Here is a 70,436-nt window from a genome sequence, read left to right on the forward strand (position 1 = left end):
CCCCCCAACAATCTCTTCTTTGGGGTGGTTCAGTGATAAGGAATCTGCCTGCTAATGTAGGAGACTTGAGTTTGATCCCTGGGTTGGGAAGATCCCCTGGAGAAGGAAATGGCAACCCACTCCAATATTCTTGCCTGGAAAATCCCATGGACAGAGGAGCCTGGCGGGCTACAGTCCATGGGGTCCCAAAGAGTTGGGCATGACTGAGCAACTGAGAATGTAGGCATGCATGCAAGGGAAACCAAAACTTAAGACAAAAGGTAGATTCCTCTGAATGATCAAAGGAACAGATTATACTCAAAATTTTAAATTCATAAAAGAGCAAAGATACACATCTACAGGTGATTAAGTCTGGTTTCCAGAACAAAACACTAGAGAAACCGAGAGGTATCAATCCAAACTCACAATGGCTGTTGAAGACCTTATGTTGTAACACAGAAACATGCAAGAGAACTCCCCCAAAAAACAAACTAGCTTTAAATGATCATTATATATAAAAAGTTTATTTTAGAAATCACATATCTTTAAAAAAAATAACATTGAAGTTTTAAGTTCTGATCTTGACTGAATGTTACTCACCCTCTGCATGTCAAAGTGTTCTGTGGTATAATTAAGGATGTGAGGAAACCAAGTCCCTTTACACTAGTTCGAAACATGAATGTGAGTTTTAAAAGAAGAAAAAATTTAAAAAGAAGTTATTTTGGAAACACACGTGGAAGCATCTTGATCTTGTAAACAGAAGTCCTGAAACTACAGACACACTGCTGAGACCATTCCAAAAGCTGAAAAAAAGTGGGCATTATCCTTTCGTGAGCAGTTACAAAGGTCCAATGGAACCAGCATCAAGAGTGCAGTGTGCCCATCCTAGTGCCTCCCAGAGAGCAGCAGAAAACTTAGACCTCGACTTCACCGTTTCGAAGGCTCAAAGTCGCAAAATGTGGGTAGTTTTGGTTGGTAATTTCTTGGGTAGAACTGGTTATCCTTTATTCTGCTCAGCAGGCTTCTTTCAGTCTTATAAAAACGGCACCCACAGATGGCCAAGCTCAAATATTGGAGAATCAAGAAACAAAATAAATTTAAACTCACTATGGACCCAAAAATATAGCTCTTTGGAAACCTAAACTATAACCTGTGACTTAACATGAAAATAGTTTTATAGATCAAAGAGTTAAAATGATCCTTAAGGATAACGTCTAAAGCAGAAGTTTTAAACAGTAAACTTCAGAAGACTATAAATTAATTTCTATAACATAAAACAATTAGTCTATTTAGTATCTTTATCAAATGATCCCGGATTGTATTTCTAGGTACTCCTACTCAGATCATGAGGTATCTGTATTGGGGGATAAGGATAAACCAGAACATCTATCTGGTAAGAGGAGCTCAGCGCTCTCTGATGAGGCTAGAATTGAATCCAGAGAAGTACTGTTGCTATATAAAAAATTCTAAGAATAAGAAAACCTGTATTATTTGGTTAATTGAATAAAAAAAAAAAAGGAAAAAACTTCTGAGAACACCGCTGCTGGGCGCATCCAAGATGAGTAGTCATGGTACATGCTGCAGGGAACTGAAAGCTAAGATTTGAAATCACGTGAGGAGAAAGTCAGTTGATAGAGATCATTCCTGATGATGCGCAACACCTGACAGCAGGAGGCGGTTCACCTAATTTTGATTAGATCGACTATACTGTCCATGTTTCCCATCAAAGAGTAACAAGGTTATCTTACTGAAGATAAGCGTTGTAGGTTGTGCAAGGACTATGAGGGAAGTGTGCTGGGACACACACCTCCTACGAATCTTCAGAAAAAAGCTGGCTGCTCATTTCACTGAAGTGAAACGTGTGTTGACAGTAAAGTTGCAGGTCTGAGCTTTATTATCAGAATGACGGCATTTTAGGATAGAATTGATAGATTTTCTAAAATGAACTTTATATGGCATAAAACCCTTGATTCTCAGAGCTGTATGCCTATATATCTGCCAAAATGTATTTTGGAAATATACAAGGAGGATGCAGAACAGGCACAGAAGCTGACAAAAATATCCGGATGCACATTCCTCATGACAGATCCACGTGGGATCCAGAAAGCACTTTAATACCCTATCCTTCAAGTGATCAAGAGTCTAGAGAAATAGCCAGTCCTGTATTTACAAAACTGATGAAAATCACACTGTAATAATCAGTGAGCGCAGAACAACCGCACAGATCTGTGTTTCCAACTTTTTCCACCATGATTCTCCATCAAGGTAAAAAAAGATTCTTTGATACAAATCCCGGAAGGATGTAGAGGTGGCAGCACAACCGCCGGAGACGGAGCGATGACTTACTACTGAGGCTGGTGATGGACAAGGAGGGGGTTGGTGGAGAAGAGGGCAGAGTCCTTGAGAAAAGAACCCTGTTGAGCACAGGCAGCTCTAGTCTGTGGTTGACCTCCGGTACCAAAATCGTGCCCGGAAGTCATCGCTGCAGGTCATGAAGCCGGGGTTGGTGGGCGAGTGCACAATGCAGCGCACGATGTTGTTGTGGCCCAGGGAGAGCAGGTTCCGGCGCTCGGCCGTGCGCGAGTCCCAGCAGCACAGGCTGATGGTCCTCTCGTCGGGCAGCAGCACGTAGTCCTCCGTGTGGTTGAAGACAGCCTGCGTCCGGTGCACCTGCCGCCCGCTCAAGCCAGCGCCTGAGCAGAGACCGAGAGGTTAGGGGCCTGGGTGCCAGGGCCAGCTTTCCAAGTTCACATCTAGAACTTAGACACCAGTTCTACTTTTGACTTAGACACCAGACTTAGACACCAGTTCTACTTTTGTTATTAGCTGTACTGATATAAACACAGTATTAATTGTTGAAGTAATACATTTATTGTTCAATTTTGGAAACTCTTAAAAACACCTTAAAAAGGAAAAGAATATACAAGTGGTGCCACATTATCTAACTTCACGTTGGGTACACTTCTCCATGCTTTTTTCCTAGCTGCAAAGTAGCCCACTGTTTGGAAGCACCATTACTTAACGATCCTTTTCTTGCCACGCATTCACTTTGTATCCAATAGCGATACTGAGATAAACATCCTTGGTGGAGAATACATTATTTCTTTGGGATTAAATTCCCAGCACTAGAAGCACTGGGATGTATGAGCAGCCACTCTCCAGAAGGAAGTTTAATGCTTTATAATGACCATGAATAAAAAACCGTATTTTATGTTTAAAGTATTACATAAACTATTACCAAAAAAAAAATCTGTCTGATAACCTTATACCCAGGGTTAACATTTTGATAAGCAACTTTTCCAAATATCTCTGTGCACTGTATACTCATTTCTAATTTATATAAGTCAGAGCCTACTACATGTGGTGACCTACAAAGAGGGGAATATAGCTCAATGGGTAAAAATACACACTGTGGTATTGGATCTGGACTCAGTACTTATTCTGGACATGACCCTGCAAAAAATGACTTAACATTCCCCAGGCCTCATCTGTTCTGTGGGGATAATCAGAGCACCTGTCCTCAGGATGCTGCGGGGATTAAAAGGAGGTATGATGTCCAGTCCACTTGGCAGGCTCAGTGTTCAACAAACATTACTATGAGTGTGTGTGCATGCTTCCCAAGACTCTTCTTAAATTTCTAACAGTGGGTATAGCAGGTCAAAAATATATGTATATTTAAAATTTTGATCTATGACACCAAGCTGCCCTTCAGAAATATTTTACCAATCGATATTCCGAACAATACGTGATTTCCCAAAATGTTTATTGATACTAGACAATACCAATCTTTTAAATTCCTAAAATCTGATGAACAAGAAAAGGATACTTCCATTTTTGTTTCTTAGGTTTTTTGGTGAAGTTGGCCATCTTTTCTTGGGTTCATTGACCAGTATCTGACATGTTTATTATGTATGCTATGGATGTTTCCTCCGAAGTCCAGCATTTTAATTTTGTTTACAGTGTTTTAAGTTAACTTCTAATATCAAAATGTCTAATATTTACTTGATAGTTTTCCCTTCTCTTTCATTATTTCAAGAGCCCTTTGAATTCTAACTAAACATTAAAACTGGAAAAACAGATCCAAAAGTGCTGACATGAAGGGGTCTTAAACTGTGAATTAGGAAAAAAGGGAATTTGCATATTAATTCAGATTTATCTCATTTAAAAACCAAATCCAAATTCTCCAGCAAAACCAACCAATCAACCACATATAACTACAAAAATGTTCCAAACATTCCTAAAACAAAAATGACTCCTCTGTGCTGCACCAGCTACAGAGGAAGCCGAGAAGGAAGCTGACGCTGGTCACCACGAGATAATCCTAAGGTAGGTTATGCTGCACCCTAGCGGTTCCCAGGTCACTAACTCTCCAATCTTCACTTACTAGCACCCCAGGAGAGCCCTTACAATAGTGTTGTTTTCTTTTGAGTTTTAAGTTCTGGTCACAGTAATTTCAGTGTGTGACACAAACAGCTCACAACAGAGGAAACCAGCTGGTTTTCTACCAAACAGCCTTTGCTGCTACGAGGATCAAAAGGATGAAACACAATATTTTAACACTTACTATCAAATAGTTAAATCTGAACACTGACTGCTAGGGTTAGGATCCATTTAAATGGATCTCGTAAAAAGAGCTCTGGGACAACTGTTACAACCAGAGACCAATGTGAATTAATCAGACAATCAGACTAACATCATCGCGTATTTATATAGGTCCAGAACACTTGGGGTCTCTTCTGGGGGCTTCCTCTCTTCAGGCACACGCCAAGACCTTCCCTCTCACTCACTGAGGGCTTTCTCTGCACTACGTCCATGTTTTGTGGGCAACAGGCAGGCCGTGGGTAAACAAATGAACCTCCAAACTCTCAAGTGTTACTTGCGTGGAATCAGATCTAATTTTAGCTGTTAACATACTGAGATGAGCCAAGTTAAGAAACTGTGGCTTCTACTTCCAGCTCTGCCTCTTGTTTGACTCACATGGATTTATTGTGTGGATCTGTTTCGGGAGGTCTGGAAACTAAAACATCTCAGAAACGTGAATTGATATCAACCTCTTACATACCTGTGTATCTGACCAGTGTTCGTCCTGTTGATATTTCCCAAAGTTTAGCTACAGAGTCTTTTCCACTTGACAGAATATATTTAGAATTTTTTGAAAAGATGGCAGAACAAACTTCCGCGCCATCATGTGCTTTCTCGAACGTTGTGATGCATCGATTTGAGACGCCATCCCATAATTTGATGCAGCCATCCTTGCTACCAGTCACGTACATGTTGGCACTAGGATTGTAATTCACTGAACATATGGCATCAGTGTGCTGATCTTGAGGGTTGCAAGAGACAAAGCACTGAAATGTGTTGATGTCATAAAGTCGAAGTGTTGGATGCTGAGTCCCCACAAGTATAAAGTCTCCCGAAGGATGAAAAGAGATGGAGCGCAACATTTCAGCCTCCTGTCAGGAGAGGGGGTGAGGAACGGGTTGGGGGGAGAAACCACTATTAAACCTAGACGAAATGCACAGAATATCTGGCCAATGCAGAGAATCCATAAAACAATGACCAGATATTACACAGGCACGAGAAGAACAAGAACTTAATGAGAGAATCATTTAAACAAAGATTTCCAAAACTATTTACTTGTAAGATTATTCCAAAGAACATAGAAGTGAGCTTCATTATTTTCAAATAAACAATGGGTGAACTCAGAATGGATTATCATTCTATGATACATTTGTGGGGCTTCCCTGGTGACTCAGACCGTAAAGAATCTGCCTGCGATGCGGGAGACCCATGTTCAATCCCTGGGTCGGGAAGATCTCCCAAAGAAGGGAATGGCAACCTACTCCAGCACTCTTGCCTAGAGAATTCCATGGACAGAGGACCCTGACGGGTTATATTTACAATCCATGGGGTTGCAAAGAAATGGACATGACCGAGAGACTAACACACACACACGATACCTTCATATACAATTAGTCAATAAAGATAAACAACTGTACTTTAAGAATAGCTCCTTAGGACTTCCCTAGCAGTCCAGTGGTTAAGACTCTGTGCTTCCACTGCAGGGGGCACAGATTTGATCCCTTGTCAGGGAACTAAGATCCGCCCCCAAGAAGAATAGCTTCTTTGTCCCAGGGCTCCAAATACTGAGGTGGAAGCCACTACAAAAACACCAGAACGTCTGAACTGCGTATTCAGAATAAGGCAACCAAATGTTGCTTTTTCGGCAAATACCTGAGTGTCTCAACTAAATAATTTTGTAATTCTCATAAGTTACACTGTGGAGAAGTTGGTTATATTTTGTCTTTAAGCAAGAATCTGCAACCTTTAAAGAGTGATGTGAATTCTGAACCATCTCTCTGACCACCAGCTGTCCTGAGTGGCCAGAGGAAGTTGGTGCCTGACAGCACGAGAACCGTGCCATCTGTGGCAGGCAATGCATCCTCCTTGTTGTTTATAGGATGACCACTGAGACAACTTTTAGAAAGAGAAGAGTCACACATCAGCTCACTGTATTTAAGAAAAAAAAAAAGAAGCTCCTTTCCAAACATTCCTCACCTGGATGTATTTGAAGGCTCTTTTTGCAGACGGTTTGGAATAATCAAATAATTTAAGAGTATAATCCCTTGAACCAGAGGCGAGGATCTGTTCTGTTGGGTGGAAGGCGAGACACGTGACTTCATCCACGTGGTCGTAAAGAGTTCGAATCACTGGGTGGTTTTCCATGTTCTGCTGTGCGGTCTCATTCATCATGACCTAGGCCAACAAGGACAGAAGAGAAACTCTAAGTGTACTCACTCTCATTCTTCCAAGAAGGGACAACAGAAGATAAACGGTAAGATGTGACTGGGATCTTCACCTCGATCGGCATGGCACTTTTGGCCAGCATTCTTTCTGTGTCTAGGATTTTTATGGACGCGTCAGCAGATCCAGTAGCTATTAGCTGCCCATCTCTACTATAGGTAGCTACGCGACAGGGTCCTTTGTGGGATGTGACGTAGCAGGTTTCGTACTCTGATGCTTCTGGGGACATGGTCTGGACATCTGCATCAAACTCCAGGTCAATTCCTGTGCCAGGGGCAACTGTGTCTGACCGACCAATTGCGTACTGAACTGCACTGTCGTCATTTTCCATTCCTGAAAGCAGTAAAAATGAAAGGTGTGGAAAAACAGTATTTTAAAAGGACAAGGCAAAGTTCTTGATCCAAACTGGGAATGCTGTTTGCCAATGTCAATGCATTAGTTCTTGGAGCCACATGACACTACTACTGTACAGAATCACGTATGTTGAGCTGGGGGCACACAGTGACGAGACTGTAAGGCAATGTGGGTTGTGGGAGCTTAGGCTCCACTAGGTGAAGTCCTCTCCCCAGATACTTGTCTCCGAAATGTTCTACTTTAACCACAACTATACAAGCTGAAAAAAAGCACTTCTGTAGTTAAATCGCTCACTTTTTCCCGTGCTGAATTTTAATATTTTGCATGTCGAGATCTGTCATTAGCAGCTTTGGAGCTCATTAAGTCAGACATAGTGTTAGTAGTACACCAGTGAAACACCTTTGAAAAAGTGTTAAGCTGTGAATAAAGTCAATCAAGAATATTCATTTTGAATTGAAAAATAACTTGACATTGTACAAACAATGTTGATTAGTATAGAAAAAATCAGAAATGCAGATGAACAAAAAAACATAATCTTGTATGATATATATCACCCAGAGATAATTACTGCTAACGTGGTGATATGAATTCTTCTGAGCCTTTCTCCATGCACACAGTTGTTTCATTTCTTAAAAATAAAACCACACCATATAACATGGTGGAACTTACTTGGTCATTTAACCATACAGAATAAACACCTGGTCAGTTTAATAAATGTTCATCCACATCACACCATTGGACCCAATTTTATGGATACGAGAACCTTTATAACCAATTCCATATTGCTGGGCATTTCAGTGGAAATCATTCTATTTCCCCAGGCTAATCTCACAATTTACATTGCCAAGTCAAAGGGTACACACATGTATGGTAATTCTTATTGCTTCCTATGACACAGGCAAGCACCAGGATACACTGTTGAACAAGACAAGGTTCAAGGTTTTCATTAAACTTTCAGTCTTCCAGTGGGTGGTAAGGATTGTGAGGGAAATGACAACTCTAAACAATAAAGAAAATTTCAGACAGTGATTCTATAATGAAGGAAATAGGACTGTTGTTTCAGAGCAAATGGGGAAATATGGGGAAGATGTTCAAGTTATTTTAGAAGAGATGAGGAAGACTCTGAGATGACATTTGAGTTGAGATTTGAAGCAATAATAAACAGAACAGCAGAAAGCACCAGATAATTCACATAAAGATCCAGAGGCTAGACAGAATCAGCTCAAAACCTTCACAATTTGGACTTTGTTTACTCCTCCAGTATCTAGCACTGTACTTGATACATACTAGCACTGAAACGAAAGGGCAATCGTCTTGAAAAACATCTGAAACTGTCATGGGCTCAATGAAGAACTTGCATTCACAAGTTACCAAGTTTGATGAGATGCAGGAGCTGCTCCGAGGGTGCACACACAGATTGCGGCTTGATCTCATTGATGAGGCCATTGGCAATGCTGATATAGCCATCATAGAGCAGCTGGCTAATGATCAGCTTGTACAGCTGCTGGCGGTCCTTCAAGCCCACTTTGGTTCTGTACATCTTGGAGAAGAGGAAGATAATTTTTCTGCCAGCTGTAAGAAGAGAAAACAGGTGATAATGAAGGGCAAAGGCAGGAGTAAACCACAGAAGCAACACAGGAATCTGGTCAGACTTTCCAGGGTTTAAATCCCAGCTCTACCAGCATTCTCTTTGGTTGGCAACTATGTTTCTCTGAGATCAGGGCCCTCAGCTCTCAAAAGTCAGTGAAGGTTAAACATTATGGTGCATGTACATTCTTTTGTGCACACTGGCACACAGACAGCTCAAAATATGTCAGCCAACATCTACAGCTAGACCTCTCTTCATCGTTGTTTCTTTGCCAAATTAGCCACCTGCGACTTTAATTTTTCACTGCAATCCCCAGAATCTTCCATTTGTTCTGCTAATAAAACAATGGTAATGTTGTAATAGGTAAGAGAGCTGCTATTGTAGATGCCCAGACATTACTGTTTCCACCAGCCTAAGCTGTTACATTTACTAAGGTCAGTTATGGTTATTCTTAAAACACCTTTTAAGACAATGGAGCTTGTTATGTTACATAATTTAATTACACAGTAAATCAAAACTTCAGGGCAAAAAAGCTATCATGTAATGAAAACTAAGTCAAGTTGAACGCTTTGGAAAGCACTGCTTAATAAAATATTTGTGAACAGGATATGGCGGAAACAACTACTTAAAAAAATGGAAAAATTGGAAGGACTGTGCACTTTGATTTACAAGTTCTCAGTCTCAGAAAGCAAAAGAGAAAATTGTAAATAATTGTTAGTTTTTGAGTTTATGGGGGAAAAAAAAGAACTCCAACTGGTGAACATGATTAGATAATCTGATTACAAATATCAACCTCTGTACATATGTGTAGGTCTGTACAGACACCAGAGATGGGAAACAACAATAAAGTATAAGTCACTGGCAGACAAGTGGCTGTGGCAGAGAAGAAAACTAAAAGACAGACCACAGGAGAGAGAATACAAGAAGGGTGGTCAACAGCCTATTAACACCAGTACCTCCTGGTACTGCTGCACTACTAATTCTGAAAGTGGGAGATTGTAGTAAAGGGGTGGGGATAATGTCTTTAACTACACAATGCCCCCTGCAGAATTACTGAGGCTACTGATCATAAGAACAGTTAACATTTACTGGGTACTGACCCCATGAACAGTATGAAAAGGCAAAATGATAGGATACTGAAAGAGAAACTCCCCAGGTCAGTAGGTGCCCAATATGCTACTGGAGATCAGAGGAGAAATAACTCCAGAAAGAATGAAGGGATGGACCCAAAGCAAAAAGAATACCCAGCTGTGGATGTGACTGGTGATAGAAGCAAGGTCCAATGCTGTAAAAAGCAATACTGCATAGGAACCTGGAATGTCAGGTCCATGAATCAAGGCAAATTGGAAGTGGTCAAACAACAGATGGCAAGAGTGAATGTCGACATTCTAGGAATCAGTGAACTGAAATGGACTGGAATGGGTGAATTTAACTCAGATGACCATTATATCTACTACTGTGGGCAGGAATCCCTCAGAAGAAATGGAGTGGCCATCATGGTCAACAACAGAGTCCAAAATGCAATCTTGGATGCAATCTCAAAAATGACAAATGATCTCTGTTCGTTTCTAAGGCAAACCATTCAATATCACAGTAATCCAAGTCTATGCCCCAACCAGTAACACTGAAGAAGCTGAAGTTGAATGGTTCTATGAAGACCTGCAAGACCTTTTAGAACTAACACCCAAAAAAGATGTCCTTTTCATTGTAGGGGACTGGAATGCAAAAGTAGGAACTCAAGAAACACCTGGAGTAACAGACAAATTTGGCCTTGGAGTACAGAATGAAGCAGGGCAAAGACTAATAGAGTTTTGCCAAGAAAATGCACTGGTCATAGCAAACACCCTCTTCCAACAACACAAGAGAAGACTCTATACATGGAGATCACCAGATGGTCAACACTGAAATCAGATTAATTATATTCTTTGCAGCCAAAGATGGAGAAGCTCTATACAGTCAGCAAAAACAAGACCGGGAGCTGACTGTGGCTCAGACCATGAACTCCTTATTGCCAAATTCAGACTTAAATTGAAGAAAGTAGGGAAAACCACTAGACCATTCAAGTACGACCTAAATCAAACCCCTTATGATTATACACTGGAAGTGAGAAATAAATTTAAGGGGCTAGATCTGATAGAGTGCCTGATGAACTATGGAATGAGGTTCGTGACACTGTACAGGAAATAGGGATCAAGACCATCCCCATGGAAAAGAAATGCAAAAAAGCAAAATGGCTGTCTGGGGAGGCCTTACAAATAGCTGTGAAAAGAAGAGAAGCAAAAAGCAAAGGAGAAAAGGAAAGATGTACCCCTTTGAATGCAGAGTTCCAAAGAATAGCAAGAAGAGATAAGAAAGCCTTCTTCAGCAATCAATGCAAAGAAATAGAGGAAAACAACAGATTGGGAAAGACTAGAGATCTCTTCAAGAAAATCAGAGATACCAAAGGAACATTTCATGCAAAGATGGGCTCGATAAAGAACAGAAATGCTATGGACCTAACAGAAGCAGAAGATATTAAGAAGAGGTGGCAAGAATACACAGAAGAACTGTACAAAAAAGATCTTCACAACCCAGATAATCATGATGGTGTGATCACTGACCTAGAGCCAGACATCCTGGAATGTGAAGTCAAGTGGGTCTTAGAAAGCATCACTATGAAAAAGCTAGTGGAGGTGATGGAATTCCAGTTGAGCTATTCTAAATCCTGAAAGATGATGCTGTGAAAGTGCTGCACTCAATATGCCAACAAATTTGGAAAACTCAGCAGTGGCCACAGGACTAGAAAAGGTCAGTTTTCATTCCAATCTGAAAGAAAGGCAATGCCAAAGAATGTTCAAACTACCGCACAATTGCACTCATCTCACACGCTAGTAGAGTAATGATCAAAATTCTCCAAGCCAGGCTTCGGCAATATGTGAACCGTGAACTTCCAGATGTTCAAGCTGGTTTTAGAAAAGGCAGAGGAACCAGAGATCAAATTGCCAACATCCACTGGATCATGGAAAAAGCAAGAGAGTTCCAGAAAAACATCTATTTCTGCTTTATTGACTATGCCAAAGCCTTTGACTATGTGGATCACAATAAACTGTGGAAAATTCTGAAGGAGATAGGAATACCAGACCACCTGACCTGCCTCTTGAGCAATCCGTATGCAGGTCAGGAAGCAACAGTTAGAACTGGACATGAAACAACAGACTGGTTCCAAATAGGAAAAGGAGTACGTCAAGGCTGTATATTGTCACCCTGTTTATTTAACTTATATGCAGAGTACATCATGAGAAACACTGGGCTGGAAGAAGCACAAGCTGGAATCAAGATTGCGGGGAGAAATATCAATAACCTCAGATATGCAGATGACACCACCCTTCTGGCAGAAAGTGAAGAGGAACTAAAAAGCCTCCTGATGAAGGTGAAAGAGGAGAGTGAAGAAGTTGGCTTAAAGCTCAACATTCAGAAAATGAAGATCATGGCATCTGGTCCCATCACTTCATGACAAATAGATGGGGAAACAGTGGAAACAGTGTCAGACTTTATTTTCTGGGGCTCCAAAATCACTGCAGATGGTGACTGCAGCCATGAAATTAAAAGACGCTTACTCTTTGGAAGAAAAGTTATGACCAACCTAGATAGCATATTCAAAAGCAGAGACATTACTTTGCCAACAAAGGTCCATCTAGTCAAGGCTATGGTTTTTCCAGTGGTCATGTATGGATGTGAAAGTTGGACTGTGAAGAAGGCTGAGGGCCGAAGAATTGATGCTTTTGAACTGTGGTGTTGGAGAAGACTCTTGAGAGTCCCTTGGACTGCAAGGAGATCCAATCAGTCCATTCTGAAGGAGATCAGCCCTGGGATTTCTTTGGAATGAATGATGCTAAAGCTGAAACTCCAGTACTTTGGCCACCTCACTCGAAGAGTTGACTCATTGGAAAAGACTCTGATGCTGGGAGGGATTGGGGGCAGGAGGAGAAGGGGACGAGAAAGGATGAGATGGCTGGATGGCATCACTGATTCGATGGACGTGAGTCTGAGTGAACTCCGGGAGTTGATGATGGACAGGGAGGCCTGGCGTGCTGCGATTCATGGGGTCGCAAAGAGTTGGACACGACTGAGCAACTGAACTGAACCGAAAATCCATTAGACATTCAGTACAGCATATAACGAGGTGGCACAGAGGTAAGGAATCCACCTGCCAGGTTGGATCCCGGAGTCGGGAAGATTCCCCTACAGGAGGAAATGACAACCCACTCCAGTATTCTTGCCTGGGAAATCCCATTGACAGAGGAGCCTGGCAGGCTACAGTCCATGGGATCACAAGAGTCCGACGTGACTGAGCATGCCCACCAAGCCATAGTATGTAATACACACATTTGTGTGTAAACAACAAATATGCATACCTCATTCAACCCTCATTTAATCTCATTTTAGAGCTGGGCAACTGGAGGCCCAGAAAGGTTAACTCACCCAGGATTCAGGAGGTTGTAAACGGCGGAGCCTGGATCCTAACCCAGAGCCTGTGCTCTTACTGTGCTGTTCTGATGGGGGTTGAGCTGCTGCTGCTGCTGCTAAGTCACTTCAGTCGTGTCTAACTCTGTGCGACCCCACAGACGGCAGCCCACCAGACTCCCCCATCCCTGGGATTCTCCAGGCAAGAACACTGGAGTGGGTTGCCATTTCCTTCTCCAATGCATGAAAGTGAAAAGTGAAAGTGAAGTCGCTCAGTCGTGTCCGACTCTTAGCGACCCAATGGATTGCAGCCCAACAGGGTCCTCCGTCCATGGGATTTTCCAGACATGTAAATCCATGCTTGTGTAAACACTAGGACACGACAGAGATGACGAAGCCTCTCAAAGAAATCAGTGAACACTTGATGTGGCTTTGTCATCCTGTCTCTTCACTTATGTTAGGCCCATCAACCGGCGTACCAAGAGATTAAATAAGAGAGGACGAACCCCGCTTAACTCCCATAGAACGTTCACTCGCTGGGCTAGTAAGCAGGTAATTACCATCCCCAAATTGGCAGATGAAGGGGCTACAGCCCGAGAGCAGAAGAGCCCAGTGCAGGACAACTTGTACCTGGAGCTGGAAGAAGGACCAGGGCGAGAACACAGACGCCCCCTCACCGAACGCTCCGCTATGACCCCGACCTAGAGGCCAACGAAAGATGGAAGGGAGAGTGAGCAAGTCCATTAAGGAAAAGAAGGGACAGTGCAGGCCGAGCCCAGCAACTCAGGGCGCACGCCACTAATGACCCTTCCCGCCCCGCCCTGGTCCTCCCGATGGTCCCCCAAGGGTCCCAGCCGACCGCACCAACACTCTCCAGGCAACCCTGGCTCCCCATACCCGCTGGTCCCGCTCTCTCCGTCTCCCGCTCTCTCCTAGAAAAATGGAGGCGCGAATCCTGCAAGATCAATCGCTCCGTGCGCACGTTCACTGCGCACGCGCAAAGGGCGTCGCGCTGAGCTCTGCGCTATCGATCCGCACGCCTCAACTTGTTCCTGCCCTTCTCGCCATCTTACTTACGGGCACGATCGAAAGACTCGCTCACCTACTTCAACTTTATCTACTCCGCGAGAACCCTGACGCCAAGTAACTGGTGCTTTATGGATAAATGTCAGATCCAGAGAACACCGCGGGCGCTAGAACGGCCACGGGTGTGTCGGGCCGTTGGCTCCACCACTTCCGGGGCCTTACGCAGCAAGTGCGCCTGCGCGCCTTCTCCGCCTGCGCGTGACACAAGCTGTAGAGTTGGCTTAGAACCAATGAAAAGGCAGCGCCTCTCTAGCCCCGACCAATCAGCATTCGGAATAGAGGGTTTAACTCTTATTTAAAATGAAGACTTTGAATCTTAACGGCTGAGCTCTCGGGAGGACTTGGTTTCTTTGGGTCGGAGGTGGGAGTCCACAGGTGCGTAGACCTGGGGCATTTCTCTGAGGCTGGCTGGCAGGCAGGCGGGCGGGCGGACCCAGGGTGGCCTTTGTGGTTTGGTGGGAGGGAAGCGGTCTTGGGGATCGCTGTGTCAACGAGGGGAGGTCGGGGCGACAGAGCTTCATTCTCCCCAACCCCCTCCCCCGCCCCCCGTGCTTTCCCTGCACCCTCCCTTCTGTGCTTGGATACTGATATGCCCTGTAACTTGCCGCCTGGTGTTTATTGAACACCCGGAGTGAATGGGGTTGTGGGGGTGGTGGGGGGGGGTTGCTTTCTGATGGGATTCTCATGTTAAGTGAGCACCTGGGTAGGAAAGAATGCAGAATGTTTTTTGCCGTCTTGGAATTTACGTTCTAGGGGTGGGGGGTGAGGAGACAGACGGTAAACTAGCAAGATAACTTCCGGTAGGGATGAGTACTAGGAAGTGGGCTAGTTTGAATAGACTAGCCAGGAAAGGCCCTTGTCCGGGCAGCATGGATGAGTGGGTGAATAAATAAACCTGGAAGCCAGTGTTTCTCAAACCGTAGACCCTGATTACCTTTATAGGGATTACTTGAGCGTTCTAGTTAAAAATATAAACCCACCTAAGGGATAAGAGGGGCTTCCCAGGTGGCGCTAGTAGTAAAGAACCCTCAGGAGATGGAAGCGACTCAGGTTCGATCCCTGGCCCTCCCTGGAGGAGGGCATGGCAACCCACTCCAGTATTCTTGCCTGGAGAATCCCATAGACAGAGAAGTCTGGTGAGCTACAGTCCATAGGGTTGCACAGAGTTAGACTCGACCCATGCAGGCAAGGGATCAGAAGTGCTTGGGCGTTGGACTCAGGTGTTTGTATTTTTATCAAGCTCTGCAGGTGATTCTGATGTTTCATTGAGAACTGGTGTATGCCCGGTGTATACTGGTCATCTGGGGATGTCTTTGAAACGCAGGGTCTTAATTTGTTAGGTCTAGAGTTGGGCTCCAAAGTCTCCATTTCTAACAGTTGTCCTCCTGATGTACATGTGGCTACCATCCTTGACTTTCACGGTTTTCTTTTCATCCTTAACCTTCCTTGTTGTTTGAATTAAACGTGTTTCAGAGCATACTCATTTCCTCTCCACTCTCCTTCATATGTGCGGGTAATTTGCAGGTTTGATGAAGGAAGGAAAAGTCTCCACCCACAGTGCTATTAAATCTGCTTTTCTATGTAGACTAGTAGGATCTCCAGTTTGAAGTGCAGGGATCTTATGCAGGTTGTCTGGACATGAGACTCTCGAACTTGGCTGGAGTCCAGAATCACCTGAGACACTGTCTTCTGTGGCTCTCTGCGGAATTCTGAATCAGAGACTTAGTCCATTCTGTTCCGTTATTCTTCCTGAGAAGGAAAAGTGTATTACCTGGAGCGAATGAACATTGATAGCTTCTATAAAACTAGTGTCTGTAGAGCTATGTGATCTCATGAGTCAGCTGCTTGTAACTGTCAGGGAGAGTGAAGAAGGCACCACAGCGTGGGTGAAATTATGGTTCACATGATAGAATGTATTTCCTTTTCTTGCCTATTTCTGAATGGCTGTTTGATATAAGGACTCCAGATTCTTTAGTCTGGTCTCCTCTTGCAGGTGGAGTTATTTATTTGCTTATAAAGTAGATGTGAAAGTGGGGGTCTGAAGAGTGCTTTCTGACTGGATTCTAGAATTTAGGGAGCAAGAGAAATGGATAAAGGTTTCTCTGGCGCAAGGATCCGTATATCTGACTTGTTAGAGGGATCACTGGGCTTGGTGTTGCAAATGGACCATAATGGGGCAAAGGTGAAAGCAGAGTAACCACTGGGAGCTTTTTGCAAATAATTGAAGGGAGAGAAAATTGTGGTTTGACCAGGTGGGAGTAGGAAATGTGAGCAGTGATTTTCAAAATAGAGCCTGTAGGATATGCTGATGGCTTAGATACAGGGTTTGAGGGAGAACCATGTAAAAGATTATAGGACTTTAGACTTGAGCAACTGGCAGGATGGAGAGAGCAGGTTAAGGGGAATGGTGATTGGGAGGAAGCAGGACGTCATTTGGGGACAGGTTAAGATTGAGATGCCACTCAGATTACCAGGTGGTAGGAGTTCAGAGGAGAGCTTTGGGCTCGAGATGGAAATTTGGGGGTCCTCAGCCTATGGGTGGTATTGAAAGCCGGGGGAAAAAGAGATTTCATTTGGTGTGTTGGGTTGAGATGCCTGGCAGGCTTTCCTGGGGCATGCTTAGCAGGTGATAGAGAGCCTGGCAGGAGAGGAGAGGACAGAAGGCACCAATTTGCATTCTCCTAATAGAGTTGTTTAGAGCCCTGGGGCCCTAGGAAGGTGTAGACAGAGAGTGGGGAATCCCTTCCACGGTTACCCTAGACACTGAGATTGGTGGCACAGGTGAGGATCATCAGCAAAGGTGTTTGCTTTGGGACAGCTAGTAGACAAGTCTGTGCAGGAATAGAGTGCAGGACCCCCTGGAATGCTGGGAATGCTTCTGAGGGGAAGGCTGAGAATTGACCTTTGGATCTGGCAACAGTGGGGTCAGCCTGGAGCCAGGTGGGGATGAAAACCCTGTGGGAGGGAGCCTGCAGCCTGGTGAGGGAAGTGATTGAGACAACTGTTGCCCAGTTCTGCTGCTGAAAGGGGAAGCCAGAGATGTGGTCATAGTTTGAGTCAATTTAAGGGTAAAGAGGACTTTTTTTTTTTAAGGCAGCACTTAAGGAAGCCGGCCTGTTGACTGATGGAAGGGATTCATTAGAGAGATGATGGGAGAAAGGGACAACGCAGTTCAGGAGTGGGGTTGGAGTACCAGGGAGGGGAGAGGATGGGATGCAGTGAGTGAGGGGAGAGAAAGGCCCCACACCTGAACCTGATGAAAGCCCCATACTTATGCTCTATCACAAGAGAAAATGCTGCTCCCTCATCGGCCTTCATTGGACAACAAATCATGTAAAATTCTGGGTGATGCTGAGGCTTTTTTTTTCATCAGGATTTTTAACCCTGATCCAGTGTGACACTTTGAAGCAGATGGATTTTTACAATTAAAGGTGGTTCTTTTTTCTTTTCAGGCATCATGGACAGATGTAAAGAAAACTGCATCTCAGGGCCTAAGGTAAATTGAATAATCAGGAATCTCAGATCCCTTTTGTAAAACCCAAAGGGAAGCTGGGTTTAAGTCTAGAGTTGTTTTCACCTTTCCTTTGAGATGTGACTGTGGTTCCTCCACCACGTCCCTGGGTGGGAACTCGTTGCTTTTCTCAGCATTCATCAAGGCTCTGTTGCTTCTCTCAGTGTAACTTTTATTTTGCTCTAAGTTTTTGAAGAGCCTATGTTTGTTTCCTCTTTTGCCTCAGATCCGTTTTGTGAGTACTTGGAAACTGAAACACTAGTAAATCAATAGTAATTAGCTTTGGGGACATTAAAACTGTGCTCATCACTATTAAAAAAATTATATAATTAGCTTTTTGTGGAACATGTGGCAAATACAAAACTTCACGCAAAGATAATCACTATTGAATATTTGATATGTTTAGAGAAAAGACTGAAAAAATACAAGTATTGTTGAAGAAATTTCAGTGGAATTGGGATTTTAGTATAAAGTTTCTGAATTGTAGCTTCTTGCTAAAGAATAATTCCCAAGTCACTGAGAATTCTTAGAAAGTGTTTAATGACTCACTTTTTAGATAAAAGTTTAGTTAATGAGCATTTTTTTAATGGGGACATGACTTTTAGGGGTAGGGTGTTGGGGAGCGGGTAGGAGGTGTCATTCAGGTATTTCAGCCCTATACTAAGTGTATCCTCTGCAAGTGCTGATTCCAGTCGGTTTCCCTGTCCATCTGTTATCATTGCTGCTGCTGCTGCTAAGTTGCTTCAGTCGTGTCCGACACTGTGTGACCCCGTAGATGGCAGCCCACCAGGCTCCTCTGTCCCTGGGGTTCTCCAGGCAAGAATACTGGAGTGGGTTGCCATTTCCTTCTCCAGTGACAGTCATTATATTGCAGTATTAGAAGACAGACCTTTGGAATACTCTCAAGATACTCAGCTTTCCTTCATGAAGACCATCACATTCCTTTTTCCTCCCCCATCTAGACTGCAGTTCCACTTAGTGATGGCCCAAAACGTGTTCCAGTAGCTCAGCAGTTTCCCTCTCAGAATCCGGTGTCTGTAAACAGCGGCCAGGCTCAGCGTGTCCTGTGTCCCACAAATTCCTCGCAGCGTGTTCCTTCACAAGCACAGAAGCTAGTCTCCATCCAGAAACCAGTACAGACCCTGAAGCAGAAGCCACCACAGGCAGCCAGTGCCCCTCGTCCTGTCACCAGGCCGCCAAGTAACACCCAGAAGAGCAAACAACCCCAGCCACCAGCGCCTGGTAAGCAGTCTTCTTAGGCTCACTGGAGAGCCATTCTTTTATTTGCTAAAAGGAACTACCACATATACAGATGTGTGTTTACTATTTGGAACCCTAGCTTTTACGTCATTTCTACTGAGGATGGGGACAGCATCTGATGTCGGGGTGGAGTAACAAGTCTACTGTGGGCCAGGCCTGACCCCCACCCTTCTAAAGAGGTGGGCAGCCAGGGAAGACACAACAGCAGCCCCGTGTTCTTTGGATTGCTTACTGGGGCAGAGGGGATTCTTGTAGCAAGTACACTTAGAACTGAAAAATTCCAAGGTTCTGGAGTGTGGAGAGAAGTGCTGGGGGTTGGGGGAGTGAGTGGACTGAGGCAGGCGGGGCGAGGTCGGGGTGGGCACTGTCAGCCTCAGCAGGGCTTTGTCCCCTATGTACTGGGAAGCTGCTGATAGGTTTTTGAGCAGAGGAGGGGCTGCCTTGCCTCTTAGAGAAAGCTTATCTGGATATGTGGGATGAATTGAAGAATAGCAATGCTGGACCCAGGGGTAGCAGGTAGGAGGGAGGCCACTGGGGTTTGGCTCCAGTATTGCAGGGGCCTGAGCTGGGTCGGTGTTAATAGTTACTATTTACCAGTTGTTGAGTGCTCCATAGCAGGCTTCCTTCATCCACATTGTGTCATTATGTCCTCGTAAGCACTCTACAGAGGCAGCCGTAGTTTCTACCTCGATTTTGTGGAGGAGGAAGCTAAGACTTCGAAGCATTAACTTACTCAGACACAACCAGGGCAGAGTGACTGAGACAGATCTGAGAGCTCACTTAGGATGCCAACTTGACGGAATTGGGCGGTAAGCCAGACATGGGGATGGTGGTTATACCGCTGGCATTAAACCACTAAACCGAGATCATGAACCGTCGAGGGAAAGACGACAGTTTAGACCTGAATTCAAATATCTCACCAGAGCAAACTGCTGCTGTTGGAGGTTGACATGCTGGAAATACGCAAGTAGGAATGTCCAGCGTAATTTCCCCTCGGCTGCTAACACAGTGGAAGGAGGGTGCTGGCGGGCTCATGTTTTGTTGCACATTGTCTGATGCTGACCCACCTCCTGGGGAAGAGGTGATGAGTTGTTATGGATGGGAAGACTGGTAACTCTGTTTAGAAGCTCTTCATTTAGAAACCGAGGCTCCAGGGAGAATCTACACAGCCTTGAATTTTTAGATTATCTGAGGGCCTATGATGTATCTGCTTATCTTTACTCTCAAAGCTTTATACAGACTTCAGATGGCAGGAGTCAGGTTACAGTGTAGTTATCTTTTTCCTTTTTAAAATAAAACCAAAAATAGTCGAGATCTGTAATTCTGGGCATACCACTGATATTTTGGTGACCACTCTTCGATTCATCTCTAATCAAAGACTGTTAACTTATTCTATTTAGGAAATAATCCTGAGAAGGAAGTGGCATCAAAACAAAAAAATGAAGAATCAAAAAAGTAAGTTTTATCTTATGTACAAAGTTCTGTACCATCATTCTACTAGAACATACTCAGTCATTTAATTGCAAATTTAGTTATAGGAACAGGCCTGTTAAAAATAGACCTTTGTACTTTCACTTGGAAATTTGAAACATCTATATTTTCTAGATCTTCAAAGAGAGAAGGGATTTTAATGATGTTTATGAGAGACTCGAGTTTTTCTTACTGCTTTTCACATTTAGAAAAGACATATTTGACTTAGAATCTGTTACAGAAATCAAGTGAAACTTCCTCTCTACCCTCAGAAGTAACTACTGCCTACAGTTTATGTATGCTTCTCTACTACTTCTAATAAAGAGGTGGAAGTTAAACAACAAAATGTGGTCCTCTTGCAGCCCTATGGACAAATACTTGACTGTAGAGTATTTTGAAAGCATTGATACAATTACTGTATTGGTCTTGGCTGTATTTTCCCTTGCTCTCAGTCTCTGAACCGTCTAGACTCTAGCATGTAATAGAAGGTGACAGGAATAAACCCACAGCCGTTTTTGCTCTAGCTGCCTACCAGAAACTTTCTGAGAGTCTCATCCAGTGGTTCCCAGCCCACTGTCCTGTAGGCTCCATCCTGTTTGCTTTCCCAGAGTGGTTCTCCACCCCAGAGAGTGGTGGCATCTCCACGGCTAGAGGAGTCCATTTGAAAGAGGCTCCCAGTTGTTTCTGGAGCCTTCTTCCTTCTCCAGTTCCTCCTCTAATCCTCCTATGGTCTTAGCATCATTGCTAATAGGTCTGTGCTCAGAGCATAGTACTGTCTCAGGACACTTCCCAGCAAGTGCCTCAGCTCCAGAAGTCCAGACTCATTCAGAGGAGGCTGTGGTTTGGTTCTTGCCGAGGATACGTGCTGAATACAACTTTGAGTATAGAATTATTTATAGGACTGGGATGTCTGCTAGTCATTAATATATCTCATTAGAAAGGATGTGTTTTCTTTACATTTTAAAATGTTCAATTCTTCCCCAGAAGGCAATGGGCTTTGGAAGATTTTGAAATTGGTCGCCCGCTGGGTAAAGGAAAGTTTGGTAATGTTTATTTGGCGAGAGAAAAACAAAGCAAGTTTATTCTGGCTCTTAAAGTATTATTCAAAGCTCAGCTGGAGAAGGCAGGCGTTGAGCATCAGCTGAGAAGAGAAGTAGAAATACAGTCACATCTCAGGTAAGTCTTCAGATGATGTCCGGGAGAGTGGCATACAGAACTTAGACTTCAATGTTTATGAACTTCTTTGTAGAAGGCTGGCTTCATAGTACTGCAAAGAATGACTAAATTCATCACTTTTTCAAAGATTTATCTAGACTTAACTGCTGTGGTTTGGAAAAATTGCTTGAAGGTTTGTCTTGTTAATGGAGTAATTTACTGGATGAGTTTTGTTTTGGTGGATGATTAAAGGAATGATACCTCTTATTTTGAGTTCAGGTTGCACACTGGTAGCCTACAGGTTGACTTTGGCCAGTGGATCTTTTTGTTTTCATTGAATTAAAAAAACTCTCAGCTAGCCTGTGCTTAGCTGTCCAAAGTCCTCCACAGCACATCTGCTGCCGTTATTGAACATGGTCTGCGTTGTCTGTCTCACGGTATTTGAGTTTCAAACTACTGTGGGAATGGCACGTCTTTTTTTTTTTTTGAATTTGCGGAGACTTAATATTTAGCTGAATTCTTTCCCCCTAAGAATACAGGTGGTTCCCGAAGGAAGGAAATAGTCAACTAAACCTGAGGTCCAGGTTTAATACCTTGAAATGCATGTAAATTGATAGCAGTGTACGTCTTTTTCTTACAGTGGGTTCATAGCTTCACATTTTCAAGGGGAGTAGAAGGTGGGATCTGCGACCAACAGCAGTTCTCACCACTGGTGTCACATGAGGGATCTGATACTCAGTACAGATGACCCCCCATACCAGGTGTCCATCTTCCATTGCAGGCATCCAAACATCCTCAGACTGTATGGTTATTTCCACGACGCTACCAGAGTCTACTTAATTTTGGAATATGCACCCCTCGGAGCTGTCTATAGAGAACTTCAGAAACTGTCAAAGTTTGATGAGCAGAGAACTGCCACAGTGAGTTTTCATTTACCGTCCAGACTAATTCTGTTTACTCTATGCCTGTCCTACATAGCGCTGTGCCTTTCATTATGTAATAGAGGGGGCTTTGTTTCATGGAAAGCTAGCTTAATACAGGGGTCCCTAACCTCTGGGATCTAATGCCTGATGATCTGGGGTCAGGCTGATGTAATAATAGAAATAAAGCACACAATAAATGTAATGCACTTGAGTCATCCCGAAACCATCTGCCCTACCCCAGGTCTGTGGAAAAGTTCTCTTCCACAAAATTGGTCTCTGGTGCCAAAAAGGTTGGGGACCACTGGCTTAGTAGGATCAAGTATGTGAAATGGGAAAATCAGAGTAGCTTAGGTGTACCTTATATACAGATAAAACCAAATACCAAATGAAATCTTGTGGTTGGTTTCCACAGCTGTTTCTGTGGAAATATATATAAATAGTTACCCTGTTTAAAAAAGAGAAGAATGTATTTTTGTTTAGTTTTAGATTTACAGAACAATTGAAGATAGTGCAGACTTACTTTTGCCATGCACATCTGACTTCCATTACTATTTTATATCTGTGTGGTACAACTGTTATAACTAATGGACCACTAGTACATAACTATTGAGTGAAATCCACTCTTAGATTCAGATTTCCTTTGTTTCTCATGAATAGATTCAGTTCAGTTCAATCTTTCAGTCGTGTTCGACTCTTTGTGACCCCATGAACTGCAGCACGCCAGGCCTCCCTGTCCATCACCAACTCCTGGAGTCCACCCAAACCCATGTTGATGATGCCATGCAACTATCTCATCCTCTGTCATCCCCTTCTCCTCCTGCCCTCAATCTTTCCCAGCATCAGGGTCTTTTCCAATGAGTCAGCTCTTTTCATCAGGTGGCCAAAGTATTGGAGTTTCAGCTTCAACATCAGTCCCTCCAACTAACACCCAGGACTGATCTCCTTTAGGATGGACTGGTTGGATCTCCTTGCAGCCCAAGGGACTCTGAAGAGTCTTCTCCAACACCACAGTTCAAAACCATCAATTCTTCGGCTCTCAGCTTTCTTTATAGTCCAACTCTCACATCCATACATGACCACTGGAAAAACCATAGCCTTGATTAGACGGACCTTTGTTGGCAAAGTAATGTCTCTGCTTTTGAATATGCTATCTAGGTTGGTCATAACTTTAGATTAGGGTCATGGGTTTTGGGAGGGAGGTCAGAGGTGAAATGCATTCTCTAAGGATACAAGCTACTGACCTGACTCATCCCCAGGAGTTGGTCTTGACCACCCGGCTTGGGTAGTGTTTGTCAGGCTTCTCCTCTGTAGAGTTACTCTCTCTCCCTTTTCAGAGGAACAGCTCTTCTCCTACAGGGCAGGGTATCGACATAAATTATTTGGAATTCTGTACCACAGAGCTGTCTTTTCTCCCTTATTGATTTACTTAAATATTTCTGAGTATGGATTCAGATGCTTGATACTTTGAGGTGCTATTAATCTAATAGCACTTTGCTCTCATTGCTTGTTCCAGATTTGGCCACCGGCTGCTCTTTTACACAGTGCCTGTGTCCTTCTGACTTGTCCCAATCATTGTGGGGAGTGTGGGCCTGTGTTTTTTTTAAAAGCACTTTCTGTTTGTCGGTGCTATAAGGTGCTCCAGCTTCGTCTTATACATTTTCTAAGCCTTAGAATTCATTATTTCTCTCAGGAGCTTTGCTTCCTTTTATTGGAAAATGTTATTAGAAGCCTTGATCTGGGTGCTGGATGTGCTCATTGCTACTGTTACTACTTCTGGGCTTTCAGCTGAAAGAGAGCATTGAGATGTGTGTATTGTAATCTCAGTATTTGCATGTATCTAAAAGCATTTATAATTATCCACCTGTATCTATAGTAAACATGAGTCCCTTATCACATGGATCATTTTACCCTCCTCCTTTGCTTATTGTAACCTCCACTCCAACGCTGAGAAACTTGGATTCCAGCTTCGGCTATCCTTTTATCCAGTTCCAGTGTTCATGTGTAGTGGTGTCAGAATTGTTAACCAGTTACCCTCGTGGGGAACAACCGTTTGCATTTGAGGTTCATCTGTATCCTCTCAGGGTTTGATGGTTCATTTCTCTTTATTGCTGAATAATACTCCATCATATGGCTCTACCTTGGTTTATTGCTTCATATGTTGAAGGGTATCTTGGTTGCTTGTAGTCTTTGATTACGAGTAAAGCTGCTATAAACAGTTGCATGTGGCTTTTTGTGGGACACAAGTTTTCTTATCTGCTGGGTAGATACCTAGGGGTGTGCTTGCTGGCTTGTATGGTAAGTCTACATTTAGCTTTGTGGAAACTGTCAGCAGTCTTCTGCAGTGGATATGCCTACCATCTGTGCATTCCCACCCACGCATGAGCGTGCCTGTGGCTCCCCACCCGCAAGTGGTGCTGTCGTGCTTTTTCAATTTCAGTCTTCCCAGTAGGTGTACAGTGGTGTCTCATTGCTTTAATTTGCAGTTCTCTAATGACATGCAAGGTTGAGCATCTTTTCAGGTGTTTATTTTCCATCTCTGTAGCATCTTTGAGGTCTGTTCAGACCTTTGAAAGTGAAAGTTGTTCAGTCATGTCCAACTCTTTGCGACTCCATGGACTATACAGTATAGTAGACTGTACTGTACAGTCCATGGAATTCTCCAGGCCAGAATACTGGAGTGGGTAGCCTTCCCTTCTCCAGGGGATCTTCCCAACCCAGGGATCGAACCCAGGTTCAGACCTTTGGCCCATTAAGAATTTTTTTGTTGTTGTCTTACTGAGTTTTAAGAATCCGCGTGTATTTGTGATATGAGTTCTTTATCATGTGTTTTACAAACATTTTCTCCCCTTCTGTGGCTTGTGCTTTCCTTCTCTTAACTGTGTCTTTCATGGGCAGACATTTTTAATCTTAAAATCCAACATATCAGGTTTTTGTTTTGCCTTTTTTTTTTTCATGGATTGTACTCTTCTTTATTAATGTGAAAATTGTTTGAAGAAGTTGTATTAATTTGGACTGTTTTTTGTTGAATTAGCAGATGAAGGGCCTATAGAATGGTGGTTACTTTGTTCTGTTTCTTGGTGGAGGTCTCTGGGTAGTATGTACACTTAACTTTTTGGCATTGATCTAAATGGCATTAAATTGGAGTGGTTTTACTTTTATCTTCTACTGAAATCACAGCACTGTTGGTGAATGACCGCTTTGGTTCTGTCTGTGCAATGAGGACATACTATTTCAACTTAAATATTTGCCCTTTGGATAAGTAGAAATCTATTTTATTTGCTTTTTAAATATTAACTAGGCAAGCTAGTTTCTTCTTTAATTGGCAAGTAATGTTTGTACTCAGTTTTCTTCAATCCAGTGGAGTTTACTTTGGTATAAACAGATAGCTGCTTGAAAGGAAGTAAAAGATTGGTTCTTTCTAGATTACCTAGTAGTTTACACACACACACATACCTGTTTTTCTTTCCTGACACACACACACACCTGTTTTTCTTTCCTGATTAATTAAAACTAGTTCTGGAGAAGTGTTAGGGACCTTTACACATAATCCATAATCTTAATGAGGGCGTGTGGAGGGGGTGGATGCAGAGAGCGCTGGTTTCTGCCGGGTTTGAGCAGGGGCAGCCCATTGTCGTCTGGAATCGTACTGTATCCTCTTAGGACATCACCCACTTTGGTGCAGGAGACGAGCTTTCTTTGCCTTTGCTTTCAGTTTATTTATGGTTTATTTAAGTTTATGGTCTAAATTTTGGTGGAAAGCAATGAAAAATGTCCTTTCTGATGATAACATCTGGTTTGTACCCCTTCATTTGGTAAACCTTTTTGGTATAACATGTTCAGTCCTGTTTAGAATTACTTTTTGAGAAACCAGCACTTCTCAAACGTCAGTCAGAACTAAATATATTCTTTCAACATATTAGAAAACAATTCTCATTTACATGTTAAAGCAAATCCTGGGCTTGCTTACGTTTATAGCTTCAAACAAACCCTTTTGTTGTAATTTTGCCTTAGTTTTAACAATGGGAATGGACTATAAAGTTTTTCTTTAAGAATGTTAAAAATTGCTTCCGGTCTGACTCCCTCATTTGTACCAGTTTTTCAGTATTTTCATAATTGATGGCTTCCGGGCCATAAATCGCCAGGTGCGGATGTGGTGGCGCCTTGTGTTCTCCTGTCTTCCAGTGTCGCACCTGCTGTGTTAGCAGACCTAGCACAGAGTCACCTGTGCTTCATGCTGAACCCGAAATGGGTTTGTTTTCTTGTAGAGTCATCCACTGTCTCTAGTTTTTGCTTTCAAATCTACAAAACATGTTAAAATCTATGTTGAGTTTCCTTTCAGAAGAGATGTCTAAAATTAACTTGTTATATAAATCTAAAACAGATTTCCAATACTTTCTGTTTTAATAGTATATCACAGAATTGGCAAATGCCTTGTCTTACTGTCATTCAAAGAGAGTTATTCACAGAGACATTAAGCCAGAGAACCTGCTCCTTGGATCAGCTGGAGAGCTTAAGATCGCCGATTTTGGGTGGTCAGTACATGCCCCATCCTCCAGGTATGTAACTTCAGAGATGGAACTTGTTTGTTTGGTTTAGCAAAAGCCTAGGGGCTAATGAGCTGAAGAGTTAAATATTTACTATAAGTAAATGTAAGCATAGATGTTGTGGGCGGGTGGGTCAGGTAACGGATATACATGCTTTGGAGTAATTTAGGCCTGGCAGGAAACTAGTGTTTTCAAGAACATTTTTACTGTGCAGCCATTTGTGGATGTTTATCCTGGGGTTACGGACAAGGCAATGGCACCCCAGTCCAGTACTCTTGCCTAGAAAATCCCATGGACGGAGGAGCCTGGTAGGCTGCAGTCCATGAGGTCGCTAAGAGGCGGACCCAACTGAGCGACTTCACTTTGACTTCTTCACTTTCATGCATTGGGGAAGGAAATGGCAACCCACTCCAGTGTTCTTGCCTGGAGAATCCCAGGGACGGGGGAGCCTGGTGGGCTGCCATCTATGGGGTCGCACAGAGTCAGACACGACTGAAGCGACTTAGTAGTAGCAGCATCCTGGGGTTAAAGATGCATACTATCCTTAGAGTGAAGGTGACAAATAGGTAAAAGATGTGACAAGTGTATCACAGAATGAAATGCAGTGTGTAGAGGGGGAATAACACCTGACTGACTGTGGGAGGGAAACTCCACTGCCTCCAGGCCAGGAGACACGAGTTCTACGAGGTCTGAGGGCAGCACCTGCAGAGCTCTAGAACTGAGAGCTTAAAGGAACCAAACTAGTTTGGATGGAGCTTTCAGGGTGGTGGTTAAAGATTCTTTGGTCTGCTCCTGTCAACAGAGCAGTCTTTTCCTGTCTCCTCTTAAAGCAGAGAGATCAACCTAATGAAACAATTTAAGTGAACTCTGTAAACAGAGCTAAAACATTTTCTCCTGTTTTTAAGTTGGGTTTCAATGAGCTTTTGAAACCATGTGTGAAGTAGGGCAATTAAAAGCATACATCTACTGCTAAGAGTTTGTCAGCTTTGGGGTAGGTCTTAAAAAAATTGTAACCAGATTACTTTAAAGCCAGTTAAAAAACTGTATAGTCCAACATGGATGCTGTTGAGTGTGAGATTTGTTTTTAATACAGATCACTCCTAATTGTTTCCAGCAAGGCACTGAATCTGCTAGTGCAGTTTCTTTTTGTTTTGGGGGAAAAAAATCTGGTTGTCACAAGTGGGAGCTGTTGGCCTCTAGTGAGGCAAACAGCAATGGCTGTAGCACCACAGGGCTAAGCTGGACCTTGGCCCGCCCGGTGGTGTCATCACGACAGGAAAGATAAAGAGGATATCATATAAAATTTTGGTCACTTGGCCCGGCTTCACATAGCTGGTTAACTGTAAGAGCTCTCAGGTTACTGTGCTGTCTTTTGAGGCTCTTGATCTGGGCCTTCTCCCAAATCAGTGGTGGTGAGAGGCTAGGAGTCTACAGTGGCAGTTCCTTTAGGCGAGTGAACATTTGTGTGCTCGCTGGGCACCAGTGGCACCAAAGAATAACTGGTACAAGGCAGCAAAATCTGCCTAGCCTTTGCTCCTGTTTTGATGTCTGTTTCCAACCTCTGTTATAAAAACAGACACGCTGAATTGATCACCTGCCTATCCAGTGCCTATACTCCCAACAGTTGTTAACATTTTACCATATTGAGTGTGTCTACATTTTGGTGAACCTTCAAAAACAAGTGACAGACAGCATGCTTCATCCTTTGAGTGCTTCAGTAGTAGGCACGTCCTGAAAATAAGGACATTGTCCTGTATAATCACAACCATCATCACACCTAAGAAACCTAGTCTTGTTAATATCTACTATTTAGTCCATGTTCAAATTTCCCTAGTTGTTCACACAGTTTTATAGTGGTGATACTTTAAATCTTATATATCATTTAAGGAAGTTCTGGAATTAGACATATTTGGGGTGCCACATGATTGCTAGCTGTGAGGTCTGGTACAGCGCCCCATCTAAAAATGGATTTATAATAGCACCTGCTTTGTAGCACAGGAGCTAGCCTAGGAAAAGCGCTCAGTGTTAGTGGAATGGTTGGTGACTTTGAGCAGCTGTCATGATAATAGAAACAGTAGCACGTCAACCTGAGCCTGCCTGTGTTTTCAGGAGGACCACCCTCTGCGGCACGCTGGACTACCTGCCCCCTGAGATGATTGAGGGCCGGATGCACGACGAGAAAGTGGACCTCTGGAGCCTTGGGGTGCTTTGCTATGAGTTCCTCGTTGGGAAGCCTCCTTTTGAGGCAGACACATACCAGGAGACCTACAGAAGAATATCACGGGTAAGGCCTCACTACAAAGGCACCCATCGTTGTTAGAATTCCTTCCTTATCAGCCTTGACAGGAGGCTATGATCTGAGTATTTCTCGTGTTCTCTCTGAGCCACGTTGTGACTCTTGTCACTTACTGTGTACTCATCCAGGTGGAATTCACATTCCCTGACTGCGTGCCCGAGGGAGCCAGGGACCTCATTTCAAGACTGTTGAAGCACAACCCCAGCCAGAGGCCTACCCTCAAAGAAGTACTTGAACACCCCTGGATCATAGCCAACTCAAAACCATCAAGTTGTCAGAAAAAAGAATCAACTAGCAAACAGTCTTAATCTTCGGGGGCAGAGATCCTTAGCCCAGGGCTGCCTGTCCTGGAGCAGGCTGCTGGCATGTCTCCCTGTGGCCTGCCCGCCATCGAGACTCCACAGGACATGCTGCTGACAAGCAGGCAGTGCTCGGAGTCCCACTTTCGCAGACACCACACTCTGCAGCAGTGGGAGCAGCCATGAGAATCGTGCTAATAACTTCACTGGTTATAGAATCAATCCGCAGGCAAGGTTTGAGGGCAGCCACCCCGCAGCCTATTTGGAGTAAGGGGTCCTCATGGAAGATGGACTCAGAGCCTGGCTGTGGGGAAGGGGGTCATGCCTAGTCCTGCCTCGACCCTTGAAACACTGTGCAATAACCTTCCCAGTCCTGTGTGTGTGTAACTTATCGGGTGGCCCTGTCTGGTAACGCGGTCAGAATGAACATGTGATTCTTCCTTTTAAATGTTAAAATAAAGACTTTTGTATAGACTTGTATCTTTACCTCCACAGCATCCCTTCAGGACTGTTCGGTGTCTGTCCAGCACCCCTGCTTGGCCTGCTTGTGGATCCTCAGTCACTCACCTGGTGGGACTGAGGCAGGAGCATGGGCTTGCCTGAGTCTTGGGGCACAAGGGTGTCTCAGCCCTTTCTAAATGGTAAAGCCTTGTTTTCTCTCATGGTGTTGATGTTTTTATAAAGTTCTCACATGTGTCACCTTGCCATGCACTTGCCAGTGCATCCCCCCGGAGTTCACATTTGACAGACACTTTGAGAAACTGGGCTAATCCTGTCACTAGGTGGTGGGGAGGGGGAGGTCGGCAGGCCCATGGACATATGGGCCTTCCTTCATTCCCTTCCTTCCCTCATCCCTCGTCCTACACTCCTGGGGGTGGGGGAGGGAGGAAGAGTCAACCAGCAGGCACCTTGTGATGGGTTAGGGAACAGAAAGGGAGCAGGGCCCTGGGGAAGGAGCCTCTCAGTTGGACTTGAAAGACAGGATTTAAAGTGTAGAGGCAGGTGTGGCAAGAGGTCCTTGCAGCCTGAGGGAGGGCCCTGCAGGAAATATGGCCCATTGGTGGGGGGAACTGGAAGTGGGGTGCTCTGCCGGGGAACACCAGGAGCGGGTGTGAGCGCAGCCAGCACCCTCCAATGTCCCTGGTGCCCCCGAGCCTTGGTCCCTGTCCTGGGCGGTGGACATTCACCATAGTGCATGACCACAGCCCGCTGGAGTCCTCATCCTGAGGAGTCACCTACCCAGTCAGCAACAGCTCACAGAAGTGAGTGATCCCGGCATGGGGGCTGCTGGGGGTTCACTAGAGCTGCAAGTGGTCTGGCTGGACAGAGGGGAGGGGTCAGCCATCCATGTCCACACCCGCCCACTTCTGGGCTCTGACCATGTTCTTGACAGCATGGTGAGGAGCTCCACGTGTCGGGTGAGCCAGCTCCCGGCAACCTGATTTTCCCAGTTTGGCCCTCGGTCTTGATTCTGTGGTAAAAGTGTTCACCCAGCCAGACTCCCTCCCCAGCCGAATCAGAGTCTGGGTGCTGCCAGTGTTCAAAGTGGTTCATACAAGTGGGCACTGCTGCCCCCTCAATACAGCTGGCCGGGGCTTCCCTTACCCTGGTCACCTGGTCCCCATGGGACACCCTAGAGTTGTGGCATCTGTGTCAACTTGAAACCCAAGTCCGCAGATAAGTCTGCTTGCAGTCCACAGGTAATTCTTTCCACCAGCTGTTCAGTCTCGGCCTAGAAATGAGATGCCGTGAGGAGCTGGTCTCTCCCATTTTTGGTCTCAGGTTCTATGTGCTCCTATCACGTAAAATTACATATTTCTAGCTGCCAACACCTGTGCATCAACCAAGGTGGTGAACTTGACCATGATGAAGACAAAGGTGGAAGTGTTGAACTTACTGAGAACTAGGAGAGGAAATAAGCTTTCATGGCCAACTTTCAATGCAAGAGGTACAGAGATCAGAAATGTCCACACAAGTGCTATACACTTCCATGGCAGAGTTGGTGAAGTAGTCACGGAAACATCAAAACAAGTGGGTAAAACTGCAGTGTCCGATTGCCTTAGGACAAAGGAACTTCCAGTTTCCATAGTCTTGAGCTTTATATCCCAAAGTAGTAGTTCATCCATCTACCCCAGCCGTGGTCAACATGACATGACTAACCCCATCAGGGCTATTAGCTAAGCCACATTTCCCCGAGACAATCCCACACAGGCCCAGAAAAGAGCTCACTACAACGGGGCCACATTAGCAAACTAGTCACACGCAGTGCTGGCTTGTCACTGGCAGCAGGGATGGCTTACCACAAGAGGAATAACAGGTTCTTCACAAACTTTATAAAGACGTTTATTCGTTTCATGGAACTTAAGCTGCTCATTTTGTCAGATTAAAAAATTAGAGGTGAACAATGGCTTACATTTCTAAAATAGATCATCAGTTCTATTCCCCTAGTTCCATAAAAACAAAATACAAGTGATCTGTACATCTTGCTGGTGAATTCACATAATGCTCTAGTTCCCTGATCCTTTGACTTTCTCTCCTCTCTAGTTAACTCTGTTCTGTTTTGACCACTGGCCACAGGAGTGGAGTGGCATTGGGGCTTAGAAGCGAACGCTATGGCTATTTGGTACGATAATTTATTGCTTGCCCTTTCAGTCCACTCTCATTTCTCCAAACACAGAATCAAAGTTTGAGATTTAAGCCCTTAAACTTGGAGGAATCCCTGTGGGCTTTTTTGCATAGGCATTACTCAGGATCTGAATGGGTTGGGAGGCCGGTGTGGAAGGTGGTTAGGAGCCCAAAGCTAACTATTGCCATAGAGACAGCAACACAGAAGTGCTGGTCCTGCCTCACAAGGAATTAACTAGCCCTGGTGCCTTCATCTTGTTCTGCTGTGTCCATGGTCCTTGGAATTAGACCCCAGAAAGACAGTTCCAACTTTAAATGGCTAAAACTTTTTGGCAACGGGCTAATTGCTTTAAAAGGGGAGAAAATACCCGATGCACTTTAAAGATCTTGCAAGTGGAGAATGTGTCCCATGAAGATACTTTTAAAAGTTAACTGAAATAACCGATTGATGTGTATTACTAAGGTCTAACTAGGAAAATGTCAATAGTCCGAGCTCAGTAAAACCAGGAGGATCAGTTTACAGTTGCTTCAGTTTTCTGATTGTCACAAGTGTAGTTAATCAAACCAAAAAACTAAAATAAAAAGTAAATCTGGGAGCCAGAAAGATAAACATAACCCCTCATCCATGGCAGAGGGGCAGACGGGTTACAGTGGGGTTCCCGGGTGTGGAGCAGGTGCCCTGCAGGAGCCCGGCCCGGGGTGGGGCAGCTGTCAGTGACGCTGAAGCCTACCGGAAGACATTCCTTCTCTGTTGCCTGCTTCTGACTATTCCGCAGAGAAAGTCTCAATTTGAGTGCGTGTGCTTCGATTTCTATTCTTAAATGTCCCTAACAGAGAATGTGGGGGTCTCAGGTCACACCCCCTTTATCTGGTAAACTGGCTCAGTCCCTCCCCGGCTTGTATTATTACTGTGTTATATATTTTGTAGTGGCCTCTTATTTACAGCAACTGCTAGTAACTTTGCTTTTTTAGAGAGTGATACAAAATCTTTTTTTACACACATAATTTTAACTCAATTAAAAAATAGAAGTAGCAATTCAGTGTAAACATTGTGACAGTGATTCTGGAATGTCTGAAGTCTGAGACAGAGTGAGTTAGGCCAAGATTGTCTCAGCTTTCCATATACATGCAGTGGAGCCAACTGATGCCATTACTGTTGGACAAAGTTTCCAGTTTTTACCTAAAGAGACAAATGATTCTGACCTACTTTAATGAAATTTGTGAAAAACCAGCTGAGGCAGGCTCTACATGTCCAGATTTGAAGATGTTTGGGAATCAATGAAACATACCAGAAATACTTATTTGTTTTCTTTGCCCAAACAAGTATAATGAATGTCAAAGTGTTGATGCTAATTTAGATCCTGATTACATATTGGGAAGTCCTCAATTCTGCTTCATTAATTGTAGCACTGGACTCTGTTTTGCACAATACTGCATATTAAACTGCAGGCAGCCTGACAAGTCAGAGAAGGCAACGGCACCCCACTCCAGGACTCTTGCCTGGAAAATCCCATGGATGGAGGAGCCATGTAGGCTGCAGTCCATGCGGTCGCTAAGAATTGGACACGACAGAAGTGACTTAGCAGCAGCAGCCTGACAAGTATGGGAGGAAGGGGAATTTTAAAAATCAGCTTAATGAATCACTACCCTTCAAGAATTTGAGCAAAGATGAACCCCTGAGGCTCTTGCAGGCAGACCCTCACCAATGGTCTTCTGGAAGGAACACTTCCTGGCTGACAGTTTTGTCTGACATGACAACTCATTGGTGGTGTTCTGCTGATGAGTATGCAGACAAGCCCTGTGATGAATAGCATTACCCAAACTTTAAAGTGGAAAAACTACAATGATTTGAAACCCTGAATTTTTGCTGGCAAAAGTAAATCCTATTTGTGAGAATGCACAATTAGCCCCTGCTACCCACCCACCACAAAACCTACATCCTAAAACCAATCTAGCATGTGTCATTTACAAGAAATAGGTTTTCAGGCCCACAGTTGAAGAGTTCATCAAGGCTTTGCCGCTGGAGGTTTAAAAATTCCCACTTTCCGAAAGTATCTGACAATCAAGGGCACAGAAACTAAGGTAATACTGATCCTCACGGGCGCGAACAGCTTGTGGATGGCGTAGGCCACCACAAAGGTGCTTGTGCCGGCCGCCATTTTCGACTGGACCAGTGACTCTTTAAAGCCGAGTTTAAGCAGGACGGCTGACATGTCCACACCACTGGAGGGGAGAAAGACAGACAGACAAACACAGAAACACAAAAGATATTTACTACAGCAAGGGACTAAGTTAAGCACTCAATTTGGCTATGAGATTTACACTATTTTTTTAAAATGTAAGTAAAAGTAGCTAGATGAATACTAAGTCTTAGGAAGAAAGTTCTTACTCTCAAAGACTCTTGCTGCTGCTAAGTCACTTCAGTCGTGTCCGACTCTGCGTGACCCCATAGACGTCAGCCCACCAGGCTCCCCCATCCCTGGGATTCTCCAGGCAAGAACACTAGAGTGGGTTGCCATTTCCTTCTCCAATGCATGAAAGTGAAAAAGTGAAAGTGAAGTCACTGTCGTGTACGACTCTTAGCGACCCCATGGACTTCAGCCTACCAGGCTCCTCCATCCATGGGATTTTCCAGGCAAGAGTACTGGAGTGGGGTGCCATTGCCTTCTCCGCTCAAAGACTCTTACATGAAAGCAAAAAACGAATACCTACTACTGTCCCAATCTTACCTTGAAATAACCATGTAAAACATTCCCAAGGAGATTAATGAGATTCCAATGTGCAGTGACACTGCCACGGCACCATATTCTTGAAAAATCTTTTTCAGCTGCTGCGACTTGCTTAGCTTTTCCTCCTCTGTGCCCTTGATATTGCTGCCTGTGGTCACAGTGATTTTGCTGGGGTCCTGCACACAAACCAAAGAAAGGGAGACACTTGAGGGCAGGAGCAAGGATGTGAGTGGTCATCACCACATCACCACCTTCAGAATCATGCAATGTTCTGCTCTTTCTTATCCAATGAGAGATGAGTTCCTCTCTTTCTTCATCAGCTGAGGCTAATGCCCGCTACGCCACTGAGTGCACTGAAGGGCTGGGTACCACATGTGATGGGCAAAACGATGGCCCCAAAGATGTCTAGTTCCTAGGCCCTGGAACCTATGAATATGTTACCTTATGTGACAAAAGGATTTTGCAGGTAGGATTCAGTTAAAGATCCTAAGATGGGTAAATCATCCTGGATCTTCTGAGTGGGACCAATGTGATCACAAGGGTCCCTGTAAGTGAAGGGAGGGAGCCAGCAGGGTCAGAGAAGCTGACATGAGGAGAGAAGCAGAGTCAGATTTGCAGAGGCTGGTGCTACTCCCTCTGAAGATGGAGGAAAGGGGCAAGCCAAGGGATGCAGGCAGCTCTAGAAGCTGGAAAAGACAGGAAATGACTTTCCTGGCGACTCAGATAATAAAGAATCTGCCTGCAATGCAGAAGACCCAGGTTCAATCCCTGGGTCAGGAAGATCCTCTGGAGAAGGAAATGGCAACCCACTCCAATATCCTTGCCTGGAAAATCTCATAGACAGAGAGGAGCCTGGTGGGCTACATAGAGTCCATGGGGTCACAAGAGTCAGACACGACTAAACCACCACCACCAGAGCAGTTGGAAGGACCCAGCTCTGCGATGCACTGAGGTTAGCACCTATGAGACCTCATGGGCTTCTGACCTCCTTGACTGTAAGAAAACAAACGGGTGTTATCTTATGCACGACAACCAGGCTAGACTCTATAAGACAGTGGGTGTGAAATAAATGGGAACAGAAGCTATGATATATTTACTTTTGGAATCAAGGTTTATCCCTGAGATCTGAACAGATATAGGGGGAGGGTTAGTTCCTAGGCCATAAATACAGCATTGGGGGTTTGCAGAGAAATTATTTACTATGTAGGGTGTCCATTAACATTTATTGAGCGTCTACAAGGCCTGGAACGGTTTGAGAGAAACAAAAACAATAATATTGGGTTCAGAAGACAAAACTTCTCCACGCAGAGTGCTTTTTCATCAAAGGATTGCTTCAGCTCTCATGACAGACCTCACAGACAGAGCTCTTCTCAAGGACAGGATCTGGGTCAGCCAGCTCCGGTTATGGACTTTGAAGTGGAGGCCATTTCCTTATATTTTTAGAACATGCAGGGGCACAGGCATACCTCAAAAGCTGGCAAGGCAGGGGTTGGGGGTAGGGACAATGACATGCGTCATGGCGACCCCAGGAATGAAATTAAATGATACCCAGATATCCAGAGCAGCAGCCTCCAAACCGAATGAGGCAGCGGCCCTCCCAGCCCCGCCCCACCCTGCTCTGGAGGCATAGGTGGCCGCTGGGTTTCCTCTCTGGTCACTCCGTGTGTCCACCAAGGGAGGGCACTGGGAGCAAGAAGTGGTCCAAACCCCCACATGACATCAGCTGGGCCCTGCTGACACCCCGCCTCGGGTGGTGACCCAGATGTGTGTCTCCCTGAACTCTGAGCTGGCGCATCTGCCTTGGCTGTGATGTCCACGGTCACACATCCACAACAGGTCTGGACAAGCTCCTGACCCACTCCCACCCACATGCTCCTCTCCAGGTCACAGCTGTCCCTGTTTCGGCAAACCACATCCTCCTAGATGCTCTGCCTGAAACCTGAGTCACTGATTCCCACAACCAGCTATCAGTCGACCCCACCAGGTCCAAACTCAACCCCCCTCACCTCCCCACCCAACACTCCTATCACCCTGGCCCAAGCTCCTCACCTCTTCCCTGGGTGACTGTGATGGCTTCTTCCTAGCTGTCCCCCAATCCTACCTTTGACCCCTCAACAGAGTGGCCAGAGACAGCCTGTGAGATCCAAGGTGGGATTACAGCACCGCCCCCGCTCAGAGGCCTCCTGGAAGCTAAAGTAGTCTATGCACTAGCCCCCCTGGCCCTCCAGACACCACCCCCCACCCAACCCTTCTCCTTCCTGCTTCCCATTCCAGCCGCCCAGCTTCCTTGCTGCTTTAAGGAGGACAGGCCAGGCCCGACAGGCCCTGGCATCTGCTGTTCCATCTGCCAGGAAGTTTTTCCCCAGAGGGCCTCATAGCACTGCCTCCAGATCTTTATCCAGCACCACCACAGGGAGGCCCTCCCGGACTGCTCTCTTTAAAGTACACAGTTGCATGGTTCATGTGTGTCTGCCATTGTGCAGTCATCATCAGGGTCTAATTCTGGAAGATTTTTGTCACTGATCTGCAGTTACTTCCCATTCCCCTCTCCCCCGTCTTGCCGGGGGGGAATGGAGACACCAACCTCCTTTCTGTCTATGGATTTGCCCATTCTGGATGTTTTTAATATGAATAGGATCATGCAACACGGGGCCTTTGGTGACTGGCTTCCGCTACAGACTGAAAGTTTGTGCAACTTGCCTCCCCTCCCTCAAATTCATACAATGAAACCAAATCCCCACCCTGACCGTATTTGGAGGTGGGAGGTGACTAGGTCATGAGAGTGAAGCCCTCATGAATGCAATCAGGGCTCTTATAAAAGACACCCCAGAGGGCTACCTTGTCCCTTCTAACATGTGAGGACATGCCAAGAGGACAGAAGACAGCTGGCAATGAACCAGGAAGCAGACCCTCACCAGACAAGACCCTCACCTGTCCTGACCTTGGACTTACAGCCTCCTGGGCTGTGAGAAATGAATGTTTGCTGTTTAAGCCACCTGTGCTTGAGTGCTCAGTCACTTCAGTTGTGTCTGATTCTTTGCAACCCTATGGTCTGTAACCTGCCAGGTTCCACTATCAATGGGATTTGCTAGGTAAGAATATTGGAGTGGGTTGCCATGCCCTCCTTCAGGGGATCTTCCCAACCCAGGGATCGAACCCATATCTCTTATGTCTCCTCCACTGGCAGGCAGGTTCTTTACCACTAGCACCACCTGGGCAGCCCTTAAGCCGCCCAGTCTATGGTATTTTTGTTATAGCAGCCTGAACAGACTACTGCAGCTTTTTCCACTTATCATGTTTTCAAGGGTCATCCACATTGTAGCAGGTATCCAACTTCATTCCTTTTTATGAAGTAGAATTTGATTCAACTGAAATACAAAGTATGGATTCTAAAATTTATCCTGCGGGCTAAGCTAGGAGCCATAGCACATTTTTGGCCGACAAAGAATGTCTGTTGTGTCTGGGAGCGTTGTTGTGCCTGGTAACCTCTGGGGCAGGATCTCACCCTGGCTTCATGCAGGACAGGAGGGCCTGGCTCTGAGTCAGCTGCTGGAATGATAAAGTGTATGTGCTACATGTTTGTGGAAGGTAAGGTACAAAAGCAGAGGAAGGAAAGGCGGCTCAGTGAAGAGCCACATTCTGGGCATGGCGAGGAGCAGGTGGAATTCAGTCTTGGATGGAAACTTGCTCAGAACTGGGACTTCCCTAGCAGCCCAGGGGTTAGGACACCTTGCTTTCACTGCTGAGGGGGAAGGGCTTAATCCTTGGTCAGGGAACTAAGATCCTTCAAGTCATGCGGCCAAAAGAAAACAAAATTTGCCTAGTCATCCTTGATTTATAATCATATGCAACTGCTACTCATTTGCCCCTCTTCTCCCAAAAGCTGGTACAAAACTCAGATTTATGAGTTAAGAGTCTTTTCATTACCTCCCAATTGAAAGAGCATCTCTTTTGTTCCCAAACTGCAGTTAGGACTGAAAACACACACACACACACACACACACACACACGCACACGCACACACACACGCGCACACACACACACACACACGTGCGCCCTCCCCCCCCCCACCCCCCCACCGCCCAAACACCTGGAAGCTTTCATCCTGGAATTAAATTTCAGTACCATTAAAGGCTGTTCTGTCCCTGGGAATTAAGTGTTAAGGCCTTAAGGGTGGGGATGAACTGTATTTTCTCACGGCCTTTAGCTTTAACTTCTGCGGGGGGTTTTCAGACTTATGAAAACAAACAGTTAAAAAAAGGGGTGGTGGTGGGTGGTTTAGTTGCTCAGTTGTGTCTGACTTTTGCAATCCCCTGGACTGTAGCCCGCCAGGCTTCTCTGTCCATGGGTTTCTCCAGGCAAGAATACTGGAGCAGGTTGCCATTTCCTTCTCCAGGAGATCTTCCTGACCTAGGTATCAAATCCACGTTTCCTATGTCTCCTGCATTGCAGGCAGATTCTTTATCACTGAGCCAGTATCCGTTTATGGGGTCCCAGAGACTGATTCTGATAGGCAGGAAAGCCTATCATGTTTTGAAAGGTTTTAGGAAAACCATGAATATTCTCAGGAGAGGCCACTTCTGTTGAGCCAGCCACTGAGCTTAGCACTTTAAAGGTTTTATAAAAACCCTCACGACCTCATGCTACGGGTACCTCTGTCACTTCCACTTTGACAGATGGGAGATCGGGGCTTTGGGGTGAAGCTGTGAGCTGGCTGGCAGTGCTCAGACTGTGTTCTGCACTACAGACTCCCCTTCTTGTCCCCCAAGAGTTGAACATTCCTAGAGGAAGAGCCTGTTTCAGAACTTCAGGACTCTGGAGGGGAGAAGAAAAACTGTCTTCAGCCTCCCTTGTTGGGCCAGCACCCACGCTCCCAGTTCTCTGACGCCCAGCGGAATGGCCGCTGGGAGCTTAGGCTTTTTCTGATAAACAGGTCGCCACCCGCCTTTTGGCTGCAGAGGAAGTGCCCCAGATGGGAGGGCTGCCGGGCACTGATAGGATGGCTTCCAGAGCCAAACCATGTCCTGGGGTGGATGACGATGAGTGGAAGCCCTTTTCACTCCCACCCCAACACTTGGCCTGACAGAACCTCATTCTGCCCCATCTGTCCACTCACAGGACGGGGCGGAGCTGCCACTCTCTCTCTCTTCCTCCCTCTTCTGTGCAAGCTCTATTTTGGCAAATGGCCTTTTGGCCAAAAAAGAAAAACAAAAACGCAGCCAGACTTCCAGCTACAGAATAACAAGTATCTATTGCCAGACAACAAGAGGGACAAAATATTCAGACACATGGACAATTTCCTGTTAGCCAGTGCCAAGGTTAGTTTTTAACTTTCTAGAGTTAGATTTTTTTTTTTAAACATGGACAATTTTCTTCCTTTTATTTTGAAAATCTCTTTAATCACTGTGAGTCATGTATTTTTCTTCCTAAGCCTGGAGGAGACGAAAGAGGTTAAAATAAAAGGAATTTATGAAGAGGTGACCTGCAAGGAATAGGAATCTTTCAAACATTCATTTCTTGGTGAGATATCACCTTAAAAACCTGTGCTATATTCTTAGTTGCCGTCCTGGTTGGAGATAACTTCGTACCTCCCCCGGTGTCTGTTTTTAGATAAAAGTGCTTCCATACACTTGCGGATGGCTTGGCTCTCTGAGCCCCAGAGTTTTCATCTCCCAGTTCTCCCTCACATGCTGCCTTTCACGAAGTCAAAGCAGTGCCAACCCAGAGCAGACACTCACAAATAAGTGAAGAACAGTTGTTAAGAGCAAAAGCTTTGGAACCAGACTAGTTTGGATCCCAGTTCTGACAGGTAATCTCTGTGTTTCTCAGAGAGTTACTCAACCTCTCTGGGCTTACGTGAAGATAATAGTATTGTTTATGTCTCAGGGTTGTTGTGAGAATTACACGAATTGATATTTTCAAAGTACTCAGAACAGTGCCTGTTACAAAGTAAACACAATATAGTGTTTATCATTAATATTATTTACTGCATGAATGAAAACAGGTGTCACTCTTAACAATCTGACCTTTTAAGCAAGATTTTTGGCTCATTCCTCAAAACTTCTTGACTCTTCTCATACAGCCTCCTTACTTTAATAAATACAGCAGTGGTGGCTGGGATTGGTGGAGGGAGGGCAGCAAACACACACACACACACACACACACACTCACACACCTGCCAGTGCCAGGCTAACCAGACAGACAAGCAAATCAGAAGGACATTCCGTATGAGGAGAGCATAGAAGATGTACTCCCACGAGGCTGAGGAGAGGCCAGTGGAGGCGTCACTGGTGGTCAGGGAAGGCTTCCAGGAGGAAGGGACAGATAGGCTGATGTATGGAGAATCTCCAGGAGACACCTGGGTGTATGCAGAGGGTGTGAGGCATGTGAAGATCCCCAAGCTGGGCTCAGGAGGCAAAGATAAGATCTACTGCCTGTCAGATGGCTCAGCACAAGGCAGAAAAGGAAGTTTCTCCATCTGTGGGGGAGGCATGGTAAGGTCATGGGTCAAAGGCCTATGGAACATTTAAGAAGCACTGGCTCCCAGTGACACCATGCTCAGGCCTGCATCAGCTCATGGAATGGTCCCCAAACTACTGTTGGGAAGGTGTTATTTTTAGCCCCCTGAAAGGTCAGCAACCAGGCCTCAGAGACCTTGAGGACAGGGTGAGACAGCAACCCTGGTCAGTGGATGCAGGCAGGCTGGACCAGAGCAGCAAAGCTCCAAGCACTGCTCCTTCCAACTGAGTTCTGCATCTCCAGAAGGCACTGCTCACCACCTGTTTTCTTTAAGGAGACCCACTTCAAAATCAAACTGAAACATATTTACAGAAAGGAGCAGTCTGCATTTGCATTCTGAATGAAAACCAGTTTTCACTTACCATGCATAGAAGGCAAGTGAAGATATACACAAAGAAGTAACCCTGCGTTTCAGGCGCGAGTCCCGCCCGCAGTCAGACTGGGAGGCCTGCTCTCGCGGTTAGATAAAAAGGGAGTGGCAGCAAGTACTCGGGGGGAGGAGGGGAAGGTGCGGGGGCAGGTGGTGGTGGTGTTAGAGACAGCAGCATCCACCGAGCCTTCCTCCTCAGCCCAGCGAGGGGCCCCAGCGTGACTTCAAAGGGAACAACTCTAAGCGCCGGATGACAACGTCGATACCAAGTCCACCCCACCTCCAATACTCTCCGCCGCCACCACAGCGCAGGCCCAGCTTTGGGCACCTGGGATCCCCTGGAGGCTGTGACCTTGGGCATTCGCCACGCCCCCCTGAGCCTCAGTTTCCCCGGTTGTCAACTGGGAGATCGCTTCCTTGGCTTGAAAAGATTTGGGGTCTGGGGACCTGAAGGTGTTCGGTCTCAGCAGCTGCGCGTGTAAAGCTCTCCTCCGGCGCAGGTGGACCAGTGATCCGAGCGTCCGGGGATCCGGGTGTCCGGGGAACCGGGTGGGGGTGGGGAGGCTTACCTGGCGGCCCTGGTAGTTCCCGCGGGCGGCGCGCAGCAGCTGGGCGTCCGGCCCGGGCCCGAGCAGCGGCAGGAACACCGGCGGCGGGACACAGGGGGCGGCGGCGCCCAGGAGCCAGGTGGCGCGGCACCGAACCCGGGCGCCCACCCGGCCCGCGGGGCTCAGCAGCGCCAGCAGCCCGGCCATGGTGCACAGAGCCGGGCGCTGCCGCCCTAGCAGCAGACCGCGGGGGGGGGGGGGGGGGGGGGGCAGCGCGGTGGGCGGGGCCCGCAGGAGCAGGAGCCCGGAGCCGCGGGGAGGGGCCAGAGTCGTGCCCGGTCCTAGGCCCCGCCCCCCCCGCCGCTGCCAGAGCGGCTAGGGCGGAGCTGGAGCCGCGCGCGGAGTGGGCGGGGCCTGAGCTGGAACCCGGCGCCCAATGCGAGGACTGGAGACGCGAGCTCTGACACCGGGTTAATTCCAGCCCCAAGGACCCTGACTCATCATGTTGGTTTCGAGGGAGTCGGAGGCCAGCCCAGCCCAGATGCAAGAGTGAAGGGGTTAGATTCCTCCGACTTGATGGGAAGTGGCAAGGTCACGGGTGGCAGGGCTTGTGGAGTGGGAAATATCGTCGTGACCATCTTTAGGAACTGCAATCTACAACAGTATTCGACTGTTAACTGCAATGAAGATACTAATATTTGGTCTCCATTCTGCAGAAGAAACTGAGACAGAAACGAAGCCTTCCCCGAGGCCTCTTATCCTTCTCCTCTTCTCATGCCTGACCCCTGGTAGCACTTTTGGTTGAAACTAAGGATCCAAAGTGTTTCTAGATCTTTGCTATTTTTAAGCCGGGGGAAAAAAATAGCACGGAAAATTGTTGCTTGAAAACCAGTGGAAAAGCTGGAGGAGTGGACATTAGGCCGGGCCCCCAGGAAAGACTCTGGTTAGAGCAACACCGGCGGGCCAGGGGAGTGGCCCTTCAGTCACAAGCGGGAAGATGAGTGTCAGGGGCAAGCTAGTGAAAAGAATGAATTTGAGAGCACACTGCCAGAGACAATGACCCCAGGATCAGAAAGCTGCCACTGCAGCTGCCTTCCACAAAACAGGCCACTGGATACCAGAAGGCAGAATCAGGCTGCAGCTTCTGTCCCCACTAACTGTCCACAGTTGGGCTGGCAACTGGACACCTGGATTCTGCTGCAGAAAACCCCACATCTCTGTCAACTTGTTAACCAGCAGCAAACAACCCAAGCTACAGGAGGATGCCTCTGCCTTCAAAATATTTTATGAGTGCATCCAGTTGGCAGAAAGAAATTAGTACCCAGAAACCTAGCTGCAAAGGGAAGTTATAGCCATGCTGACCAGAAGGTGCACAACAAAGGGATGGGAATCCATGTGCCCAAATTCAGTACCTCAAGACCGCCCCTAACCTGCCCCCAGCTTGTCTCACTGGGTAGAACTGAGTCACATGATACTGTTAGCTGCAGGGCAGTCTGGAATTTGAGGATCCTGCAAAGAAACAGACTTGGCTTAGATCAGAGCAGGCACACTGTCCTCCTGAACACAGTTGGGGGTCTATTGGCAGGGAGGTAGAGGAGGATGGCTGCAGGGGTGGTATGGGGGAATGGTAATTACAGAAAGTGGATGGGGCTGTGTGCCCATGCGTGGTGGTGAGTGTCACATGGGAAGTGCACGTGTACCAGGGGGAAGGGGAACAAGTCAGTGTGTATGTGAGGGGGTTGAAACAGAAAGGGGGCTGGGATGCTGGAGGAAGAAGAAATGATTTTTCCCTTCTGATGGAGGAATTACTCTGCCCCAGTTTCCAGGGGAATCTGCCTGGGGGTCCAGGGCCTCAGAGTTATTCACTGTGGCTAATTTCTCTAGGAATGTATTAAAATCTGGCAGACAGACTGTTAAAATAAAAATTTGGGACAAATTGCCTCGTTTTCTCCAATTACATATTCTGATTGTACCTCTGTATTTATTCTGGTTCTCTTTCTTTGTCAGATTCTGCAGTGCCTATTCTAAACATTTTCTGCCCACCTGGGGTCCTCCCTCCTGCCCTGATGCCTTCCCTGTTGGCACACACCCTTGCCTCCTACCTCTCAGGGGAAGCCTGGGTCTTAACTGATGGCTCCAGCCCACTACTTGTTTCCCTCCACCATTCTCCACCTCCTGCTTCAGTCCCCTTTTCCAAAGCAAACCAAACTACCCATTCCCACATATGGCTTCATGCCTCCTCTCTGTTCATTTCCAATCAGCATTCATTATTCTGAACACCTGCCTGTGCCAGCAGCGACGATGCAGTGAAAGTAAGACTTTGTTGTTTCGTGAGCTGGTGGTTAGCATCACAACTTTGATGCGGTGCAGGCCTGGTTTAGAATCTCTGTTAGGTGATTCCAACTGTCTAACCTGGTGGTTTCCTCACTTGTAAGAAGTGGGAGTAATAACACCTATCTCAAAGGGTTACTGTGAAGGTTAAAGGAGATAATATATTTCAGTACTTGCAGAACTGAATCTGGCACAGTGAAGACTCAAGACATGGAAATGTGGCTGGCATTTCTTTTTGTCTACCCAGCTCTCTCCTTCTAATAAAGATGCCTGTCCTTCTCTACTGTAGTTTGTATGAATCTTAGTGGTCAGTAGCCCTCTGGTCAGGGGATGGATTTGAGATCCTTGCCCCTTGTACTGGTGAAAATGGGGTCATGCTGAATATAGACATCATAATATGACTTTTCACTTAATCTACTTCTATGCAGAGTACATCATGAGAAACGCTGGGCTGGAAGAAGCACAAGCTGGAATCAAGACTGCCAGGATAAATATCAATAACCTCAGATATGCAGATGACACCACCCTTATGGCAGAAAGTGAAGAGGAACTAAAAAGCCTCTTGATGAAAGTGGAGAGTGAAAAAGTTGGCTTAAAACTCAACATTCAGAAAACGAAGATCATGGCATCTGGTCCCATCACTTCATGACAAATAGATGGGGAAACAGTGGAAACAGTGTCAGACTTTATTTTTTGGGCTCCAAAATCACTGCAGATGGTGACTGCAGCCATAAAATTAAAAGACGCTTACTCCTTGGAAGAAAAGTTATGACCAACCTAGATAGCATATTCAAAAGCAGAGACATTACTTTGCCCACAAAGGTCCATCTAGTCAAGGCTATGGTTTTTCCAATGGTCATGTATGGATGTGAGAGTTGGATTGTGAAGAAAGCTGAGCACCGAAGAATTGATGCTTTTGAACTGTGGTGTTGGAGAAGACTCTTGAGAGTCCCTTGGACTGCAAGAAGATCCAACCAGTCCCTTCTAAAGGAGATCAGCCCTGGGATTTCTTTGGAAGGAATGATGCTAAAGCTGAAACTCCAGTACTTTGGCCACCTCATGCGAAGAGTTGACTCATTGGAAAAGACTCTGATGCTGGGAGGGATTGGGGGCAGGAGGAGAAGGGGACGAGAAAGGATGAGATGGCTGGATGGCATCACTGACTCGATGAATGTGAGTCTGAGTGAACTCCAGGAGTTGGTGATGGACAGGGAGGCCTGGCGTGCTGTGATTCATGGGGTTGCAAAGAGTCGGACACAACTGAGCGACTAAACTGAACTGAACTGAATGTCTTTCCTGTTGGAACCATAATTGTGGAATATTATTTAAAAGCTGTAGAACATTCTGTCTATAGATACTCCATGACTTATTTAATCCAGTGTCTTGGTGAGGAATGTTATAGACTGAAGGGGTCTTTCCCCAAATTCATATGTTAAAGCACTAACCCTCAATACAATATTGTTTGGAGATGGGGCCTTTGGAAGGTAAATACAGTTAGGTTATGATGTAAGGGTTAGATCCATGTAATGGTATTAGTGCCCTTAAAGGAAGTGGAAGAGCCACCAGTCTCTCAGTCTCTCTGCAGCAAGAGGGCAGAACAAGAAGGCAGTCCACAAGCCAGGAAGAGAATTCTCAGCAGAACGTGACCATGCTGCCATCCTGATCTCAGACCTCCAGCCTCCAGAAATCTATTTTGGAATGAATAGCATTTTATGGCTTGTGGCCAAGAGCTGGGGCCTTGGGGTCAGATTGCCTGATGGGGGTGTCCCCCCTTTTAAGGTGTACTGACCATGTAACTGGTTAAGTCACTCAACATCTCGGAACCTCAGTTTTCTTATCTGTAAGATGGGAATAATAATAGCGCCATATCACACAGCTGCTGTGAAGAAGAGAAATTTCATGTAGTTGGGTGCTTGGCACAGTGCCTTCCTGAAAGCTGATCGTGGTAAGCACAGTGGCCATCATTATTATTATTACTGTTTCTCTTCATTCATTCATTCTGAGAAGAGGATGAATGGTGTGAGCTGGACACAACTAAAGGCTTTGAGTGTGTGTGGGGGGCACAGGGTGTGGGACCTGAGCTGTCCAGTCCAATGAGGCCACCTCCGAGAGAGATGCGACTTATAAAACCACCACTGAGAAAAGCAATAGCCTGTAGAGGATGAACTTGCTGGTTTTCTAGGAACCTCCCCTCTACTGCCTTCAAGATAGAAATGATCACTTCTCAGTACTCGGGAAAGGTCTGAATTAGTTGGAACCACGATTCATGAAGATTCCTTTTGTTTGTTTGATGTCTGGAGGGTTGCTAATAAGAACATCTAAAGTACTTAGAAAGAACAATTTAAAGATTACTGACTCATGTCTGAGAAGCATGGGGATTAACAGGAAATAAAATCAACATCCGTAAAGCAAACCAGCTGCTGCCTGTTCTACGGGCAACTATGGAGTCTTTAAAGGCTTCACTGTTTGTTTTTGCTTTAATTATTGTAAAGAAAAGAAAGTGAAAATGAAGTCGCTCAGTCATGTCTGACTCTTTGCCACCCCATGGACTGTAGCCTACCAGACTCCTCCATCCATGGGATTTTCCAGGCAAGAATACTTTATTATTAATTAATAATTAAGAATACATTAGTTATTGTTATGGGTAACATTTGCTCATTGTAAAAAATAAAGCTCAAAGGACACAGCCAGCAACATCATTTATTCATTCAATAAACACATTTTGAGCACTCCTAAGTGGTAGGCACACAGCAGTGAAGTAGGAAGACAAGGCTCCATGGAGTTTATGTTCCACCAGAGAAGAGATGCCAGGCAGGGAAGAGTGGTGGGAGGAATTCAAGACAAAATCTGCCGACCCAGAAAATCTTTCAGCAAGAAGATAAGAAAAACAAAAGAGTTTTATTATTGAATAAACATCAAATTATTATAGAATAGAATAATAGAGTATAATAGAATGTGATGCAGATCTCAGGCAATTCACTAGAGATTGCAAGACGGGAAGTTCCTCCTTTTATGCAGCTGAATGTATGCTTCATCTGAAGACAAAAAATAACTACTTCTCAGGTAAGAGGACTTGACGGCACCATTTGTCACACATAGCTCACCCCAAATCCACTGGTAACTGGGGAGGTCGTTTGTCCTTGCTAATTTTCTATCCAAAGGAATAGACACTTTTCCCATCTCTATGACAAACCCATAATGATAACACAGAGCTGGCCACCGAAGTTAAACCCCCACCTGGACTAGGAGATAGGCTGCTGTCTTCCTTGATGTTCACATTTCAAGAAGACAGCTCTTAAGACTCTTAACTAACATTTTCCTGGGTCGTAAAAACTGGCAAGTAGCTTAGTTTGCCTTTAAAACATTTGCATACAACTCAAAGGGGCAGAGGAAGAGTTAACTGCTCTAAGAAAAGGAAAGTGGTGATGAGAAGGTTCTCATCTTTTTTTTTTTTTTTGCACCAGGGAAAATCAACTTTTTTCAATTTATTCTTAATTGTTTAATGTCTTTACAGAGACAGGCCTTAAACAAATAAGTGAGCCCTATGGTGTCAGTCAAATAAGGGGCTGGGGAGTTGGGCGCTGTAACTGGAGACAGCCTTGCTAGGTCTAAGAGAATTCCATGTGCCCAGAGCCTGGAGCAAGACAATGGGGATACCCTCCCCACAGTGGCCAGCTTTGCGTGTCCTTTCAGCCACCTTTCTATGTATGAACAATCACATCTGGTGGTTGTTTTGTTTGATGTTTTCCAAAAAAATGGGATTATAACATGTGTTTGTTGACTTAAAAAATATTCACAAACTAAAAGTTGAGAGCTATGTTTCATTTGGCAGGAATTTTTAGGACTTCAAGCTTGGAAGGCAGCATCTCAAGTAATCCTGAGTGAATTGCTTCAAGGAGGCAAGGGGAAGAGCCAGGTTTTACTGAAGTTTTGCATCAAAGGGCAGATAATCTGAATGTGAAAAGATTATTGTTAAAGAAAACCAGATTATCTCAAAGAATTGGGCACTTTTCTTTGTATGGGAAGATGGAAGAGACTGGGCTCACTGAAATCATTCCTTTGATAGGCACCTCCACTTTCTGGGGCCAGCATCCTGTGTTTTCACATCCTGCTTTTCCTCAGGGATCACTGTGGGGAGTGGCTTCAATCTGATGGTACTAGATGGCAGGTATTCTTTCCTTTCTGAGTTCCTTCAGGGGTCACCAGCTCACCATTGTAACATCTCTTTTTTTTTTAATTTAATTTTATTTTTTTAAATTTTACAATATTGTATTAGTTTTGTCAAATATCGAAATGAATCCGCCACAGGTATACCTGTGTTCCCCATCCTGAACTCTCCTCCCTCCTCCCTCCCCATACCATCCCTCTGGGTCATCCCAGTGCACCAGCCCCAAGCATCCAGTATCGTGCATCGAACCTGGACTGGCGACTCGTTTCATACATGATATTATACATGTTTCAATGCTATTCTCCCAAATCTCCCCACCCTCTCCCTCTCCCACAGAGTCCATAAGACTGATCTATACATCAGTGTCTCTTTTGCTGTCTCGTACACAGGGTTATTGTTACTATCTTTCTAAATTCCATATATATGCGTTAGTATACTGTATTGGTGTTTTTCTTTCTGGCTTACTTCACTCTGTATAATAGGCTCCAGTTTCATCCACCTCATTAGAACTGATTCAAATGTATTCTTTTTAATGGCTGAGTAATACTCCATTGTGTATATGTACCACAGCTTTCTTATCCATTCGTCTGCTGATGGACATCTAGGTTGCTTCCATGTCCTGGCTATTATAAACAGTGCTGCGATGAACATTGGAGTACACGTGTCTCTTTCCCTATTTGTAACATCTCTTATTCACCAGTTTGGCAGGAAATACACCATTTCTCATGCTCTTCATTTGTTTTTTTCACCCACTGTCCCATCAAGGACATGTCCATGTCAGTAAACACAAAAATCCTTCTTTAAGTATCTGCCTTGTATTCCCTGCAGAGAGGGGTGTCTTTTCTCTCATGAGATGGACATCTAGGGCCCCTTTTGTGGGGGCTGAGAGCATGAACTCTGGAGGGAAGCCCAGGTTCATGGTCAAGGCACTGCTTGCTTCCTGAAGACAGTGGGCAACCAAACCTGAGCCTCAGGTTCTGCACGTGTAAGATGGGAATTGATGCTTTTGAACTGTGGTGTTGGAGAAGACTCTTGAGAGTCCCATGGACTGCAAGGAGATCCAACCAGTCCATTCTAAAGGAGATTAGTCCTGGGTGTTCTTTGGAAGGAATGATGCTAAAGCTGAAACTCCAGTACTTTGGCCACCTCATGCGAAGAGTTGACTCATTGGAAAAGACTCTGATGCTGGGAGGGATTGGGGGCAGGAGGGAAAGGGGACGACAGAGGATGAGATGGCTGGATGGCATCACTGACTCGATGGATGTGAGTTTGAACTCCGGGAGTTGGTGATGGACAGGGAGGCCTGGTGTGCTGTGATTCATGGGGTCACAAAGAGTCGGACACAACTGAGCGACTGGACTGAACTGAACTGAACTGAAGATGGGAATAATGTACTGGGGACACAATGTGAGGATTAAATAAATGCATTGACATGTGAAGCTTGAACAGTGCAGAGCTCAGAGCAGGCCTATCCTGGCGTCAGCTGTTATCATTACAAATTGCGTTAATAATCACTGATCGATCATCCATGAAGGCTGTTTCTGTCGTCTCATTCCTTCCCTCCCTTCCTCAAATATTTTTCTGCCCTCTCCTTTGCCAGATCATGCAGGGGAATGGCTTGGAAATGGTCCCTGCCTTTAGGGAGCTTAGAGTTGGGTGAGGTTGATGGACAGAGAACAGGTCGCCAGTGGAAGCCAGCATTGTGAATCTGTGGTGGGCAAGGGGTGATCAGAAAGGCTTCCGGGAGAAGGAGGCATTGGATATCTGAAAGGTGCCAAGGAGCAGACACAGAGCTTCTGGGGAGAAGTCACCAAGTTGAGGGAGGGCTGGGTGCAGGTCCCAAGGAGGATGAGAGCAATGTGAATGGTGGACTGGGGACAGGAAACTCAGAGGAGACCTGAGTGGCTGGGACTGCAAGGAGTGAAGGGCTTGAAGGGGCCTGGAAAAAGTTGCAGGGGGTGGGGGTGGGGTGCTGCGCAGATCAGCTGATTTTATTCTAGCTGCGGTGGGTAAGCACTGAAGGGTCTTCATCTTCAGTGAAGGGAGCGGACACAATCTGACGACCATGTTAAACTGTGGAGCATGAAGGTGTGGGTGGAGGAGGCGAATGGGAAGGAGAGGGCACCTGGGGCGGCTGAGTGGGCGGACTTGGGAGATGCGGGAAGTGGGAAGCCTGGAGGTGGGGCCAGGAGGAGAGGATCTGACTCTGGGCTCTGGAACTAAGCCCTAGGAGTTGGAAGCTCCTTCCCTATCCTGGAAAAGTAGCTTCTGCCCACCATACAGCAGTGGGAACAATTTCAAGGAGGTACCCGTGAGAACAATGTGTTGTCCCAGGCCATCTGGATGACTGAACCCCTCTAAAGCCTCTGCATAAACCTTTAAGATTCTTGGGCGCGGGGTGGAGAACAGCTTGTTATATCTTACAAGCCTCGTGCATAATTTCCCTGCCTTTTGAAAGCTCCACTCACTCATCTGGAGGGCACGCCTCTTTCTGGGGCCTCACTTGGTCCGGTTCACACGGGTCAGTTTCAGTCCGCACCCTGGAACTCCGCGCTTTTGAGCCCCAGAGCCGAGTGCAGGCCCTGTGGCTGAGGAGCTTGTCGGGTAGTAAAAGTGTGGAGGAGGATCTTTGGGGGAAAACAAAGCTATTTGATTTGTTCTGTTGTCATTGTTCAGTGGCTAAGTCGTGTCCAACTCTTTGATTCTCTTAGCCCCCCCCCCCTTTTTTTTTTTAGCTTCCCCTTTTAAATAGATTATCCAGGAAAAAAGATGGGGGGTGAGGGAGATCTGACCTGCCAATATCCATCCAGGAAGAAAATTTGTCTTACTTCTAGATACAGGTTGCTGGCTTTTGAATTTTTTGTCCTGCTACTTGCTTCTAGCTGTCCTCGACCAAGTTACTTAATCTCCCTGAGCTTTCCTTATCTGTGAAACGTTACTGACTTTATGGAAATGCATACATGCATGCTAATTTGCTTCAATCATGTCTGACTCTTTGCCTATGAACCCTGTGGACTATAGCCTGCCAGGCTCCTCTGTTCAGGGGATTCTCTAGGCAAGAACACTAGAGTGGGTTGCCACACCCTCCTCCAGGGGATCTTCCTGACCCAGGTATCAAGCCCATGTCTCTTATGTCTCTTGCATTGGCAGGAAGGTTCTTTACCACTAGCACCACCTTTAAAGTGCCTTTATGGGAATACTTGAGGTTTAAAAATGTTCAGTACATCTAAGGGTCTTGGAGCCTGGCCGATAGTAATTCCTGAGTATCTCATTCCTGGTGGATGGGGCGGGGGTGGGGACACTATTGGTTATTCCTGTTCCATTATTTGATTCAGTGGAAATTCAGGCCTAACATCAATAGCTGCTGCTTGTTGCACACTGCTGCCAGGCTTTGAGGGTTTCTTCTGGGTCTGTGTATTTGCCCCTAACAGCCACCTCAAGGAATGGACATCATTTCCATTTTGCAAATGAGGGAACTGAGGCTTAGAGAGGTTAAGGAGAAGGTGTTTGGGGGCTCTGAAGGGGGCAGGGGCTGCAGAGCTGGGTCTCTGAATTGAGTGTCAGGGGACCCGGCTTTGCTGGCTTACCACTGAGTGATGCTTGCAGGTCCCTTAGGGTGCAGATCTTGTCCTGGACTTAGCTCAGTAACCCTGCTCTGCGCCAGGTGGATAACCCTGTCCCCGGCGTTCTCAGCCAGCAGGTGGCACTGCAGGCTCTCCCAAGGCCAACAGAGGAGCAACAAGCCCTGTAGGTGTTCCTGAGGTTTGGGGCAAGTTGCAGTTTTTAAATTCAAGGTCCTAAAACAGCCCCCTGGGCCCTTGGGTCTCCGGATCTTTCAGCAAATCACTTCTGCACCAGAGTCTTGAATTGTTGTTGTTGTTATAGGGAGCCTGATGTAAACTCACAGCTGAGCAGGAAAATGACCTTAACCACTCATTTCTCTGAGTGCTTTTCTGGGTTGTTATTACTTATGTTTCTTTCTTTTTTGGGGCTAACTTTCTGTTACACTAAAAATAGGTTCATATTTATGCAAAATGTTTGGATCATTTAACATAATTAATTTTCAAGGAGAAGTATGCAAACATAGCAGGTACGGTTTTACAGAAGAGAAACAGGCTTAGAGAGACTAAATAAATGGGGATCCTTGAGCTTCGAGGAGAACCCAAGTCCATTGGCTCCAAAGCTGTTGTTTCCTGGGTCTTCCGTCTGCTGAAGAGTCATCTCCTTCCCCCTTACACAGCTCCTTCCCTCACTGATTCTCATAGTAGGAAGTGGGATATTTATTGTGGGGAGGGAGATAGGATGGACTGAAAGGAGATGTTCCTGAGAAGTGAAAAGTGACCCCAGGGTTTGGTATATAATTCCAGTGATTCCTGACAGAGATAGCAGTCATGGCTGGGATGGGGCTTGGTGATACACTGGCTAGGAACTTATTCCAGGATCAGGAATGGCAAACCCCGCCAGGTCCTCAGGGCCAGATGATTGTGTAAATGAATCCCAAGGGCACAGCTTGTGCAGAGGGGTGCTGACATCGCCCTCATAGGGAGAAGCTTCCTCTAGGCTCTAGAACAGTGTTCACATCTGTTGATGTCTTTTTAAAATTAATTAATTAATTTTTATTTATTTATTTACGGCTTGCTGGGTCTTCATCGCTGTGTGCGGACTTTCTCTAGTTGCAGCAAGAGGGGGCTACTCTCCATTGCGGTATTTGGGCTTATCACAGCAATGGCTTCTCTTGTTGCAGAGCTTGGGGTCGAGGGCACAAGGGCTTAGTTGCCCGCAAGCTTTCAGTAGTTGAGGCACATGGGCTCAGTAGTTGCGGCTCCCGGGTCCTAGAGCACAGGCTCACTAGTTGTGGTGCACGGACTCAGTTGCTCGGTGGCATGCTTCGTTCCCTGTCTAGGATAAAACCCACGTCCCCTGCATTGGCAGGTGGATTCTTAACCACTAGACTACCAGGGCAGTCCTACTGACTTTTTTTAAGATAAGCTGTTTGTAAATTTGAAAAATTGGCCACAAATTCTTCCCCTCCTATCCAGAGATGAAATCTTTTTCTATCCCTTGAATCTAGGCCAGTCTGTGAAGTTTCTTTGGCCACTAGAATGTAGCAGAAGTAATGGTGTGTATAAGTTTTGAGCCCAGACTTCAAGAGGTCTTGCACACCCTGTTCTTGCTCTTAGAGCCCGTGGTCACCTTGTGAACAAGCCTAGGCTAGCCTCCTAGGGGAGGAGACCTGATGGAACAGAGTCTGTTGTCCCAGTTGAGGCCATGTTCCATCAGCCAGCACCCCTCTGATCCGACAGCTGACCACAAACACATGAACAAGCCTGGACAGAGATCAGTCAAAACATCCCCGACCAGGAGAGCCACCTGGCTGAGCCCAGCCCAAGTTTCTGAACCCTAGAATCATAGGACCATCAATGGTATTACTCAGAAAATGCTAACTGACCAAGGCTTGCCATCTGCATTGAAAGAGTGTGAAATCTCCTGACTTAAAATGTTGACTTTTTCAAATCCTAAAAGATGATACTGTTAAAGTGCTGTGCTCAATATGCCAGCAAATTTGGGAAACTCAGCAGTGGCCACAGGACTGGAAAAGGTCAGTTTTCATTCCAATCCCAAAGAAAGGCAATGCCAAAAAATGTTCAAATTACCGCACAATTGCTCTCATCTCACACACTAGCAAAGCAATGCTCAAAATTCTCCAAGTCAGGCTTCAACAGTACATGAACTGCGAACTTCCAGATGTTCAAGCTGGATTTAGAAAAGGCAGAAGAACCAGAGATCAAATTGCCAACATCCGCTGGATCATCAAAAAAGCAAGAGAGTTCCAGAGAAACATCTACTTCTGCTTTATTGACTATGCCAAAGCCTTTGACTGTGTGGATCAAAACAAACTGTGGAGAATTCTTTAAGAGATGGGAATACCAGACCACCTTATCTGCTTCCTGAGAAATCTGTATGCAAGTCGAGAAGCAACAGTTAGAACTGGACATGGAACAGTGGACTGGTTTCAAATTGGGAAAGGAGTATGTCAAGGCTATATATTGTTTACCCTGCTTATTTAACTTATATGCAGAGTACATCATGGGAAATGTTGGGCTGGATGAAGCAAAAGCTGGAATCAAGATTGCTGGGAGAAATATCAGTAACTTCAGATATGCAGATGACACCAGCCTTATGGCAGAAAGTGAAGAAGAACTAAACAGCCTCTTGTTGAAAGTGAAGGAGGAGAGTGAAAAAATTGGCTTAAAACTCAACATTCAGAAAGCTAAGATTAAGGCATCTGGTCCCATCACTTCATGGCAAATAGATGGGGAGACATTAGAAACAGTGACAGACTTTATTTTCTTTGGCTCAAAAATCACTGCAGATGGTGATTGCAGCCATGAAATCAAAAGACGCTTGCTCCTTGGAAGAAAATTATGACCAATCTAGATAGCATATTAAAAAGCAGAGACATTATTTTGCCAACAAAGGTCCATCTAGTCAAAGCTATGGTTTTTCCAGTGGTCATGTATGGGTGTGAGAGTTGGACTATAAAGAAATCTGAGTACTGAAGAACTGATGCTTTTGAATTGCGGTATTGGAGAAGACTCTTGAGAGTCCTTTGGGTTGCAAGGAGATCCAACTAGTCAATCCTAAAGGAAATCAGTCCTGAATGTTCATTGGAAGGACTGATGCTGAAGCTGAAACTCCATTACTTTGGTCACCTGATGCGAAGAACTGGCTCACTGGAAAAGACCCTGATGTTGGGAAAAATTGAAGGCAGGAGGAGAAGGGGACGACAGAAGATAAGATGGTAGGATGTCATCATTGTCTTGATGGACATGAGTTTTAACAAGCTTTGGGAGTTGGTGATGGACAGGGAAGCCTGGCATTTTGCAGTCCATAGGGTCACAAAGAGTCAGACACAACTGAGTGACTGAACTGAATATGTTGACAGTATATCCAAATAAACCAACAAAGAACCTCTGTAGGTGTGGCCAAATATTTCTGAGCTCCAGATGGGGCCCCAGGAATCACTAGTTTGCATACAATGCAATAAAGACCATGGAATAGAAACAAATCTTGTTTTGCTGTTTGAAGCAATCTTGGCACATGTAAATCTTAGTGAATTTATAGATACTGATTGAAGGTGAATGTAGAGAATGATTTTTTCAACAACTCTCAAAGGACCTGCATCTCTGTGGGTTTGCCTCTTGGAGTATGAACTTTCAGCTGTTGTATCTATGGGTTTCTTTGTTCAAGATCATCTCTGGCCTTGTTTAAAAATAGAATCTTTATGCTTCAGTGCGCACAAAGTCCTCATCTCATTACCCTGTGTGGTGAACCTGGCCACCAGCTGAGCTCTAGCTTCTGCACATCAAGCTTCTCTAATAACTGCAGTGCTGAATAATCAATGGCTATTGACCAGGGCTAGGAAACGACTATTTTGAATCAACATCCCCGAGAAAGGCAAATGAGGCAGCAGGAAAGAAACACTCTTCTTTCACAGGTCAGATTCTCAAGGTTCCTGAGTCGTTTTGCCTACATGGAAATCCATGAGACTCTAAGGAGCTGTTGAAAAGCAATCTTGGTCCTGAACACCTGACAGAGTGAAACAGATGTAGTTCTTTCAGATTTGCAAAACGAGGGAGGAAAATAAAAATCCTGCGGGAGGTAGGAAGGGCCACTGATTCTTTCACGGGGATTTTTCTCTGAGTTGTTTACTGGCAGATCTTTTTGTGAGATAGAGAAAGGTTTGTGATTGTATATGTTTTACACAATGACGCTCAGCTTGCCGTCCCCCAGCTTCAGACTTGGAGAAGGTCTGACTCGATGATGCTGGCAAATGCTTTCAACGTTATTCCCATCGCATTAACTGATCACTCAGCTAATGGATCGGGCAGTAGAGGTTGGGAGAGGAGGCACCAGACTTTAGAGCACCTCTTTTCAGAGTGTAGATGCGGGACTACCTGCATCAGGATTACCTGGGGATGGCTTCCTTATAAATCAGATTCCTGGCTCCAAAATAAAACCACTAATTCAGAATCCCTGGGGATGAGATCTGGGGATCTATAGTTTAGTGAGCTGCTTAGGTAATTTTCTGCAGTGCATTAGAGATGGGAGGGAGCATTAGAGTATGGTGCAAGGCTGAGCTCTGGACAGCCTTCCTCTTTGTTAAAATGTCAAAGCTGAAGGCCCTCAGTGAGATGATGACCTATAGCTTAGAATAGAAAACTGGCTTTGATTTTTGCCACTAGAATCAAGAAAGAATTTTGTAGATAATTAAAACCATGTCTTAGCACAGGCTACAGGAATGACCTCTGGTTGAGAGAGACCCATCTTTTTATCTGAGTTAGGATAGTGCCCTTTGGGACTAGTCATGTACTGTGAAATATGGTCCTCAGTACAATGGCTGACTACCATTGTAGAGTTTAGTAATTATCTGTTACTGCATAACAAATGACCCTGACACCTAGTGGCTTAAAACAATAATAAACTCTTAATATCATTTACAGTTTCTGTGGATTAGGAATTCATAAATGGGTGGTTCTGGCTTAAAATTTTGCATGAGGTCATTGTCAACATATGGGCCAGGGCTATCGGGATGTGAAGATTTGACTGTGATTGGGTGATCCACTTCTGAAGTAACTCACTCACACAGCAGACCAGTTGTATGTAGCCGGCAGTTCCTCTCCACAGGACTTCTCCACAGAGCATCTTGAGCGTCCTCCCAATATGATGGCTGGCTTTCCCCAGCCCAAGAAATCCCGGGAGAACAAGGCAGGCGTTACAATACTCTTTGCAACCTGGCTTTGGAAATCACACACAGTCTCTTCTTTTTTAAAAAAATATTCATTTATTTGACTTTACTGGGTCCTAGTTGCGGCACACAGGCTCTCCAGTTGCAGCACATAGGTTTAGCTGCTCCACAGCATGTAAGATCTTAGTTCTGCAACCAGTGACCAAACCTGCATTCCCCGCACTGCAGAGCGGACTCTTAACCACTGGGCCGCCAGGGAAGTCCTCCATGCTATCACTTGTGCAACATTCCATTTGTCAAACAGGTCAGCCCTATTCAGTGCAGGAGGCGATTAAAGCAGGAGGTGAGACTCATTGGGGACCCCTTTGGAGGCTGGCTACCAACATGAATCATATTTGCCGTAAAAATAATAACTACTATGGCTGGAGGGCTTACTCTGTGCTAAACACTGTACCATGCTCTTTAGACATATAATCTCATAATAATATATAAAGTCTACTGGTTTTCAGTATTTACATTTTTATTTACTTATTTTTGGCTTCTCTGGGTCTTTGTTGCTGTGCTTGGGCTTTCTCTAGTTGTGCCAAGCGGGGACTGTTCCCTAGCTGTGCTGAGACTTTTCATTTCAGTGGCTTCTCTTGTTGGGAAGCATAGGCTCTAGAGCATGCAGGCTCAGTAATTGTGCTGCCTGGGCTTAGTTGCCCCGTGGCATGTGGGATCTTCCCTGACCAGGAATTGAACTGGTGTCCCCTGCATTGGCAGATGGATTCTCAACCACTGGACCACCAGGGAAGTCCAGTTTTCAATTTTTAGACTTCGCTTATGAGTTCAGAAGGAACTGTAAATAAGATTTGTCTAGAAACACAACAAGTAAAGGAGTCTTGGGCAGAAGCTGTGGAGTAGATTGGAGGGAGGAGACAGGAAGGGGAAAGGATGAGAGCTAAGGAGCACCTTACAAAGCAGGGGGTCCAGGTTCCTGCAGGAAGTGGATGGAACAAGACATAGAGGACTGAACACACCATCTAAGATTCTAAAGAGTCCCATTGTATACCTAGTTGCTCAGTTATGTCCAACTATTTGTGACCCCATTGACGGTAGCCCACCAGGCTCCTCTGTCCTTGGGGATTCTCCAGGAAAGAATACTGGAGTGGGTTGCCATGCCCTCCTCTAGGTGATCTTCCCAACCCAGGGGTGGAACCCAGGTCTCCCATATTGCAGGCAGATTCTTTACCATCTGAGCCACCAGGAAAGCCCAAAGAGCCCCCCAGAGGGACGAAAAAATAGAGCTCTAAATATCGAAAATTGAGATGGAGAGGGGAAGTTATGGTCCAAGATCTGTTGGTGGGGAGCTAATATGTGCTGTCTTAGTCAGGAATAATGGCACACACATATTATTTAGAGCTCTGGAGGTGAGCCCTGGGGTTGTTTGAGGTTGGTACGGTGAGCCCAGACCCGATGATTCTGCCCTGAGGGAGTCATGGATGCTAGGCCAACTAGAGGAGGCTTAGACCCTGCAGGGACTTCCTGGAGGAAGCAGGCAATGGTCTCAAACCCAAATTTGTATCAGAGTCACCTGTTGGGCTTGTGAGAATAAGACTGCTGGACCCTGTTCCTAGTTTCTGGAAGCTTCAGTAGTCCTGGATGGTCTGAGAGAGAAAAAAAAGAGAATGATCTTGTTTCTCTTCTATGACTCACTTCTGTGTCCAGTTGTTATTTAGTTTCCAAGTTGTGTCTAACTCTTCTGTGACCCCATGGACTGTAGCCCACCAGGCTCCTCTGTCCATGAAATTTCCCAGGCAAGGATACTGGAATGGGTTGCCATTTCCTCTTCCAGGGGATCTTCCCGACCCAGGAATCTAACCCAAGTCTCCTGCTTGGCATGTGGATTCTTTACCACTTAGCCACCAGGGAAGCCCATCTGTGTCCAGAAGTGTAGGTACTTTTCCCCCCACATCAGCCAATTCTCCAATACCAACTGGGTGTCCTGGAATTCAACTCAGTTCTGAGACAGTTAATCAGATCCCACACGTTCAGGGTTCAGTCTCACAAGACTGACCCCACTTCAGAGTTTGGGATTGACATGTACACACTGCCATACTTAAAATGGATAACCAGCAAGAACCTACTATATAGCACAGGAGCTCTGTTCAGTGTTACGTGGCAGCCTGGACAGGAGGGGAATTGGGGGAGAATGGATACATGTATACATATGGCTGAGTCCCTTTGCTGTCCACCTGAAACTATCACATTGTTAATCCCTTATACTCCAATATAAAATAAAAAGTAAAAACAAAAGATTGACCCACTTTAGATGCCAAATCGCAAGACCCAGGTTGTCACTTGTGCTTCTGACCAAGTGGCTGTAATTCAAGGCTCCCATGGCCTCCACCTAGGGTTTGACAACTTGCTGGAACAACTCCTAGAACTCAGGGAACCCTGACATCCACCCCCTCCCCAGACATTCAGGATTGTCCTGAAGCCCCCTGCCTCCTAGGTCTTTTCCCTGGGAAGTTCTCAACCAGATGGATGAAGTGACAAGACAAGTATAGAGGAGGCTTGATTTTCATAAACCTAAACGAAAAAAAGGCTGCTGACAATGGGACTAATATCTTTCCACGTCTTTCTTTTCACAATGAACTATTATTATACAGAAGCAGGAATGCTTTTGAATTAAATGACTAATTTTCTCCTGTAATTTTATTTCAGAACAATGGCTTCTTAGAAGTCTCCATGGTACCCAAAGAAATAATAGAGATGAATTGGAATACCACCCAGAATAGAGTAATACCTGCCATCTATGCAAAATATGACCCCTTGTCTAGAGCACCTCCAAAAATTAGTTTTTTGTGTTGTTCATTTATTTGTTCCTTCATTCATTCACCCAACAAATATTTACTGGGCATCTTGCTATGTACCAGACAGTGTTCTAGGTGTTGGGGATACTGCTGTGAATATGAAAGACAAAAGACTGCCTTGAGGGAGCTGATGTTTTAGTGGAGAGAAGACCCTAGACAAGTAAACACTGAAATATTGCTACTGTTAAGTCGCTTCAGTCGTGTCCGACTCTGTGCGACCCCATAGATGGCAGCCCACCAGGCTCCCCCGTCCCTGGAATTCTCCAGGCAAGAACACTGGAGTGGGTTGCCATTTCCTTCTCCAACACATGAAAGTGAAAAGTGAAAGTGAAGTTGCTCAGTCGTGTTCGACTCCTCGAGATCCCATGGACTGCAGCCTACTAGGCTCCTCCATCCACAGGATTTTCCAGGCAAGAGTACTGGAGTGGGGTGCCACTGCCTTCTCCGACACTGAAATATATGGGAGGGCAAATGATAATACAAGATACGGAGAGGAAAGAAGGCAGGTACGAGGGAGTATGGGTGTCAGGGATGAGATGTGATGCAACACTTGGGAGTCAGGGAACCCTGGGAATGTCACAAAGTGGGGACATTTGATCAGAGATCTGAGTGAAGTATGGTAATGAAGGAGGTAGCTTCTTTCTGGAAAAGCATTCTATGTAGAACATTGGAAGTGCTCTGTGCACAGTCGTGTCTGACTCTTTGCAGCCCCAGGGACTGTAGCCCACCAGGCTCCTCTGTCCATGGGATTTTCCAGGCAAGAATACTAGAATGAGTTGCCATTTCCTTCTCCAGGGGATCTTGACCCAAGGATCTAACCTGGGTCTCCTGCATCTCCTGCACTGGCAGGCGAATTCTTTACCATTATGCCACCTGGGAAGTCCATTCTATTTAAAGGGAACAGTATATACACCAGGGACTTCCCTGGTGTCTCAGATGGTAAAGAATTGGCCTGTAATGCAGATCTGGGTAGAGTATATTCAAAGGCCTGAGGCCAAAGTGTCTCTGAAATTTGTCATTGATGGAGGGGAAAGATAAGTTGCCTTCCTGACCAATTTTTACATTGACCACTCTATCCTCTGAATTCTTCAGTTCAGTTCAGTCGCTCAGTCATGTCCAACTCTTTGCCACCCCATGAACCACAGCACACCAGGCCTCCCTGTCCACAATCACCAGCTCCCAGAGTCCACCCAAACCCACGTCCAATGAGTCAGTGATGCCATCCAACCATCTCATCCTCTGTCGTCCCCTTCTCCTCCTGCTCTCAATCTTTCCCAGCATCAGGGTCTTTTCCAATGAGTCAGCTCTTTTCATCAGGTGGCCAAAGTATTGGAGTTTCAGCTTCAACATCAGTCCCTCCAACTAACACCCAGGACTGATCTCCTTTAGGATGGACTGGTTGGATCTCCTTGCAGTCCAAGGGACTCTCAATAGTATTCTCCAACACCACAGTTCAAAAGCATCAATTCTTCGGCGCTCAGCCTTCTTTATAGTCCAACTCTCACATCCATACATGACCACTGGAAAAACCATAGCCTTGACTAGATGGACCTTTGTTGGCAAAGTAATGTCTCTGCTTTTGAATATGCTATCTAGGTTGGTCATAACTTTCCTTCCAAGGAGTAAGCATCTTTTAATTTCATGGCTGCAATCACCATCTGCAGTGATTTTGGAGCCCAGAAAAATAAAGTCAGCCACTGTTTCCACTGTTTCCCCATCTATTTGTCATGAAGTGATGGGACTGGATGCCATGATCTTAGTTTTCTGAATGTTGAGCTTTAAGTCAACTTTTTCACTCTCCTCTTTCACTTTCATCAAGAGGCTTTTTAGTTCTTCTTCACTTTCTGCCAGAAGGGTGGTGTCATCTGCATATCTGAGGTTATTGATATTTCTCCCGGCAATCTTGATTCCAGCTTGTGCTTCCTCCAGCCCAGCGTTTCTCATGAGGCACTCTGCATATAAGTTAAATAAGCAGGGTGACAATATACAGCCTTGACGTACTCCTTTTCCTATTTGGAACCAGTCTGTGGTTCCATGTCCAGTTCTAACTGTTGCTTCCTGACCTGCATACAGATTTCTCAAGAGGCATGTCAGGAGGTCTGGTATTCCTATCTCCTTCAGAATTTTCCAGAGTTTATTATGATCCACAGAGTCAAAGGCTTTGGCATAATCAGTAAAGCAGAAATAGATGTTTTTCTGGAACTCTCTTGCTTTTTCAAAGATCCAGCGGATGTTCGCAATTTGGTCTCTGGTTCCTCTGCCTTTTCTAAAACCAGCTTGAACATCTGGAAGTTCACGGTTCACATATTGCTGAAGCCTGGCTTGGAGAATTTTAAGCATCACTTTACTAGCATGTGAGATAAGTGCAATTGTGCGGTAGTTTGAACATTCTTTGGCATTGCCTTTCTTTGCAATTGGAATGAAAACTGACCTTTTCTAGTCCTGTGGCCACTGCTGAGTTTTCCAAATTTGCTGGCATATTGAGTGCAGCACTTTCACAGCATTATCTTTTAGGATTTAAAACAGCTCAACTGGAATTCCATCACCTCCACTAGCTTTGTTCATAGTGATGCTTCCTAAGGCCCACTTGACTTCACATTCCAGGATGTCTGGCTCTAGGTGAGTGATCACACCATCGTGGTTATCTTGGTCGTGAAGATCTTTTTTGTATAGTTCTTCTGTGTATTCTTGCCACCTCTTCTTAATATCTTCTGCTTCTGTTAGGTCCCTACCATTTCTGTCCTTTATTGTGCCCATCTTTGCATGAAATGTTCCCTTGGTATCTCTAATTTTCTTGAAGAGATCTCTAGTCTTTCCCATTCTATTGTTTTCCTCTATTTCTTTGCATTGATCACTGAGGAAGGCTTTCTTGTCTCTCCTTGCTAGTCTTTGGAACTCCACATTCAAATGAGTATATCTTTCCTTTTCTCCTTTGCTTTTCACTTCTCTTCTTTTCACAGCTATTTGTAAAGGCCTCCTCAGACAGCCATTTTGCTTTTTTGCATTTCTTTTTCTTGGGGATGGTCTTGATCCCTGTCTCCTGTACAGTGTCATGAACTTCCGTCCATAGTTCATCAGGCACTCTGTCTATCAGATCTAGCCCCTTAAATCTATTTCTCACTTCCACTGTATAATCATAAGGGGTTTGATTTAGGTCATACCTAAATGATCTAGTGGTTTTCTGCAATTTCCTCAATTTCAGTCTGAATTTGGCAATAAGGAGTTCATGATCTGAGCCACAGTCAGCTCCCGGTCTTGTTTTTGCTGACTGTATAGAGCTTCTCTATCTTTGACTGAAAAGAATATAATCAATCTGATTTCGGTGTCAACCATCTGGTCATGTCCATGTGTAGAGTCTTCTCTTGTGTTGTTGGAAGAGGGTGTTTGCTATGACCAGTGCATTCTCTTGGCAGAACTCTGTTAGCCTTTGCCTGCTTCATTCTGTACTCCAAGGCCAAATTTGTCTGTTACTCCAGGTGTTTCTTGACTTCCTACTTTTGCATTCCAGTCCCTTATAATGAAAAGGACATCTTTTATGGGTGTTAGTTCTAGAAGGTCTTGTAGGTCTTCATAGAATTGTTCAACTTCAGCTTCTTCAGCGTTACTGGTTGGGGCATAGACTTGGATTACTGTGATATTGAATGGTTTGCCTTGGAAACAAACAGAGATCATTCTGTCGTTTTTGAGATTGCATCCAAGTACTGCATTTCAGACTCTTTTGTTGACTATGATGGATACTCCATTTCTTCTGAGGGATTCCTGCCCACAGTAGTAGATATAACGGTCATCTGAGTTAAATTCACCCATTACAGTCCATTTTAGTTCGCTGATTCCTAAAATGTCCACGTTCACTCTTTGCCATCTCCTGTTTGACCACTTCCAATCTGCCTTGATTCATGGACCTAACATTCCAGGTTCCTATGCAATATTGCTCTTTACAGCATCAAACCTTGCTTCTATCACCAGTCTCATCCACAACTGGGTGTTGTTTTTGCTTTGGCTCCATCCCTTCCTTCTTTCTGGAGTTATTTCTCCACTGATCTCCAGTAGCATATTGGGCACCTATTGACCTGGGGAGTTCATTTTTCAGTGTCCTATCTTTTTGCTTTTTCATACTGTTCATGAGGTTCTCAAGGCAGGAATACTGAAGTGGTTTGCCATTCCCTTCTCCAGTGGACCACATTCTGTCAGACCTCTCCACCATGACCTGTCCGTCTTGGGTTGCCCCACATGGCATGGCTTAGTTTCATTGAGTTAGACAAGGCTGTGGTCCATGTGATAAGATTGGCTAGTTGAATTCTTAGGAAAAAAAGAAAAAGACATGTATTGTTGCTATAACAGTAACTTGTGTAAGAAAAAGAGGAAAAGCATAAATCATAACTGCCTTTTAATCTGAGCGGAATATTGTTAAATGGAAAGCATTGTGATTCTTGGTTTGGAAACACAAAAATGAATGTGGTACTGGAGTGGAGCAAAGCACCTCAGGAAAACAAGATTTCTTTTTGACTTTATTTTTCTGGGCTCCAAAATCACTGCAGATGGTGATTGCAGCCATGAAATTAAAAGATGCTTACTCCTTGGAAGGAAAGTTATGACCAACCTAGATAGCATATTCAAAAGCAGAGACATTACTTTGCCAACAAAGGTCCATCTAGTCAAGGCTATGGTTTTTCCAGTGGTCATGTATGGATGTGAGAGTTGGACTATAAAGAAGGCTGAGCGCCAAAGAATTGATGCTTTTGAACTGTGGTGTTGGAGAATACTATTGAGAGTCCCTTGGACTGCAAGGAGATCCAACCAGTCCATCCTAAAGGAGATCAGTCCTGGGTGTTAGTTGGAGGGACTGATGTTGAAGCTGAAACTCCAATACTTTGGCCACCTGATGAAAAGAGCTGACTCATTGGAAAAGACCCTGATGCTGGGAAAGATTGAGGGCAGGAGGAGAAGGGGACGACAGAGGATGAGATGGTTGGATGGCATCAACGACTCAATGGACGTGGGTTTGGGTGGACTCTGGGAGTTGGTGATTGTGGACAGGGAGGCCTGGTGTGCTGCAGTTCATGGGGTTGCAAGAGTCGGACACGACTGAGCGACTGAACTGAATCAAAGTATTGTTGATTTAAAATGTGTTAATTTCTGCTATACAGAAAAGTGATTCAGTTATACATATTATCAGATACATATTATATATATATATATATTTCTTTTAAAAGTATTCTTTTCCATTGTGATTTATCACAGGATATGAATCTCGTTCTCTGTGGCATACAGTAGGACCTTGTTGCTTATCCATTCTATATATGAAAGCTTACATCTGCTGACCCCAGCCTTCCACTTCATTCTTTCTCCAAGCGTCTCCCCTACTCAGTCATCAGTCTGTTCTCTGTGTCTGTGATTCTGTGTCTGTTTCGTAGATAAGTTCACTTGTGTCATCGTTTAGATTTCACATATAAGTGTTATCATATGGTAATTGTCTTTCTCTTTCTGACTTTCTTCACTTAGTATGATAATCTCTAGCTGCAGCCATGTTGCTGCCAATGGCATTATTTGTTTTTATGATTGACTAGTTTTCCATGCTGTATATGCACCGCATCTTCCTTATCCATTCATCTGTCAATGGATATTTAGGTTGTTTCCACGTCTTGGCTTTTGTGAATAGTGCTGCTATGACACAGGGGTGCTTATATTTTTTTTGAATTTTAATTTTGTCTGGGTATATGCCCAGGAGTGGGATTGCTCGATTATATTGTAATTCTAGATTTAGTTTTCTGAGGAACCTCCATACTATTTGCCACAGTGGCTGCACCCACTTACATAAGGAGAATTTATTTATGTAATAGAATGAGGGAAATTTGGACTGGAAAGGAGGCAACTGGGAGGGGAGCTGCTGCTGCTAAGTTGCTTCAGTTGTGTCCGACTCTATGCGACCCCATAGACGGAAGCCCACCAGGCTCCTCCATCCCTGGGATGCTCCAGGCAAGAACACTGGAGTGGGTTGCCATTTGCTTCTCCAATGCATGAAAGTGAAAAGTCAAAGGGATAGGAGAAAATATGGAAAATTGGGGAAGAGGATGAAGACTCTGCAGGATTGAAGAGGGTTGTGAAAAAGCTCATGTGCTGGGATGGCCAAAGGATTTGATGAATAAAGACTAAAAAATATGACATAATAATTTTCTATTTTTCAATTTATTTTAATTTATTTAATGGTCACTCTTTAGCACTTAGCCAAGCATTATTCTAAGTGCTGTTCAAAATATTTTTGGAGATATAATTCATATGCCATAAAATTTAGTCCTTTAAAGTGTATAATTCATTGGTTTTCATCTGTGTAGAAAGTTGTACAGTCATTACCATGATCTGATTTCAGAATATTTTCATCACCCTCTAAAGAACCCTCATATTCCTTTACATTCTCCACATGCATGAAGGTTCGGGCTCTGGGACCATAAATGTTCAAATTCTAGCTCTCCTAAAGTGACTTCACTTATTCTGAAGCCTCAGTTTTTCCATTGAGAAGAATGCTGCTTACCTTGGGGGCTTTAAGAGGATTAGAGATGATGAATAGAACATGCCTAACAGCAGCAGCAGCAACACAAAGCTAGTGCTCAGTTAATAGCAGTCAGGCTTAATGTAGGCTATAAAGTCACAGTGACCTCGGGGATCTGATCTATTAAACCCAGGGCTGGCATTAATTTGGAATTTAGTAGAAAGCACAGCAAGAAATTGATAAAAATGAAATCCAACCCTAACATTTTCTAAAGAACTTTCTAATGAAAGAGAACTCCCTAACCTGTGAAACCACGAGAACTGGGGAACTCAGTGCTGGCTAAATAGGCTTTTTTGCAGAAAAATATCTGAGCCCTCTTAACATTTAAATGGTACAAAGCAGTGCATTTTGTCTCTCAGGCAACCAACAAACCAGACTCCACTTCCTGGTTTAAAAAAAAATGTGACTGTTCTTCAGGGAAGGAATGAACTTAAGGCACATTTGTATCAGGGACCTTTATATAAGGGGCATCCCAAGTGGGGCAGTAGTAAAGAATTCACTTTCCAATGCAGGAGACACAAGAGATGCGAGTGCGATCCCTGAGTTGGGAAGATCTCCTGGAGGAGGAAATGGCAACCCATTCCGGTATTCTTGCTGGAAAATTCCATGGACAGAGGAGCCTGGCAGGCTTCAGTCCATGGGGTCACAAAGAGTCGGACACAACTAAGCGTACACACACATATTAGGCAACACATTTCTCAGCCCCCAATCTGAATCAGGCTGTGTGAAATGCAAACAGACTCAGAAAATCAGGCTTAGATCCCAGCCCTAGCTGACCGATCCTGGGAGCCCATGGCGAAGAAATGTCCTGATTGCTCGCTCCTCCTACCCTTGGACTTCCTATTGATGCTTCCATTGGCCACAGCAAAGGGGCTTTGGGAAGCCAGTCCCTCGAATCACCTCCCAGGTGACCGAGCATGTGGACAGAGAAGATGCAAGGAGAGTTTAGTGGAAATTTTTGGAACAAAGGGAAAGCCCAGTCCCCTAGAGCAGAGAGCTCCAGATTGTCTAGGCAAGTCATGGTGAGGTTTTGGGGTAGTTTCAAGGGCAGAGTGTTGCTTGGGTGGATTTCTAAACCTTTCATTTATCTGAAAAAGGCTCATTTCCTCCCCAAACAGGGATCAGACCCATGGTCCCTGTATTGGAAGCATGGAGTCCTAACCACTGGATTACCAGGGAAGTCCCAAAGTCTCCTCTTGTATCTGCTTTTTATCAAGAACCTCCTTAAGATTTTACCAGAAGAAAATGTTCCAGGTATTAGATGCCTATTTTAAAAATCACTCTAGAGCCTTCTAACCCCCACTTGCTCCCTTATCTGTAAGTAATAGGTCACATTTAAGCAAAATGAGCCCTGAACTCCAACCTGAACTTTTCTTTCACAGCGGGGAATAGAAAACTCTCCTGTGATTGGCTTTTCCTCAGATGTCCTGCGAGGAGATGCCCCCATGGAGCAGGCCTGACATTTAGGATGAAAACATCTTCATTCCTCTTTGCGTTTGAAAGAGTAGAGGAAGGGCAGATGGGAAAGTCTGTCTGGGATTCAAATTATGTGCTGTAACTCAAGGCTCACTAGGAAGGTGGTGTCAGTTCTGCTAGGCTGATTAGTGTATTTAAAAATTCAGATTAGAAACTCTTGAGGGAATGAGATCCTTAGTGTATAGGACTTTTATGGTGCCACTTGGAAAATTCTCTAACTTAAGTCTGTTTTCTGCACTGCTTATTCCTAGAAAGATTGCACACAAAGTAAGAGAGGCTGTGATCTGTAGTTTTGTTTAATTCAGCCGCATTTCCGATGGAGGAAGTATCCCTCTCCCAGTATCTTTTAAAAATTACATCATATTTTATTTTTTAATTTTTTGGCCATACTGTGCAGCATGTGGGACCTTAGTTCTCTGACCAGGGATCGAACCCATGCCCCCTGAATTGAAGTGCAGAGTCTTAACCACTGGACTGCCTGGAAAATCCACCATCATCCCAGTATCTTTTTGTGGTTGTGGTGTGACTTATTTCTGTTCCAGAATCTCTCATTTGAAGTGTTAGATGCTCCGATTTGGGCTGAAAATCCCAAGGTGAGTGAAGGCAGTTAAACCTCATTTCACATCAAGTCCAAATGTTACTTAGCCATACACTTGGAAAATTAAACTTGGCAGCTTCTCCAGGAATCAACGTGATTGCAGCTCCAAGCTCCACTACCGGCCCCAGAGGTGTCTGGAGTCAGAACTGCCTCATGGTCACCTGCAGGGTCTTCTGAATTCCATCCCCTTACTTCTCCTGTTTGTCAGTTTTATACAAGAAAGAAAGGCAAGCTGAGCACCCTGTAGCTTATTTCCTTGTTCTGGCAAAAACCTCTGCGATTCTGAGCCCACATTTCAATAAGGCTTAGGCTCAGCTGCATATGACTCGGTGGTTCTCATGAGTTAGGGAGGTGGTTGTGCCCACTGCGGGGATGTTTCGGAACGTCTGGAGACATTGTGGTTGTTACAGCTAGATGGGGGAGGGTTGCTGGCCTCTAACATAGAGGCCAGGGATGCTGCCAGCTTCCTCTAGTGCACAGGGCAGCCCCCACTTCAGACAATGATCCGTATGTCCACAGTGTCCAGGTTGAGAAACCCCGACACAACTGAGATGTTTGTCAAGCCTGCTCAACTCAAGTTGAGACCCTTGCTATGTATCTATCTGTGAACTCCTATGACATTTTGATATCAGCATTTTAAATTCTTTCAACCATATTTATTGAATGTCCACCACATACTCTGGTGGCTCAGACGGTAAAGAATCCACCTGCAGTGCAGGAGACCTGGGTTTGATCCCTGAGTTGGGAAGATCCCCTGGAGAAGGGAATGGGCACCCACTCCATTATTCTTGCCTGGAGAATAACATGGACTGAGGAGCCTGGCAGGCTAATGTCCATGGGGTCGCAAAGAGTCATACATGACTGAGTGACTAACACTTTCACCACGTATCAGGCACTATTCTTAGATTTGAAGGCGCAGCCATGAACAAGACCAAGCTGGTGTCTGTGTGGAGCCCACAGTCTCCAGGGAGCACTTTTCTCTGGTGGGAACTCCTCTGCCTGTTGGAACCTCCTCAGATTTCTTCCAGCCAGATTTCTCTTACCCTCTTCTCCTCCACCCAGGCTGGGCAGGGACTGGCTACTGTAAGCACTCAGATACTATCCGCAGAATTCTATCTATGAAGTTTTCTGGGAAAGTTTTAATTTCCTGGCTTCAGCTCTACTAGAGGAAGACCCCCAGACATAGATTCAAGTGCAAGTAGTTTGTTT

At 45.1% G+C, this 70,436-nt stretch overlaps 3 protein-coding genes across 6 annotated transcripts; 1 reads left to right on the plus strand and 2 right to left on the minus strand.

The window, feature by feature from the left end:
* Positions 1–475: 475 nt before the first annotated feature.
* CSTF1 (cleavage stimulation factor subunit 1) lies at positions 476–14,409 on the minus strand. 3 transcript variants are annotated; one of them, XM_019972158.2, is made up of 7 exons: positions 14,066–14,210; positions 13,799–13,869; positions 8,509–8,709; positions 6,839–7,116; positions 6,538–6,735; positions 5,042–5,432; positions 476–2,672 (listed from the first exon to the last, which is right to left on the minus strand). In XM_019972158.2, exons 3-7 carry the CDS (start codon positions 8,675–8,677, stop codon positions 2,413–2,415), a joined length of 1,296 nt encoding a protein of 431 aa, XP_019827717.1. In that variant the 5' UTR covers positions 8,678–8,709; positions 13,799–13,869; positions 14,066–14,210; the 3' UTR covers positions 476–2,412. The 3 variants fall into 3 exon arrangements, with proteins under 3 accessions (XP_019827717.1, XP_019827716.1, XP_019827715.1); XM_019972157.2 differs by lacking the exons at positions 13,799–13,869; positions 14,066–14,210 and adding an exon at positions 14,271–14,409; XM_019972156.2 differs by lacking the exon at positions 13,799–13,869 and having other exon boundaries at positions 14,066–14,218.
* Positions 14,410–14,494: 85 nt separating this feature from the next.
* On the plus strand, positions 14,495–30,190 carry AURKA (aurora kinase A). Of its 2 annotated transcripts, XM_019972160.2 has the most exons (9): positions 14,495–14,629; positions 17,707–17,750; positions 18,728–19,007; positions 20,426–20,480; positions 21,480–21,671; positions 22,432–22,570; positions 26,981–27,129; positions 29,227–29,401; positions 29,542–30,190. In XM_019972160.2, exons 2-9 carry the CDS (start codon positions 17,712–17,714, stop codon positions 29,719–29,721), a joined length of 1,209 nt encoding a protein of 402 aa, XP_019827719.1. In that variant the 5' UTR covers positions 14,495–14,629; positions 17,707–17,711; the 3' UTR covers positions 29,722–30,190. The 2 variants fall into 2 exon arrangements, with proteins under 2 accessions (XP_019827719.1, XP_070657516.1); XM_070801415.1 differs by lacking the exon at positions 14,495–14,629 and having other exon boundaries at positions 17,473–17,750.
* A 1,849-nt stretch (positions 30,191–32,039) lies between these two features.
* Positions 32,040–42,753, minus strand: FAM210B (family with sequence similarity 210 member B). Its single transcript, XM_019972696.2, has 3 exons — positions 42,525–42,753; positions 35,067–35,242; positions 32,040–34,560 (listed from the first exon to the last, which is right to left on the minus strand). Exons 1-3 carry the CDS (start codon positions 42,708–42,710, stop codon positions 34,344–34,346), a joined length of 579 nt encoding a protein of 192 aa, XP_019828255.2. The 5' UTR covers positions 42,711–42,753; the 3' UTR covers positions 32,040–34,343.
* Positions 42,754–70,436: the final 27,683 nt, after the last annotated feature.

Source organism: Bos indicus, chromosome 13 (assembly GCF_029378745.1).
Source record: "Bos indicus isolate NIAB-ARS_2022 breed Sahiwal x Tharparkar chromosome 13, NIAB-ARS_B.indTharparkar_mat_pri_1.0, whole genome shotgun sequence".
In the NCBI taxonomy this organism is placed as follows: domain Eukaryota; kingdom Metazoa; phylum Chordata; class Mammalia; order Artiodactyla; family Bovidae; genus Bos; species Bos indicus.

Bases quoted from the DNA above. Each gene is read 5' to 3' on its own strand.
- CSTF1 (XM_019972157.2), bottom strand. From the start codon at position 8,677: ATGTACAGAACCAAAGTGGGCTTGAAGGACCGCCAGCAGCTGTACAAG. The intron at 5,433-6,537 runs GTGAGGAATGTT...CTCTCCTGACAG, and splicing joins GAGCCTTCAAATACATCCAG to GAGGCTGAAATGTTGCGCTC. The intron at 2,673-5,041 runs GTATGTAAGAGG...GTCTCTGCTCAG, and splicing joins AACACTGGTCAGATACACAG to GCGCTGGCTTGAGCGGGCGG.
- AURKA (XM_019972160.2), top strand. From the start codon at position 17,712: ATGGACAGATGTAAAGAAAACTGCATCTCAGGGCCTAAG. The intron at 20,481-21,479 runs GTAAGTTTTATC...ATTCTTCCCCAG, and splicing joins AAAAATGAAGAATCAAAAAA to AAGGCAATGGGCTTTGGAAG. The intron at 21,672-22,431 runs GTAAGTCTTCAG...CTTCCATTGCAG, and splicing joins GAAATACAGTCACATCTCAG to GCATCCAAACATCCTCAGAC.
- FAM210B (XM_019972696.2), bottom strand. From the start codon at position 42,710: ATGGCCGGGCTGCTGGCGCTGCTGAGCCCCGCGGGCCGGGTGGGCGCC. The intron at 35,243-42,524 runs GTAAGCCTCCCC...GTTTGTGTGCAG, and splicing joins GGAACTACCAGGGCCGCCAG to GACCCCAGCAAAATCACTGT. The intron at 34,561-35,066 runs GTAAGATTGGGA...TCTCCCCTCCAG, and splicing joins TTTTACATGGTTATTTCAAG to TGGTGTGGACATGTCAGCCG.